We start from the raw sequence: 50,852 nt of genomic DNA, 5'->3' as shown, positions 1-50,852 counted from the left end.
ATTTCTCAAAAATACCCAAAATAATGTGGAGATTCTATATTACTTATTTACATTTTGATAAGTTTATTTTATGCATAATATTTTGAGTAATTAATTGGATATGCTTTCATATTTTTACAATAGTTTTGTATCATTTTGCTCTAATATCCCAAGTAAATGAGCATGAGATGCACTATCCCCAAATTTAGGTAATTTTGGTAATTTACATTTATCTTGGTAAATCCTTATTCAAATTAATCTATGTTTATAGTATGTTCGTTGTGAGTACTTGAACTCCTTCAACAACAAGGATTTGCTTAGAGCAATTAGTGGAGTTTGAAGGTTGATCAAAGAAGGAAAAAGAATCAGAAGGGAAGAAGAAAAAAAAAAGGAAGAATCCCATTTTTGGATGTGTTTTGTCCAGTTTCGATCAAGTCCTTCATCATATGGTCATCCGATGTCCAATCAAGCTGATTTTGGGGGGGAGCTTCAAGACTTATTGATCTTTAAATCCAACGGATGGATTATGCATTTGAGCTATCAAAATCAATGTGATTTGTATACCGCTTAGACAAAACGAATTTCTTAGTTGAGTCAGATTAGAAACTCGGAGTTTGTTTCAAATTGTGTTAGAAATCACTCTATAAAAGGATAGCATAGTCCGGGATTCTTGTTGAAGCAAGTTCAAACCAATATTGTTTGGCTTTTGCCGGTAACAGTGATGCTACTGATTTGGCGATCGTTGGAAATATGCAACAACAAACAATTGAGGTAGTTTATGATGTTAGGAGAGGGAAGTTAGGATTTGGTCCTAAAAACTGTAATTGACCAGTCCTTGTTGTATGAAAGGAGACAAAGAAGAATATGATGAGATCTACCCAGAAGAATAAAGCATAAGCTAGAAGAAATTGTTGTCCTATTTGTAATAAATTTGTTGCAGTTTCCATAAAACCCTATGTAACCCCTTCTATGGTAATTCTTTTTCTTAAATTCTCTGTTATTTTATAGATTGTCATGGCAAATTTCTTTTTTTTTTTTTTTGGGATAATTAATATTGCTCCCTTGCACTATAGCTTAATTACTATCTTACTCCTTATGCTTTTTAAAATTACTAATCCAATCTTAGACCTTGTTTGTAATTATTGATGCCCCATTGCCATTAAGCTCTGTTAGTTAAGTGATGGTGTGACGTCGTTGATTTATTCAAAAACCCCAAAATATTGCTGAGATTATTTACATTTTGATAAGTTTATTTTATGCATAATATTTTGAGTAATTAATTGGATATGTTTTCATATTTTTACAATAGTTTTGTATCATTTTACCCTAGTATTCCATGTAAATGAGCATGAGATGCACTATCCCCAAATTTAGGTAATTATGATAATTTACATTTATCTTGGTAAATCCTTATTCAAATTAATCTATGTTTATAGTATGTTCGTAGTGAGTACTTGAACTCCTTCAACAACAAGGATTTGCTTGGAGCAATTAGTGGAGCTTGAAGGTTGATCAAATAAAGAAAAAAAGAGGGAAAAAAAAAAAAAAAAAGGAAGAATCCCATTTTTGGACGTGTTTTGTCCAGTTTCGATCAAGTCCTTCATCATATGGTCATCTGATGTCCAATCGAGCTGGTTTTGGAGGGGAGCTTCAAGACTTATTGATCTTTAAATCCAACGGTGAGATTGTGCATTTGAGCTCTCAAAATCAATGCGATTTATATACCATCTAGACAAACGAATTTCTTGGTTGAGTCAAATTAGAAACTCGGAGTTTGTTTCAAATTGTGTTAGAAATCATATCCCATGTAATCTAGGAAATCACTGTATAAAATGAGAGCATACTCCAGCAATAGAGAACATTTTTTGGAGCTTTGGAGAAGTGTGGAGGACGAATTTCATAGAAGAAGAGCTGCTGGAGTGCTGCTTTGGGGCAAATTTTGAAGAGTTGTTGCTGGAGTCTCTACTTCTTCTTCCTCTAGAGTGATGTTTCCCTTAACTTCTTCTTCTTGTTTTTGTTCTCTCATGATGATCTAAGCTTTTATTGCTAAGGTTAGATGGATCCTTACATGAAATAATTATTGGTTTTATTCCCTTTTCATATATATAATTCAATTTTCCTTTTTGTTTTCTTCAATTTTGTTCTTAATGTCTGAATGTCTAGCCAAATTCATGAATCTCGTGGTGTTTTTTTTTTTTATCATGTAACAATGAGGAATGCATGCTAGACCGAGGATTGAAGAATGACAAATTACACCTAAAGCGTAAACGGTTAGATGGTTATTCGACTTATCTATGAGTTTCTTGTGTTTAATGCGTTTATTAAATTGATCCTCTAAGCGTAACTGGTAGGGGGGTTTAATATGTTAGAAAACCTCAAGCATAACAGATAATGTATTCTAACTTTGGGAATCTCGTTGAAAAGAGTAGAGATTAAATTGGTTATATGAAAGGGGGAATAGATCAATAATCTATATCATGTTTGGTGAAACTGAAACTCCATTATTTTTCGTTAGTTTATTTGCTTAGTGTTTTCCTTTGTCATTTTGTTAGTATAATCAATAGTTAATTTTCAGTTTATCACTAGATATAAGTGTTTTTGAAGTTGGTACGTAATTTGACTATTTTCAATCATCGTGGGAATGATATCCCTCTTACTCTATATTACTTGGGCGACCCCGTGCACTTGCGAGTACAAACACAACAACTGTTGAATGTAACCTATGTCCACAGAAGAGTCTAAGATAATTTCCACTCTGTTGAATAAGTTATGTACATGCTTTTTATAGAGAGTCAAAGTCCTTGCTTATGAGTCATCTAGGACTCGACCGTTTGTCACTGTATGGAGTCCTTATGTTACAATGGTTGTAGAGTTTGGGTTTACATGAGGATAGGAGTTTGAGATTACATAAAATATCAATCGAGGTATTACAGATGTTGTAATTTGCGCTTTATAGTTGTAATTTGCTTCAAACTCTACTCTAGATTGGTCAGAGTCCTTATGAGTCTTATCCATAGAAACCATCTTGAGTGTAGTAGTAGGAATTTGATTTAGTTTGGGCTTCTAAGAAGCAACCCTAGCAACATAAGCTTGAGAAGAAGTGGCAGTTAGGGTTTTGGGTGGTTCACCAGAAATATCCCTAATACACCCCTAAAACTCAAGGATAGCGAAGTGACCTTGAAGGTGTCCAGTAGTGTGTTGAAATGCTAAGCAGAGGTGTTCAGTGTTGGTCGTTTGTTTCTCTTCTCAATGTCAGACCTCTAAGGTTATTTCTAACTTTGGACCAACATGTTAATATGACTTTTTGGGAAGCATGAACATACTCTTGACTTATTTTACAAGGATGCAAATCAATAGCAAAGTGATGACTTTTACTTGCACATAACCATTGTTACTTTCTTGATTGTTATGAAACTTGCTTTATTTTTATATGTTGTTGTTTTAGGGTTTAGGAATGATGATTATGACTCTAAAATTACAAAATATAAGTGTTTAATGATGCTATAGATATATAGCTCAACATGTGACTTTATGGACTTAGATTGATTTATGAATTGAGAATGTGATTGAACATTTTTGTTATGTGAATGTGAATTGCGATTGTGAATTGGGGGATACCTACTTGGGTGTTTTTGACTTGGGACATCAATGGAGGTGGTATGGGACACAATCCTATGATGCCCCTCGACGCTTTTCACGATTACTGGATGCCATGACTAAGAAGTCTAGTGGAATTTGTTTAGGTACCCTATCATATCACACCCTATCAGTATGGGTATTGATGCCAAGTGACTCATGGTAGCAATGTGGGGTGGTGGGCGCTAAAAATCAGTAGCCAAACTGTGAGAGGACATAAGAGCTTCCCGTCCATTATATGTGGATGACCAATAGGGTTAAGAGAAGGCGTAATCCGAGTTAGTTAGTGCCATAGGATACATTGACTCTAGTAGGGGAGGATATTGAACCAAGAGAGTGAGATGCATGAGAGGAGGTATCTGAACCTAGGTTGATATGACTAAGTAGATGACTTGCATTAGGCTAGGTATAACCCTGACATGCGTCAGGACTCATACCAATGGTGTGGTGAGAGAGTGGTGACCTAAACCCTAGCCATGGTGATAGTCCGAGAGAGATGCCTTGACCTCTTACCCGAGAGATCAAGACCGGTAACCAACCCGTGAGAAATCAAAGTGACAAGACCTACCTAGAGGAGGCTAGTGTTCTATCTTAATGCGTGTCTACCTTATTAATTAGTTGATGGTGTGACGTCGTTGATTTATTCAAAAATCCCAAAATAATGTTGAGATTTCTATATTACTTATTTACATTTGATGTTAAGTTACATTAATACCCTTATTAATTAGGGAAAATATTTACCCCAACCCTGAAGTGCTAAATTGTCTTCTTCTGCTCTATCAAAATAAATAAAAAATTTTAAAAATTATTTCTTCTCTAACCCCGCCCAAAGAATTCATGCTCTTCCTCTCAACAACCTTGAACCCAACTCCTTCCTCACCTAGATGAAACCAAAACCAAGATTCAAAATAAAAGGTAATTTAAAAAAAAAAAATTGTAAAAGATCAAAGTTTTGATTAAAAACTTGCAATAGATGATACCGATGAAGTCTCAACAACAACAACAACAACAATAAGCCTTTTCCCAACTAAATGGGTCCTCTTTCTTGCCCCCAACGGTCGTTCAGCCTGCGATCAGGCCTGCTTCTTCCTTTCTCCCTTCTCCTGGTTTCTTGGTCTCCCCTGCTCTTCTGTTCCTTCTTGGTTTATCCTTCTCCGCGGCTTTTGTCTCCTTCGTGGCTCCCCCCCTTTCTCTGCTTTCCTTTGCCTCCCCCCTCTTTGTCTTTCTTTCTTTCCTCCTGTTTTCCCTCTCCTCTTCTCCTCTTTCGCTCCGTTTTCTTTTTCTTCTTCCCCCCTCCCGTCTCTGCTGTCCCTCCTTTTTTCCTTGCTTTTGGTCCCGTCCTCCCCTCCTCTCCCTTCTCCCCCTTTTTTTCTTTGGCCTCTCTTCTTCCCTCTTTTCTTTGTTGCCTGGTCCTCTCCTCGTCTCTTTTCGTCGTTCCCCTTCTCTCTCCCGTCTGCTTTCCTGTTTCTCTTGTCTCTGTTTGCCTTTTGTTCCGCTCTCTCCTTTCTTTTGGTTTTCCCCCTTGGGTCTCATCTCCCTTCATCCCCTCCCGCCTCTCTTGATGTCTTTGGTTAATTCATCCATTACCGTGCTGTTGGGCTTGTTGACCCTTGTGTGCCCCTGTTTCGGTTCTTCTTTGTCCCCCCCTTCTCACTGTCCCGCCATCTCTTCCTTCTTTCTCTTTTCTTGCCCTTCTTTTCTCTGTCTTGCCTTCGCTCTGGGACTCTTCTGCTTTTCTGTCTTCCTTGGGTCTTTCCTCTTCTCTTCCTTTCCTGTCTCCTTTGTTGCCTCCGTTGTAGTCTTCCCGGCTCCCTTGGTTCTCCGTCTTGTTGTGTCTCCCGGTTTCTTTTCTCTCCCTTTTCTCGTTGGCTCATCTTTTGCCTCTTGTTTTCCTTTGTATCTCCTTTATTTTGTTTGGCCCCCTTCTCCTCCTCTCCGGCTTTTCCGTGCTCTTCTTTTCCTTAGTCCCCTAGTCCATGGGTTCCTGCTCTTCCATACTTCTTGGGATTTCATCGACCTTGTGTCTTGCCGGTTTCATCCTCCTTGCTTCTTTTCTTGGCTCGTTCTCGTTGTTCGGCACCGGTGCCTTGGTGGTGTTCGTCCCCTGTGCTTGGTGCTCTTTGTCTAGGTGGTTTCCCATCTTTTCTTTTCCTCCTCCCTTCTTTACCATCTCCTTTTTTCTCTCTGGTCAGATCTCTACTCTTCTTATCCCTCATCTTAGCTATCTTATTGTTTTCCCCTTCCTTTGTGCCCCTTTTGTTCTCTTCTCTTCCTTTCCTTGCTTTTCCCGCTTTTCTAGCTTCATTTCTATCTAACCTATACCTTTGAGTCCTCAACATCCTTGTTCTTTGCCTGTCTTCTAGCTTTTTATTCCTAATGGCGCTTGACCTCACTATCCCACCCCCGTCTCTCTATAGTGGATCTTTCCTTTTGATTCACCTAGAACATCTTTAGCCACTTTCTTAATACACATAGCCATCTCATTCCACATTGCATTGGTATCCCCTTTATCCCATTTTCCTTGTTTGACTACTTCATTAACGAAGGTTTAGGTACTCTCCTTTCAAATTCCACCATCTTATTCGGGTAGTTTACCTTGGACCTTTTATTGTTCTTGGGCTGCACTATCCAGCCACGTCTATGTTGTGCGCTTAAGCTTTCCCCGGTATCACCTTGCATCCTTGCACAACAATCTATCGTCCTTCTAGTTGAGTCTTTTGGCTTCTATGCTGTCCACTTTTGAGTAATTAAATGCTCATCTCTCTTTTGGTAGTATTTATAATAGTGATCGCGTAGCAATCCTTGAAATCCCTCGTCATTCCTTTCTCCAACCTACCTCCATGCACTCTCATATCCTCTTTGTCTTTTCCAATATGTCCATTTATCACCTCCTATGTTCTTTTCTCCTTGCGTTCCTTGCGTATCCACCCATTTTTCCCAAATTCTAGCTTTAGACTTTCATCTAGTCCTACTTGGGTGCATATGCCAAATTATTTTCGACTCTTTCTCTATTACGCTTGATGCATTCCTATCCCCCTCTTTTAACATCCACCCTCTTTTTTCTTTATCCACTATTATACCCACTCCTTTTTTTTGTTTTCTCCCGTTCCGTTTGTCATCCAACTCTTTGGCTTTTTCCCCTCCATCTGTCTCTTGATGCGCTCTTATCCTTCTTCTCCTCATACATCTATCTTCTGCTCTTACCGTTAGAGATCCTATGTTCCAGTGCCAATCTATCCTCGCTTTGCTTTGGACTGCTTCTTCCCGCCTCGTCCCGGCGCGGGCCCTTGCCTCTTATCCCGCTCCGGGCGCCGTGCGCGTGTCCGCCCTGCTCCCTTGCCCCTTATCCTCCCGGCCTGTGTGCGCGTCCTTCTTTGTCGGGCGCCTGCTGCTTTTATCATTGGTCGTCCTGGGTTTGGCTTTTTTTTTTTTGGGGGGGGGCGGCCGTCTTTCGTTGTTGCTTCTTATATGCTTGTACACAATATTCACCAACCATTCTTTTGTTTCCTTGTATAACTTTTAGGTAATCTTTCTGAGATTGAACAAATCTCAAGCTACTTGTATATGTACATTTTGCAATTTAATGAAAACCTCATGGATATCTACTCTAAGAAGTCTCAGATATATTTAATATGGTACCAGCCTAACCTCCTTCCTGCTGCTACTGGACCTCATGATTTCTAGCGGTTATTCTCTTCCTTGGTCCTTTTCTCATATTCAACATGGAATGTGGGCTTTACTACCTAGCTGGTTGCATATGCTGACTTTCATTATAGAGGCTGTTCAGATGATAGAACAGAGTGACTCCAACAAACTTGATTTCTGCCACTGGACGCTGGAAATGGATGGTTAGTCTCTTGGCATTAGTCTGATTAGGTTAGGCGATTGCAACCAAGACAGAGTGTGTTTGGATGGTGATTGATGCTAGGGAGGGTGCCAATAGACTGTAATGTGCAGCGATGTGATTTCGCACTTGCTTCAAAATGTGTTACATGCAATTAGGCAGAGAAAAGCCTAGTCCACTTGTTTGTGCACTATTAGTTTGTTGGTCGTGTGGTCGTTTTGAAGTTAGGTGGGCTTCCAAAATGACCTTGGCTGAGGTTTGGGATTGGTGGAGTAGTAAGGGCCGGCTCACTGCCCTTGTGGATGTGTGATTAAAGGGCTTCGTGCTGATTCCTTATTTGTCTTGCCTAGAATGCAATAGAAGAAGGTTTGAGAATAAGGTGTGTGGGGGTGGAGTGGATTTTGTGTGTAGTTCTAACTGAGCTGCATGAGGAGACTTACTCAATGGAAGGGTCATTGAGTAGGACTGATCTTATGATGGATGGTGCAACGTGCAAACATCAAGGTCAAGCACAAGGTCAGCAGCGACCCCAGAGAGGTGATTTGACAGAGGCTTATGCCCAGCTGGGTTAAATTAAATATGGATGGTTCAGCTCCTTGGCTCCCCAGTTAGAGAAGGTGCAAGTGGTGTGATTAGATAGTCAAGTGCCAGGGTTCTCCCTTCTTTCCGCCGGTGTTTTTGGGGGTGAAGACAAGTATAGAAGCAGAGTTTTTTGGTCGCATGAAAGGCTTTAATTTGTTGCTGCTCGTACCTTGGAGAGTAAACTATGGATTAAGATGTACTCTATGGTGGTGGTGACGGCCATGAAATCCTCTTGCTTTCTTTAGTATGCTTGCAGTAGTGGTACAGGTTGAAGAGCAATATGGATAGTCAAGAATGAAAGATCTTGTACTGTTTCTGTGAAGCGAATCCAACTGCAAACTTTCTTGCGAAATCTGCAGCAAGGGATCAGACTTCTACCCTTTTAGGCAAGTGGCCTGAACATATCCAAAATGAGTTGCAGTGGGATATATTACAGCTCCATAGGTTCAGATTTTAGTGCTTCCTTCTTGATCTTTGAAGGATGTATTTTCTTTGCTTTATTTTTTATAAAAGAACCTATGAACAGGGGCGGAGCCAGGATTGAATATTGCGGGGCCGAATATACTTGGGCCAATGCGGGACCCACCGTGGGTCCCGTCTCATAAAATTATATTATATTTTGACATTTGGGGCCTACGTTAAAAATTTAGGTAAATTAAGCTGAAATTCTAAGCGAGATTTGAATTTCCATTAATAGGAATGAAATTTTAGAAAAAAATTGAAGGATTAAAAAAAAAATCAATGATTATGATTAGATATGATAAAATCTATGGCTGAATTCTAACAAGATCCAAATTGCTATTAGTAGAACCAAATTTTAGGAGAAAGAAAGAACAACTAAATTAAAAAAAAAATTATACTTTATTAAATGAATATTGGAAAAATCATGGTGAATGTGAGAGAGAGAGAGGGAGGAATAATTTGAGAAAGAGAGAGAATACTGATAATTGTGGAGAAGATTTCGAAAAATTCCAATGTCTGCTAACTACTCCAACATTTTGTGAGACGTGTGAGAAAAGAAAGAGAGAAGAAATAGAAAGAAAATAGGAGATTTATTAAAGAATAAATAGGAATGAAAATATGAGAGAAAACGTAGGGAGAAATTCATGAATTGTGAGTTAGTTTTTAATTAGAATTTAACCATTTATTCCTTAAAACTAGGGGTTTAATGATAACCATTTGATTATGATTAAGAATGACATTTGTACCTATCATCTATATCTTAGATTTTTTTTTTAAAATTTTTGGAGGGGGCCAAATATTGGTATTTCACACGGAAAGAGAGAAAAATTAAGAAAATATGTGGGTATTTTTAAATTTTCAAAAATCCGGGGGGGCCATGGCCCCCTCCGGTCCCTACGTGGCTCCGCCACTGCCTGTGAGGATGGGTGTAATTGGGACAACCATTGTTGCAAGTTTGAATGTTTTTTGGTTCCTATGAGTGTGTACTTTCTTTCATAAAGTTAATCTAATCCTTTAAGAGAACATTTAGAGGATTTATCAATAACAAGCCACGAGAGAGAGTGCCCTTTAGGTGTCGTAGAATTCTTTTCACTACAGACCAGTGATCAAGAGTTGGACTCTGTGTAAACTGACATACTTGTTTTACAACAAACTGTATATCAATTATTGTTAGGTAGCATATTGGAGAGCCCCCACAAATGCACAATACTTCTGTACAAGGTAGGATCAGCCATGAGCTCCCCCGAGAATTTTCTCATGTGTGTAGATGTGAGAGTGGGCTGGTAACAAACCTGCAATCACTCATATTTTCCTAGTGAAGAAGATTCGTAATGTACTTTTGTTAAGAAAGATGGAGAGCATTAGAAAATGGAGAAATAGACAACAACAACAACAACAACAACAATAAGCCTTGTCCCAACTAAATGGGGTCCGCTAAAAAATGGAGAAACAGACATTCCAAGAAAATAATGTTAGGAACCAAAGTGTTTCACAACAAATACAGAGGCAATCATAGTCAGAAAACTAAGTAGCAAGTCAATGCTTCCAGTAAAATGATGTCATCCACATAGGTGAAGAAATACATTGTACTTGAATCCCCATGATAGATAAAAAGTGAAGTGAAGTCTTAGAACAAATAAATCCGTACTTCAACAAAAATGAACTTAGTCTATCAAACCATGCTCTTAGTATCTATTGGAGTCCATATAAAGATCTATGAAGGCGACACACATAGTCAGATGATGAGAGTCAACAAACCCTGGAGGTTGTTTCTTGTAAATAGTTTCATTCAGAAATCCATGCAGAAAAGCATTGTGAATATCCAATGGATAAATAGACCAAGAGCAAGAGACAACAAGAGATAGAACCATCCTAATAGTAGTAGGTTTTACAACAGGACTAAAGGTCTCATTCTAGTCCAGAGCTTCTCGTTTATTGAACCCCTTGGTTACCAACCTTGTTTTGTATCTTTCAATTGAACCATAAGCCTTCCTCTTGATTTGAAAGACCAACTTACAACCAATAATGTTAGTCCCAGTAGGAGGAGGAACAAGGAACCAAATGCAATTCTTTAAGAGGGCATGGAATAAGGGTGCAAGTTTGGACCTGGCAGCCCTGACGTGCCTTGAGCCCAAATAGGGCTTGGGCTCAAGATTTATTCCTAGAGGGGTGGTGAAGACCAAAATTATCCAAATGGACCTAATAAAATTCCCAAATGCTACTGTTGACATCTTAGCATTAGGGGCCTTTAGGCTTAAATTATCCAAGGTGTGGGAGGGCTCCCCCACACCCACCCCTTTTGTAAACCCTAATGTTCTAAACGCGAGGGTATTTTCCCTATCTCTTTTTTATTAATAAAATTCATCTCTTAAAATAAAATAAAATAAAACCAAAAAAAAAAAACAAACAAAGCCTTAATATTGCCATGTTTGAAAGGGCTAAACTTAATTAATAATTTTGCCCAAGAAGGGAGGGGAGTGTGTGAAAAACCTATAGTTATTGTCCCCTTGATGTATTTCTCTTTGCTCAAATTTAGGGATGTTAACGATGCGGTTTAGGGCGGTTTTGGGCTAGGCTTAACAATTTTGGGCTCAAAAACACTCAACTCAAATACGGCCCTTTAGCAAAATAACAGTTTCGGGCCGGTTTCAGTTTGGTGCGGTTTGGGTTTGGGCTAACTAACGATTTGGGCTAATGGTCTATACTTGGGTTGAAAAAGAACAAAAAGAAATAGTCGAGCATCTTGCAACAAGACCCAAAATTCTATGGGAAAAATTGTTATTGATCAATTTCAATTAAAAAATGAAAAGTCATTCCACATTGTAGAAACCCCACCCACCTTCTAGAAATCAAGAACTCAAATAGTAAGTAGTAACATAGAAACTGCAGTTCATTCCTCAAGCTCCACTGAATAGTCTTGAAACAAATCTTCAAATCAAAAACCTTTTTAAATTCCAACTTGTGCTATGATTGATTATCTTGAAATTGGGTTATTGTTTTGTGAGAATGTTGATTTTTTTTTTCTTTTATGAAATCCGTCTCTGTTTTGGGTTGGTATTTTGTTGATATGCAAAAGAAACACCTCTGAGTTGAATAAATATTTACTTAATTTAAACAAACTTGGTACATTCAATTGGACATTCATACTTAGTCCTTCTAATTGTCCCTTATAAGTAGTGGAATGACTATTTGATCTTTGAATTCATGCTCAACTTTCCTGATAGTCTATACCAACTACTTAGTGATAATATAATGATTCAAACAATATTTAACATAAAACTATTGAACGGGTTATAACGGGTTGTGGTTTGGGTTCAGGTTGGTGCGGGCTCTACCACCTTCAGCCCACTAAGGTTTGGTTCGAGCCAATTCGGGCTATAACTAGCCGATGCGATTCAGTTTAAACGGTTTGAGCTGCAAATTGACACCCCTACTCTAAATACATAATGAATATATGAAATTAATATTACTATTCTTAGAACCTATTTCATAACCCACCAAAAAATAGGTTCTAGCATTTCTTATTTCAAGAAGCAAAAAAATTGATTGAAAACCATTTTGTTTTGCATGATTTTTATAACATAATTAAAATTTATAAAAAATTTTGCTTTGAGAAACACTTTCCATGCAACGACTATTTGTAGTTGCATCTATTTCTCGAAGCAAAACTAGTTGTGGGTTGGGTTTAAGTGAGATAGCTCTAAAAGGGTAATTATAGAATTTGACACTCTAAACATAACAATGGCAAAATTCATAAATTTTATTACAACTTTTAAATTTTCTACTTCTAAAAGCAAGTTTATCAAATAGCAAAAAAATGTGTTTTTGTTTCAAGAAACACCATAATTATTTCTTGTGTTTTTCAAAGCAAAAACAATTTGTGAGTTATCAAACAAGTCCTTAGTTTTCCATATCTTTTGCTTATTTGATTTTGAAAAACTAGTTTAAAATGTTTTAATTGTTATAAATAATATTGATTGTGGATATCCATCACCCCTTAATAGATAATACTTCTAATTGAAGATCTCAACCACCTCAGCATACAATCTTGGTGATTCACATTTCCATCTTAATTGAAGATTACAGTGATCTCAACACACAATGTTGGCAGTCAATATTTCCATTCTATGCACCTTCTATCTTGGGTTGCAATCTATCTTTTCATATCAATAATATTTTATTGTGTATAAGAATCATATATTGTATTTCTTTGTAGACTCTGATATTTCCATATCAGAGCAGAGATGTTCCTTCTACTATAAATATGTAATGCACTCAACTGAATGAACTAGTTTTGATTAAACTCATCTTGTCTTTCTTCTTTGTATTCTATATTTTCTCTTTATTTTATAACATTAATCTAGCTTTTTTTGTTATAGGTCACCAATATGAGAGTTAACTATGATTCAAGCTTGAGAACGAGTCAATATAAATTTATCATAAATCACAAATATAAAAAATTAAAATCACTTTGAATTGTTAACATGTATAGAGCTTGTCTACTTGTGAACATTTTGTGCTCGTCTTGCTACCATGTGTTATAGTTGTATCATCTTTAACAAATACACTAACCTAAGTAAAGCTTGACAACCAAAATTTTGTGATTACTAATCATTCAACACTTGACAGTTGGATTTCTCATGGATTGAAAATTTAATGTTGTTTAATTCTTTGTTTCTTTTGATGATTGATGATGGAAACCAAGATATTTCACCAATTCTAATTTTGTCTTTTAAGAGAAAATATCATAAGAAACATCAATAGTCACTATTATAATAAAATATATTTCTTTTCTTGTGACATCTGTCCAAAGACTAATGTGTAAAGTAAATACTTTTATATTAAAAATAAAAAGTAAAAAAATATATTTTTGGGCTAATAATTATTTTTAGAGCAAATTATACTGACATCTCAAAATAGAGGTCTTAACACCACATTTAATGTTTAAAAAACATAAAGATCTCAAAATTAGATTTTCATTAGATATATTTGTTAAATTTATCATTGAAAACAGTTAAATTACTGTTTGTATTTTTTAAAAAACAAATTGCACTGGCACCCTAAAGTGGAGGCCTTAAAGCACTGATAGTCACTTTTAGTTTTAAAAAGCACAGAGACCTCAAAATTAAGTTTTTATTAGATATATTTGTCTAATAAAAATTCAATTTTGAAGTCTTGTGCTTTTTAAAAATAAAGTTGAGTGTCGGTGCTTTAACGCTTTATTTTTAGATGCCATTACAATTTGATCTTATTTTTATGAATTGATTATTTTATTTTTTTGGGGTTGAATTAAGATTTGTTTCCCGAATTTTCATTAATAACCATTAACCAGACACTGTTTTATTTTCCTACTTGTGCCCATCTCTTACCAATCAAACATAGCCTAGCCTCCCAGGGGAGAGGAGGAGATCACCCACCCGAAGAGAGAAGCAGTTCCAGTCAAAACGGGGAAGCATTTTCTATTAAGAGTGGGTGGATGGCGGGGAAGGGATAGAAGAGGACTGACTAGTCGGTGCCTCGGTGGAGTGTATTGTGAAGTGGGGGAAGTGTGAGATGTGATTGAGAGTTCTGTTTTTTTCCTGCTTTTTATTTTTACCTCTTCTCTTTTTTCTCTCATCTAAAATGTTGGCTTCTTTCTTTCTCTTTCTCTGCCTCTCCTTCGTTTTATGTCTCTTATAGAGATGGGTTTCGAGGAATCTTTCGCTGGGATGTGATCTCAACGTTGAAATTGAAGGGCGATTTTCCTTGAGTCCATAGTCCCAATCTAGAGAATTTTCTTTGGAGGTAACTATCTACTGATATATCTTTTGTTGATGTTTTTGTTGGATTAGAGATCTATTCACCCTTTGAGTTTCTTTTTGGTCAATGTTAGTTTCATTTCATCTCTGGGTTTGGTTGGTTGGTTATCGTTTTGGGTTGAATTTTGTGACAAAATGATAGCTTTTTGTTTATTTTGGCTTCGTTTCTACTTGAAGTTGATGTTCTTTGGTCTTTGGTTTTTGGTTTTTGGTTTTGGGGGATTGAATTTCTTTGGGGTTGGAATTCACTATAATTTCTATCTGGTTCTTTTAGTTGGTATCACGTAGATATGTATTAATTTGGGTTTTGAATTTTGTAGGTTTCAGCTATGGAGGAGACTGAAAAGACTGAGAGTCATCTGACGTCGGTTGCTGCTTTTGTGGAAGGGGGAATTCAGGAAGCCTGTGACGATGCTTGCAGCATCTGCCTCGAAGCCTTCTGTGACAGTGATCCTTCGACGGTATTACCTGTTTAATTGATCATTGATTTTTTTTTTCTTTTTCCCCCAAGTTATACGCACTTCCCTTTCTACTTCCGTGTCTGTTAGTTAAAATTTAGTATTTTCTTTACGAGGTCTGTGTGTAGTTAATTGTCCTTCTTAGAGACAAACTTCTTGCTGTGCAGTTAACTACTTGCAAGCACGAGTTTCATCTTCAGTGCATTCTTGAATGGTACAATCCCTTTATTTAATTTTTTATCTTATTTATGCTTTCACGCAGGAGGCTTTGTGTTGTTCGGTGTTATGTTTCTGTCACTTTGCGATTGCATTTGGGCAGTGGATCAGTTGAATGCGGTTTTGAATATGAATTATAATCAATAACTTGTTTTTCATATCTAATTCCTATTGAATCGTACATCGTGTTAAGATGCAAGATTTTTTTCTGTTTTGAGTCTAATATAGGTTGTACTCAACTTTTTCAAACGTAGGTTTTTGTATTTGACTTCCCTTTAATACTTGGCTGTACCAAAAGATTGAGGATCGATTGTTTGATAGAAACTGAAACAAGTTTATTAAATGCTTCTGCCAAGAGCTGTGGTTTGCAGACCTTGTTCTCCTCTGGTCTCTCTTTCTCATGTCCTTTTTCATCAAGCACTATCACCTTTTTTTCCTCCTTTATTTTTGTTACTCTTTACTGATTTACTCTGTTCTGGGCGTATATGCAAGCCAGTCAGTTTGATAGAACTCAGTTGTGAGGCATCTATTGTTCTGAGAGTTCGGTTCATGGATATACTCACCTGGATGATGACAGACCTTTTGGTTTTAGTTGCTGAAATGAATCCTACTGAAAAGAGAAGCTTTAATGTCTAGCTGGACCTTGGACTACCCCATTTTCAACTGTCAGAATTCTGCAGTTCAATTGACACTTGATTTCAACAACCTTCGTTGTTTGGGTTGTACCAGCAGGCCCTTACAACAAAAACATGGATTTTAAAGCTACTGAAGACAAGTTCCAAAGGTACAGCTTGAGTTCTTCTCTTGTATGCTGCGTGACTCGTCGGTTCCAAAGGTTGAAGAAGATCTTTAATTGTGACTTGTGTGGTAATCTTTCTCCATTTGTTTTTTCCCTCAGACATTCCAGATTTGTCCCTCTACCATTCCAGTCTGTCCCTGTATCAAAATATTAACACCTTTGTGTCTTGGCCCTCAACAACCTTGAGCATGGATCAAGATTTTGATCTGAAGGCCCATCTCCCAACTCAAGAAATCATGTTGGCTCAAGATTTCAGGTAGATTTAGCTGAGTTGGTGGAATTTCTCCTTCAACTTAAGGCTTCAACTCAACGGTTATTTGGATTTTGGAGTCATTGGGGGCTGCAACTTGCAGCACAGCCTATTTCGGCCTTTTGAACACACTGATGACCTCCAATTATGATAGATATGGCATAAAAATGCAAGTTTCTTTGAGAACCCAAGTTGGAAAGTGCTATGTTGAAGTGAAACCTTAAAATGGTCTATTGTAGACATTGCATGCTCATGCATTACTACTCAATTCAAAACTCAAACAAGTCTAATACATCACACATGCTTATAGTTCAAATTTCGAAGTTCAAACGATAATCCAATCATCAAAGTTACAACGTGAGAGTCAAGACTCGAGATAATATGTGCCAAGCACATCGTCTCATGTTGGTAAATGGAAGAAGCAAGATATCTCGTGAGACGTTCCTAAGCCACCCTTGAATTCTGGTTTACTGTCATGTATCCTAGATTTGAGTTATCTATTATAGGTGGACCACAAGCAATCAAGACTTCAGTTGCAAACATTAGAGCCACATCATTATTGTTTATTTTTGCTTGATCCCCATGTGTAATATCTTTTATCAGAAGTAATGGAAAGAGGGGGGGGGGGGGGAGATCTGTTGCTGTTTAGTTATGTTTCAGCCAAATCATTTGCTTCCAAATGCAATGTATTCTGGTATTTAAGCATTGCTTTCCCCATCAACCTGCCTTCAACCAGTGAGCCTATTAGGCTATTGAACTTGTGGCTTCTTTGTAATGTTTCCCCATTAGCATTTATTTGAGTAAACTGTAAGGGCCTTGGGAACATGTCATATGGAGGAGAGAGAGGGTGGTTATTGTTGGTTAGGGGGGAAGGTGCGAGGAAAGGGTATGGGATGTTTTATGTGAGGTTTGGGCAGCCTTTGGCTAGGGGCATCGTGTGGTGTAGGGGGGTGATTGGCACCATCAAAACCAGCTTATCTTGTTAATTTCTTTGTTTTGATATTAATTTTTGTATTTGATTTGTGGGTTCTTAGCAACGAGTATCAGAGCAGTCATGATCCTAGGGAGGTGATATGTCATTGTCGCTATTTTCCAGCGAAGAGAGACCGTAGAAATGGTTGACAGAAGTCGTCTTTACTGTTGGGAACACCATATTGAGCACGAACATCAGCTGGGAGTAGCTCTCCCATACTTGGAAGTAGATGCATTAGATTGGGTTTTTATTGGAGAAGTTGGCTGGAATTCATCTAGTTTAGCTTTGAGGATGCCCTGGAAAGTGAGTTCAGCGGTGGGGAGAGACACGAAATCAAGCTTGGGTTTGGATCTCTCCTGTACTAAAGAGGAAACAAAGTGGTAATGATGGTGAGGGGAATGGCCACGATGAGGAGAGCGCGGGTGAACTTAGAGTCCGGGCAGAACTACATACCGGAAGACGGCAAGGAATAGAGGGAGGAGGCAAGCAGCAGGCTGCTAGGGTTGTTGGTCTTTGTTGAGCTTGGAGAAGAAACAATAGAGGAGGCTCTTTTGTTTGAACCAACCCTCAGCCGGTTCATCGCTTTGGCTCAAGGCGTAAAGGCCAAAGTCCATACTATCTCAGCCCAAATGAAGCCCCCTTCTACCCAAAGCCCAAGAACAGTTATTTACTAAAGAACCACCACGGGTGGGTTGACCTTAAGAAACATCTGGTCAGGATAATGGAGCAAATGCTGCTGCCTCACCAACAAATATAAATTCATTTGGAGTTGTTCTTGCTGGGAATATGGCAGCATCAAAGTTGATTTGTGGTCCTGGACCTGGTGTAGCACACATGGTAATCCTGAAGATGTTGAAACACACCACAGTTCCTTTGGAAAGGACCTGCAAGAAGACCTGGCTTATGCATGAAAACTTCAAAGGGGGACCCCAACCCTCCAAAACACATGGACTCATGAGCATGGCTAGAGGTTTTGACCTGTTGAAGTGGCCATTAGTCTACCGGTTTATGCTTACTCAAAGATGTAAAGGGAGGGGATAATTTTGGATAATCTGTTCTTGAGGACACCAAATCAACATGGCTGTGCAGCAAACATGTGAAGACCAAGCTTCTATTCCTCTTTCACCTTGAGGACAAGGTGAATTTCGAGGGGCCGGTAGTGTTAGTGCCCTAGGAATACAGCATGTGGAGGAGTGGGAGAGAGTGTTATTGTTGTTTGGGGGTTATAAATAGGGGGAAGGCGTGAGAAGAGGGTATGGGATGTTTCATATGAGGTTTGGGCAGCCTTTGGCTGAGGACACACGGTATGGTGTAGGGGTGATTGGCACCATCAAAACCAGCTTATCTTGTTAATTCTTTGTTTTTATATTAATTTTTGTATTTGATTCACGGGTTTTTACCAAAGTCATTTGTGTATCCTTGATATGCATGTCTTGTTTAATCTCCTATTTATGGTTCAGGCAACTAAATGCCATCCTCCAAACATTTTCACAGAAGTAGTTTCATGTGGTCGCTTTTTCTTATTTGCTTATTTTGGATGATCTTGTTATCACTTCCATTTAATTAATACTAGGGCAAGACCAATAAACAAAATCATAAAGTTAATACTCTAATAATAGAATGGTGTCACTGTATGAAATTCTACATCTTATAAACCACTGAAAAATGTTTATTTTCTATTGTCACTACCCAGTACCAACTGTGGTACAATTTGCCTCAAAATAGAAGGATGATCCACTATGAAATTCCATATCATTCATAAATTACTAAAAGATGATTTTTCCCCAATCTCACTGCCAGATGTGGTATAGTATATGCCCCAACAGGAAGGGTGGATGGTTTGAAGAAGATGTACAATAGAAGCTATTCACCTAATTAGGAGACTTATGGAAAGGTTTAGAGATTATAAGAAGGATCTTCTTGTAGTCTTTACTGACCTAGGGAAAACCTACAACAAAATTCTTATAGAGTTAATCTGGCAAGTACTAGAAAAAAGAAATGTTTCAAGTAGATATGTGAATATAGTTAATATATGTATTTTGGTGCATTGACAAGTGTAAGAATGGTGAGAGGCCAGTGAATACCATATTACAAGCCCTTATTTGTTTGAACTTATCATGGATGATTTAGCCAAAGACATTCAAGATGAAATTACTTCGTATATGTTTTGTTGATGATATTGTTTTTATAAATGAATCACAAACAGGGGTTAATGCCATATCAGAGTTATGGAGTTCAATTTTGGAACCAAAAAGTTTTAAACTAAGTAGAAGTTCGATTGAATAGTTGGTAGGTAACTTTGGTTATATTAACATTGATAATGATGTGGTGAAACTTGATGAGAGGAAGATTTCGCAAAGCGCTTTTTTTTGTATCTTGGTTCAATCTTGCATAAAGAAGGTGGTATAGAGGATGATGTTTTGCAAATATCTATAGTAGGATGGATGAAGTGGAGAGGCACTTTGGGAGTTTATGTGATCTACATTGTCTTTTAGAACTTGAAAAGATAATTCTATAAGACTATCATATGACTGGCTCTGATTACGGTTCAAAATGTTGGGGAGTGGAGAATTTTCATCTGAAATAACTAATGTGGCAAAAGTGAGGATGTCTGGACAGATGAGTGGCAAAATTAGGATGGTAAGGAATGATCTTTATTAGAGCTAGCTGGAAGTAGCTCCATTACATGATAATAAGCTATGAGAAAGTCGTTTGAGGTGGCATGGCCAATATCTATGGAGGACTTTGAATGCTTTACTGCGGAGGATTGATTCAATCCAATTTGAAGGAACTACAAAAGTTAGTGCAGAATTAAACTAATCTTAGAAATGGTGAGAAAGGACGTGCATGGCTTATGCCTTGTATTTAGTGTGACCACAAATGAAGCTATTAGAAGGCATGGATCCATGTAGCTGACCCCATTTAGTTGCGATTTAGGCTGAATTGTTATTGTTGTCGTTGTGGTTGTATGGTTCGAAGAAGAGCAAATTATAGCCTTTGTGAAATGTTTTTTTGCCAACTTCACTATCAAATGTCGTACAACATGCCCCAAAATAGGAACAATTGATGGTTTGAATAAGAGCATAGTCCAAATTTGGTCAACACCGAAATTTTGGTTTTTTGCCAAACCAAGACAAAACAGGGGGGCAAAAAAATTTCCAGTTGTGCGGAACCCTGTTTAAAAGTCCCAAATCCCAATTGAGTTCTGCAAATTTCGTAGAACTTGCAACTGCTGCCAGTCATAGTTTAGGTGATTTTCCCCATTTTTTGCCATTTTTGCTTCTTTCAACCTATTTTTCACTAAAAATCATCATTTCTTTATCTTCGTTCAGCTTGCTTGTTGCTTGCTCTATGGTTATAGTTCTTGAGTACATGGTGGATTTGCTGGATATGGGGGCTTATCTGCTGATGCTAGTAGTATGTCTACGTATGGGTTTGAGGATGGATCGGGAGCAAGGGCATCTTTTTTGGACTCCATCTTTGAACATCCATCACACCCAGTTGGGCATATTCGGCCATCATCCTCTTATAGTCCATTTCTTGACGATACATTCCCTAAGTTGGGATATCTTGCTTATGCCGACCCTAACACTTATAGATTCATAGTACCGGATTGCCTGAATAAATATTCCAAGACCATGAGGTCAGAGTCTTGTCCAATATTTAGAGCAATGAATCAGATCTTACCTGTACTATGCATTTCGTGGGATGGATCCATCGAGGAACTCAACTTGGAATTGAGTGAACATGTCAACAAAAGTTTCTTTTCATTTATTTACTTTTGTGGCTATTGTATTTGTATGAAACATTTAAAGTACTAATGTAATTTGATCTAGTTTACAAGTCTTTTGTATTTGTCGAAACCTCTGAAGTATACTAGCACTTGAATGATAACTCTTCATTGGTTCTTTTTAAAAGCCAGTACAAGTATTAGTAGCATAGCAAAAATGCACTCCTTGTCATTAATATGTTTGCTTGCAGTAATTGTGGCCTCTCGGGAGAATCGATGATTGCTTCTTTGATGCACTGCTAGTACTAGTACATCGGAGAATTCTAAATTGGCTAGTTGTAAATAGCCCCAGGGCTATGGAACAAAGGATTATCCCTAAAAAAATTAGCAATTGCAAGAGAGCTCATTGTGTGACCTGTCACCGCCCAACATCAGTCACTTTATAGGGATAAAAAGCATAAAACCGCAAGACTGATGTAACTCCTTAGGGATAGCATATTACTCCTACCCCCATCAAGTTAAGTCTATAATATTGGTGTACCCGCAATATAGAGAGTTTGATCATGTCGTCCAACAAAAGAATCGAATTTTCCTTGAGCGCCAACCATTTCTAACTGACGCATTGAGGCAAAGACATTGACTTTCTAGCTAGCCTGGTTGAGCTGGAATCATTCTTTATTGCAAAGGTTGTGAGCCACTTATTGAGAGGTTTGGTAATTTATACTCGATGGCGGATAGAAAGATCTTCGCTTTATTTGGGCAGTGAGCTGTGTGGGATAGATATGCAAGGCCTATTATTCTAGCAGTACAAGTCCCTTTTAAAGGAATGAAGAAAGTATACGAGAGCTAATTTGTGTGCCCTGCTTTCGCTATCGGTAATTAGGTGAAAGCATCTCTCAAATCCTTCTTTTCGGATTGTGTTCTTTATGCTTTAAATAGGCTGTATGCAAAATCCAGATTAAAAAACTATGAAAAGAGGGCTGATTCCGTTCATCAAGTTTTCAAGTACTCTCCCTTTCTCCGAGGTTGTGTTCTTTGCCAACTTCAGTTGCCAGATGTGGTACAACATGCCCCAAAATAGGAACACTTGATGGTTTGAATAAGAGCAAACCAGGACCTCTCAGTAAATTGGGATCTCTGTTATCGTGATGATTGCTATATATTTGTTCAGCCTGACAACTCAAAATTGTCTAACTTGGATTAACTAGCTTTGGAAAATAATATCTTTTGAAAATTTGCGGTCCACATAATGGGTCAGCCAGAACAAAACAAGGTGCCCCTGGTTTGACATTTCAAATTACACTAACTTGAGCTGATTTATCGGAATGGGAGTTATTGAGATGGACTCCATTTTGTGTAGTTTGCAAGTCAAATGTTTAGCTAAGTTTCAAATTTTGATTTGTTGGTGAGTGGGATTAAAATTAAAATTATCACTAGAATACATAGTTACATCTTGTAAAACTTCTAGAATTATTTCTCCCATTTGAGAGCAAATTGGGTTCGACAAAGTCATCCTGAATGAAAGCTGCTAGGTAGTATCGCTTTTCTGAATTTGGATTTGTCTAGGACAGAGAGATGGTCATTTTGTGACCAGGATTTTGCCAGATCTCTCTCTCTCTCTCTCTTCTCGATACATTCGCCAGACGCACACAAAACCATTAATTGAACTATGATCCTTGAACAGTAAAATAAATAAAAAGTGATGGAGAAGAGATTTCTCAATGGCAGAAATTGTATCTAAACTATTTTTGTCCTGAAATGCCTCTATAGGACTCTTATCATTTATAATTGCAGTGCATGAGAATGTCTCCACTCAAGGGACATAAGGCACCTAACCTGATCTGGGATGAATTCTGAAATGAATTCAAATTCTGAAATGCTGGGATAAATTCTGAAATGAATTCTAAGCAGTAATACTGAGAAAAAGAAGGGCCTTTTCCCATATTTGCTCTCTATCTGACCTTAGTCCTGCCTAAGTAGACCCCCTTACACTAGATATAAAGGCGTTTTGAGTAATTTATAATCTTCCCTTTTCTCCCATTCACGAATCTGAATAATATGACTCCATATGGCAATTGTGATGTATTTATGTGTTATGCATTTACGTAGCATGTACATGAAGTTGCACTTGTTTGCCCTTTTGGTGTTTGAGTTATCTTGCATTTTTTAAATCTTTTTGGGTTTTCTTTTTCCTTTTTTTTTTTTTTGGGGGGGGGGGGGGTGATTCTATGGCTTAGCCGATGAATTGATGCTCTCTTTGGGAAATTTAGTGATGCAGCCTTAATAGAATTGAGGGTCAAGGCTCCAGGGCCTGTCAAAGAACCAACTAAATTTGAGGGAAATAGGTTAAGGTTTGAAAGTGAATCTCAGTGATGTGACCCCAAAAATTGAGGGCCAGTCTTCAGGATCTCGATTAAGTGAGCCAGTAGTAAAAGTAGGGTTTTGGTATCCTACAGTTGTAGGTTTAGGGTTGAATAGGGTGGTTTTAGGGTTGGGAATAAGATCTATAGGGTTTGGGTAGGGCTGAGGGTCTAGGGTTTGATGATTTCCAGATCTGAACCTTACTGTAAATTGAAATTCAGATCGGATTCTCAGATTTTTGAGCTTAGAAATTAAGGGTTTATTAGGAATTAGGGTTTCCAGTGTTCTAGGGCTTTGGGGGGGGGGGGGGGAGGGAGATAGGGTTCAACCAAGCTGGATTGGGGTGGGAATTTGAGGAAAAATAATTCTGTCTTAACAAATTTACAATTTTCTAAATTATTTCTTAAGCTTGAGTTTTAAGATTTTATATTTCTAGGGTAGGGTTAGGCTTAGGCTTAGGGTTTACGTTGAGTGTAAATGAGGGTGTTGGGGTGCAGAATCCAAATGGGATCTGGATTCGGGTGAGTGATAGGGATCGAAGGGGGGTGGGGAGGGTGTTGCAGCCCAAAGGGGAAGGGAATTAGGTAGGGTTTTGGGGAAATTCTAGTGTGTCACAGGGAGAGAGAGGAAGGTAAAGGAATTCTAGGGTTGTGCAAGAGGGGGAAGAAGAAGAGGTTTAGGGTTGCGTGAATGTGCACTTACTTGGTGATTGAAGTGGCTGGTTGTGAAAAGCTGCAGAATTCCTTGAAGACTCCAAGCTGTCGCAATTAGAGAGAGGGAGATACTTGACAAATTGCAGAAAACTAGAAAACACTTCAGCCACGGGCTTCCTTCTTGGAACCCATAACTCCACTCAGTTTTCTCAATCTCAGTTTTTATTTAATAATCATAATGCGTCTTGTTACAACTGATTTGGCTTTATTTATAGCCTTACATGAGGGTGTCCTACTAGGACTCAACAAGGAAAATTTCCGTCTCACACTAAGAATCAACTCACTCACACTAGTGGTCAACTCATAAAATAACTAAAAAAGGAATTTTCTTTTTGTAGGGAGGATTCTATTTAAGAACTTCTAAACAAATCATAGATGTAAAATTAAAACTTCCTACCTTAAGAAGAATCCAACTTGAAAAATAGGATTCCAATTGAGACTCCTACTATGATAGGAACTTTGTCATATCTTGACAACCAAGGATTCCTGAAATACAGGATTTTACTGGTCCTTTTGGGACTCCAAAAGGTCTGGTAAAATGACATTTTTGCCCCTCGCTGGCTTTGGCCACCCTATAGGGCTGCAGGAAGGAAGCCAATTATTGGGCCTTCTTTTGGCCTTCCTCTTTTTTTTTTTTTTTTTTTTTTCGAGGGGGGGGGGCGCTCCTAGCTACATCACTTAGGAGTCAAGGGTTTGCTCTGCAACCTCACTTTAAGGGCTTTGGGATGAATGATCTACACAAGATTGGTAGGATGTGTAAAGAATGAGGTATGACAAGGTTGTTGCAAGTTTGGAACAAATCAAATAGATAGAAATAGGTTTCTTGAAATAAATAGCATTCTTGGAACTACTTCAAGTTTTTGGGGAGTTTGCAAGCACGATCATGAATCAAACTTCCTGTGATCAGATTGCTATGCAACTTGGATTGAGTCTATATAAGGGTGAACAGAGGTTGTACTCAAAACATGATGGAAATCTGATGGTTAGATGCTTGTAGATCTAGGTTTCAAGTTGGTTTAGATTGGATTGAAATAAAAGGACAAATTTTTTGGGTTTATTCTATTTGGAAGGGGCTACCAAGGGTATTCAAGTGCATCAAGATCTCGTGATATCTCGAGACGAGATCTAAGGCAAGTCTCACAAAATGTAATATCTCAACCGAGATCTCATTCGAGTCAAGATCACTACCTTAGATCTAGGTTTGATTCGGGATCCTAATCCACTCATTGTTTTAGATCCCTTTTTTCAAGCAAGACAGGTCAAGTTCTCGACCTATCTCGCCTTCTCTCACTTCCTCTGCTTGTCAACTCACTAAGACCATAGAAACCTCAATTTTCACCTAATTGACACCGGATCTTGACTTGCAGCAAGGTTTAAAAGACCCCCATGTGCATCAGGGGGAAGTTCGTCGGTAATAGAATGTGAAATATGAACCATATCCAACACTTCTATTATGTACTTATGATTATATTGAACTTATGATGGTTGTATTATTGTATTCTCGAGAGGCGAGAATGTGATGTTATATTGTACTCATATGGATAGAATCTATTGGTATTTAAGTTATTTGATGTATCTTATCACTTGCCTTTCATTTTTTTTGTCCTAGCGCTTTCATATTTCATATTTCATATTTTATAACCTTGCATCTTCACTCCTGCAGTATTCCAGTTTCAAACTTAGGGTCACGTTAGACCTCATACTTAAGGTTGTCTTCTCACAAATCTAAGGTCACCAATGTATTTAGAAGGCGTAAAATAGGCTAATACCAGTTTTGAGCCCAACTGGACCCTTAAGACCCCCAGAGATGGGCCCTCAAGTTCACTCGAGTTGGCTTGGGAAAAATACCCGATCCCGAATGAGATCTCGCTTTTTTCTCAAGGGCGAGATTGCCCTCTTAGAGTGAGATCTTGAACCTTGATCAAGTGTACACCTTGATGAGGGTACCTGTGAATGAAATCTGGACAGAATTTGGTGCCTGAGTTGATGAGTCTATGAAGTTTCAGGATTAGAGTTAGTGGCTGCTTGTTAGGGGTTCTTGGGAGTGAAGAAAAATCAAGAAAGGGGGAAAGAGGGGAATGAGGGTGATCGATCTCTATCTCTGTATTTTTTTTTTCTTTTTTTTCTAGTCCTTACTGGCAGCAGCCTTCAGAAACAGACTGATGCCATAATTAAAAAGACAAGCTTGGACTTGAAACACCATACACCTACTGCTTTCTTGGATTTTAAACACCAAGCAACCAGCAGCAACTTTGACTTGAAACCCCATGGAGCTGATACTTGAACTCTAAACCCCGAGTACACAGTCTAGACTTGAAACACTAGACAGGTCTATCACAGAGGAGGAAGGCAGCAACAAATCTTGCAATCAGTGTTGTGCTTTAAGTTAGGGTATTTAAGTAATTGCATGACAGATAATTGGCTCATGCTAGCTGCGTTGGTCAAGACTTGAAAGACTAGACAGCTTTAATTGGTCTTAATTACAAAGTCCTATCAATATTAGGAGCTGGCCATTGTAACTTAAAATATTAAATTAATCAACTTAATAACTAAAATACCCTAACTTAAATTGACCTAATTTATTCATCAAGTCATGTGACTTCTAAGTGGTCACATGACCTCTAAAACAAAAATAAACTAGTTAGTAAGCTGTCTTCATTGTTAGCCTAGTTAACCAATTAGGCCCATAGGGTAAATCCATTACCAAATAAACCACAGGAACAAAATCTATCAATGCTAGGTTGATTTCCAAATCAGAATAGGCTAACTAGGTGCTAGATGTGTATCCCTGGATATATTTTAAAAGGATTGGAATAATGGAGTATTGTTGCCATGGCCAATGCCAAGATGTATGGCTGGGACTGAGTTGAGACAGACTAATTCAAAACTGAAGTATCCTATACTTTGCTCACTTTCTTCTCCCTAAATCCATCCTATACTTAATGGTGCTGGTGTGTTGAGGGATCCTACACTTGAAGCTGGTTTTTAGACAGCTGAATTGCATAACTGGGTCTTGTTTGGATTGTACTGTATGCGGTTTTCTGCATCCTGGCTGTTCATGTGTTATCATGATTGTGTTGGAAGTGCCCGTGATTGTTGGATTGGGTATTTCTTAATCGTTGTTCAATAAATAAATAAAATTCATAAAGAGAATGAATATGTCACACGTGTATTCTTAGCTTGCACCTTAAGATTTTACCCCAAAAAAGTGTTAAATTTCCACACCAAAACCTATGAATGGCCAGACTGGCATTATCTAATGGGGTCAGTCTCTTAGAATGTCTCTGCAACTTAACAAATATTGAAATGGAAGATGAACAAAAGAATTGACTTTGAACTTTTCACCATGTAGGTGCCAGAGAAGCTCTCAGTGTCCAATGTGTTGGCAGTCCATTAGCTTGAAGGATCCAACTAGGTCAGTTTTGCTTGCTCTTGTCTCTTTGTTTTCATATTTTGGTACTTCTTTTCTTTTAATCATCTTTTTGTTATTGTGTATGTTGTGGCAGTCAAGAACTGCTTGAAGCAGTGGAGCAGGAGAGGAGCTTAAGGTTTAATCCATCACGAAATGCTACCATATTTCATCATCCTGCCCTGGGAGATTTTGAGTTGCAGCATGTCTGTACTCCTGTACAAGGGGAACTGTTTGTTTCTTCTCATTTTGGTTGATAAATGATATATTAAGGAGTTTTCACATTTATGTGATTCATGTTACTTTTCTTCTTAATGCAGTTACCTGTTGGGGCAAGTGATGCTGACCTTGAGGAACGTATAATCCAGCATTTGGCTGCTGCTGCTGCAATGGGTAGAGCACACCACATTGCTCGAAGGGAAGGACATCGAAGTAGAGCCTCGACTCAGGGTCTCCCACAGTTCTTGGTGTTCTCCACTCATCCTAATGGACCTCCTGATGGTCCTGTTTCTGCCTCTCCATCTGAGAGAGAAGCAGAAAATGATCAGGCTCCTGCAATCGTTGCTGCTAGTCCATCTGCACCTCTTGCAGCTGTTGGAGAAGAGCCATCGGAGCAGACCCCACAACCATCTTATGGCCAAACTGAACAAAATCCTTCCCCAGCATCATCTGGATCTAGTGGCACCATAGCCTATAGACATGGAGTGCCCTTCAATAACCGGTGCTTATCATTCAGACTTTGGTTATTATGTTGGCTGGTCCATCTGTTGTTTGTCTATTCCTATATAAACTGGTCTATAAACATCATTTTATTGATAATTTCTTGTAGGAGTTGCGGAAGTCAGTCGTCTCCTGTAAATGATGATAAAGCTGGGCCTTCAGATTTCCAATCTTTCTCAGAATCTGTGAAATCTCGTTTTAATGCAGTTTCAATGAGGTATTATCCTTCATGAGAAAAAAGGGGTAGAAAAAATAACCATTTTCCATTAACCTGCTTAATTTATTAGTGATCTGATCATTTTTGTTGGTATCTGGTTGGTTCTGGATATTTATTTGGTGTCATTGATGTATATAAGATACAAGGAGTCATTCTCAAAGAGCACAAGATTTTGGAAGGAGAGGCTGTTCTCTCGGAGCAACTCCAATGCAGATCTTGGTTCTGAAGATAGAAGAGAGGTAAATCCAGGAATTGCTGGTGTATCCCGCATGATGGAGAACCTTGAGACATCAGAGGATATTAATGCTCATTCTTCTGTATCGAATAACTCAGAAGGTGCAGTGGCAGAGTCTGATAACCAGAATATTGCAGAGTCTCATGGTAATAATCCTTCAAGTGACAGCAGTTCACCTGCTTCTGCTGCTGCAGGTTCTAATTAGGTTCTCCTATGTCATTGAACGATGCATCCATTCTCTGCATTCCATCAGTGAAGGTGAGTCCCAGTGATGTTGCTTGAAATAGTGATATTTTATTCCAAAGATAAGTACAAAATTGTCAGTATAGTTAGCACAGACAATATTATAAGTTCCTATTTTTTAGTGATATGACTACAGATGTGAAGTTGAATACAAAAATTTCTATCAAGTTATTTCTGTTTGATGCATTTCCTTTGTTCTATTACTAGTCCCATGTACATAACAAAGAAGCATTTCTTCGGGTTGGAGTTGGGGAAGTGTTCTGTGTAACTGGAAAGAGGAAGTAAAAAATTGGACTCTGGCTTCCCACCTCCCCACTTCCCCTTCTTGTGTGTGTGTGTGTCAAGATATCATATGGCCAAAGGCAGTCTCTATCATTAAGAATATGATACTCTGCATGATGATAATATTGAAGATATTTGTGATGTTAATGTCAGTGAAGCAAATTCTGATGGCTAAAAGCGAAGGGTAAAAATGTGTCATCCTTGCATGATGACAAGTGGACGAATGGTTTCTCGGATTATAGTGGGTGGTGGAAGTGGTTGAGACTTTGTTGCAAGCTTTTATCATGGAGGGAAATTGAAAACAGAGATGCATCCAAACTTTACAATTTCACTTCTCAACAACAAATTGAAGTCAATCAACCTGGTTTTGGTTATGGGTATGATGTATGGTTTGATATCATACCCACAGTGTTGACAGATGTTTTGCTTTGGCAATAATGAACATGAGAACAATGTGGTGTTAAGAGGCACCAAAAATCAGCATACATTTTAAGGGTGAACCCTAAGTGCTTAATCCACCTAATGTACTAGTGATGAAGATAAAGTTTAGAGCTGCCCAAGCCTGGTGCCAACTGATTTTACAATTTGTAGCTAAGAAACAGCTAGCAAAAGAATGTCCTGCCAAAAAGGTTTATGTCAAAGAGATGGGAGTATGTACCACAAGTCTTTGAGCAAGTTCCCCAAAGTCAAATACTCAAGGATATTGATTCAAATGTTGAGCACATTCATCATGCCTCCTAAGTTCTTTGAAGAGAAAGTTCCCTCCATCAAATTACCCCCCCCCCCCCCCCTTTTTCGGGGGGGGGGGGGGGTTGGCCCCCCCCCAGAAAGGGGAAAAAGCCCCCCCCCCCCCCCCCCCCCCTTTTTCCATAAAAACCCCCCCCCGGGCCCCCCCAACACCAAACAAAAGGCCCCCCCAAAAAAACAAAGGATTTTTTCCCCCCCCCCACCCCAACAAAAACCCCCCAAAAACAAGGGGTTCCCCCCCCCCCCCCTTCCCTCCCTTGAATTTTGGGGTTTTTTCTCCCCCCCGAGTGTAGACTCATGATACTAGGAACCTATCACATTCAAACATCATAGTGCTGTCAAAATTCTACTATGAGCTTAAACTAGTCATCCATCACACAGATCTTGTGCCATAACTCAGTAAAAATCTAGATCAGGTTTCTTTGTAAATGGAGGAGAGTCAGTGGATTGGAATGAATAGGAGGACGAAAAAGAGTTCAGGAAAATACTGTTCACTTGACAATGTTCGCAGAACACTGAAATGAACAATGGTCTGTTACTATGATTAGTACGAACACAGGTTTCCTTGTTTGGCAATGATTCTTAGAAGATATTTGTGTCTCATAGTCAGATTGGTTGAAGGGGAAGAGAAGCTGCTGTTGAGATTCTTTGCTTTTTGACCTTTTATTTTAGCATAGATCTAGTTGCTTTTGGTAGTTCTTTGTTTTGAATTTGATATAGGCAATTACTAGTTTGGTGGGGTTTTGTTTCCAACTTTGTCCTTTATTGTTCAAAATTCCTTAGCTCATTTAAGGAATTCTTTCCTTTTCAACTTTCTGTTTTTGTTATTTTTAGCACGTATTTTTAATTATAGTAGCCTCAAAGCACTCCCCACAAATTAATGAATGAAAAGAATTTTGCTTTGTGCAAGAGATACTGTGAGATGCAGTAAGGTGAGAGGCCTTGGTGAGATTGCCCTAGTATGAGAGAGACTGTCTGTCTGCTTCCAGCCAAGCGCTGTTTCTGTCTTAATTTCCTGTCATCGATCTTCATTTAAAATTGAACCAAGACCTTGTGGCAGCTACAGTTTCCATAGATTTCCACTGAAGATTTCGAACTTTATGGTGATCTTGCTGTTTCCTCAGGAGAATGAACATTCTTCACCTGTGGTTCTGTTTTCTTGGATAAGATCTGAAAATTTCTTCTATTTTGGGCAGGAGTTCTTGTCGGATTTATGTTTGAGTCATAGAAGGTCTGCAGTTCTCCCTATCTAGACATAAGTTGCTTGCCATATTTGGAGTTACCAATCAGCACCTCATATGTACAGTAGGAATCTGGGCTTCACCCAACCCTTTGTGAAGGCTGTTCTGAATGTTGTTTGTTTTCAGGTTTTTTGGGGCCCGGTTAATACCCCCCCCCCTCCTCTGCAATGTGCCTCTTTTAGATGCTCTGATTGACCCTTATTTTATTTATTCTAAACCTTTATTAGAGAATCTCAGAGTTCTTAAGGGTTGGGTACCGTAGTAGTCATCCACTGAATGGATGTTATGCGTAGTGTTGCTGAGTTGATACTTGATATCAGTATACTATATGGTTGTAATTAAGATCATGTCCTGGAGTTGAATCAGTTGTAGGTTGTGACTTGGCTCTACTTTACAAATTATTTTTTTAAAACCAGGACTAGGTTATAACTATGGTGTTTCTTCACTAGCTCTCAGTTCCATTCATCGTCACTAGTTGCATAACTTTAAAATGGTTTACATAGTGATAAGTCCCTGCTAGTGCGGAGTCTGCAGAGGGTGACAATGTATAGAACCTTTCCCCCTCTTCGTGGAGGCCCTGTTACTCAACTTAAATCCAAGACCTTTGTGTTGCAATTGAGCAACGCTGCTGGTTGTGTAACTGTCCCAAAAAGTTCTCCTTGAGTACTATTGCTGGTCTTTCACATTAATCATCTTATGCCCATTCAGATTCTACCATATTTCTCCTGTTTCTCCTGTATCATAGAAACATTACTGTTGCTGCTTAGCAGGTGCCTATTTGTGTTTGCAATGGTTGCACACATTTATGTTGGTAACATTGATTATTTCCATTCTGAAGTGCCCTTTTAGCACAGATTACTGGATTTGTACAGGGGTCAGTATCAAATTTTCTGAAAGCTGGTTTTGTTTTATGGTGATCGTTTGTTGGTGTGGGATTGATATGCAATCAAGCACAATTAAATGTTTTATCATGTTGATTGATGAAAATTAAGATTCCAGATTTGTAATAGTGAAATGATGATGACTTTTCTTTCAGGTAGTTGCATCAGAATTCAGGGTATTGGATGCTGAGATAAGATAACAATGTGAATCTCCCAGTATAGTGAGCGATCTGTATGTATAGAAGTAGTATTTTTGTTTTCTGATTCTAACATTGCCATTTAATTCAGAATAATGGAACAATGATGCTCCCCTTTTGACAGAGTTCTAATGCGTTTTTTTTGTAAATTTGTTTATATCCTGAATTTATTTTAGTGACTTATCAAATTTTATGATTACCGACCAAATATATCAAATCTTAATCTCGAAAACTAGAAAAACAAAACTGCCTATGGGTTTGGTATATACTTCCAATTTGATGACTGTATTCTTGTTAGAGCAGCTTGAAGCTTAACCACATATAATTGGAAAATTGGCTTGTTTTTTTAAAGAACTTTCTCCTTTTTTTTTTTGGTTTGCCAACCCCGGTTTTATAAACCCCGTTCCCCCCCCCCCCCCCCCCCTGCCGTGGTGGGTGAGTCTCCCAACGGGGATTTTTTGCATCCACAAGGATTCGATACCAGAACCTTGCTTAAGCAAATCAAGCTACTTACCACTTGGACCAACCCCCGTTGGTCGAATTTTCTCCTTTTAATGGTACAATAACCTTTTCACATTGACCATGAAGATATAAATAAATTAAGGGAAAAAAAAAAGAAATGTACCCATTTGGTTTGGTTTGGTTTTTTTTTATTAAGTGTGATGCAACCAAAAGAGAGAAGTAAATTATAGTTTTGACTGGTTTTCGCTTTTCTCTCAAAAGGAAATCAATTTAACACATGTTTCAAACTTTAGGAATATCTTACCTTTATCTTTTTCAATACTTCTATAGTGGAATGATGCATACACAATAAGTAATGGTTTCAACAATAATCTCTTGTTTAATATGAGAAAGGAAAAAGGGATAACTATTAATTTCTTTTGTATTATAATTAAATTACTAATTGAATCTTATTCTTTATGAAATTATTATTGTCTCCTAACTTTTAACTGTGTTAAAGACTGTCAAGGTTGGATGTGTAATATTTATTTTATCCTTTGTTAGAGTTAAGAAGTCTAAAGATGACATTATCCTCATTTAGAAAAATCCATACGCAACACCGACTCTAGCGTTATGTTCTTGTCATTTTAGAATTCAGAGATTAGCGTTATGTTCTTGTCATTTTAGAATTCAGAGATTCAAATCTTGAGGAGAAAAATAAATCATACCAAAATTTTAAGGCAAAATATACTATTGAATTAAAAATTTACAAAAATATAAAGAACGAATCAATAATTAAGTTATAATGTAGGGTACATCAATAATCATCGGTATAAAAGACTATTTGAGTATATGGATTTTGCATCTAAATGTAGAACTTCTAAGATTTGTTCCATCCCTTTTGAAATCAACCCTCTCAAATGTGTTAATACTCCTTATATAAGTATTTTCATCACCCATTAAGTAGTTTCAGACTACACTACCAACTAGCACTTCTTGCATCAATATAATGAATAATTATATAATATGATATTACATGATGCATTGAATTAAGGTTCAATATCATTTATTTTTCTCCGTACTTTACATTTATTTTCTTTTCTTTCTGATGGAGGATTTCTCTTGCATGCTATCTATAATTGAAGTTAAAGGTTTCTTCTTCTTTCTTTTTTTCCCCCATTCTCCATAAAGCTATTATAGCTGAAATCATCCCTGGATTTTCTCATTTATTTTTCGCATGACTTTTTCTCAATGCCCTTTGAAAGAAAGAAGAAAGAAAAAAGAAAAAAGAAAAAAAAAAAACTCTATTTTCAAATGTATCCTTTATTTGAGAATATTTTAAGTTTTGCACATAAGATAAGATAAAAGGATGCTTTAGGGGTAGCAAATCATTATTTCAAAAAACTCTACTTACTTGTAAGTAGGGGTGCAAGTTTGGCCCTAGCGGCCCTGACCCCGCCCTAAGCCCGCCCTAAACCCAAATAGGGTATGGCTAAAGATTTTGGCCCAAAGGGTGGGTTAAGGCTAAAATATTCTAGCCCTGAATTAGGGCCAAGGGCGAGCCTGGGATTACTCTCTGGCTCGCCCAGCCCATCTCGGCCTGGCCCTGATCTTGGCCTTGATTCTGACCCTGATTTTGACCCTGATTCTAGTATTGATTTTGACCCTGATTTCGACCTTGATCTTGGCCCTGATCTTGGTCTTGATTCTGACCCTAATCTTGGCCCTAATATTGTCCATAATCTTGGCCTTGATCTAGGCCCATGATTTTGGTCTGATTCTAACATGATTTGATAATGGACCCTCCACCCATATGTAGAAGAATTAATTTTAATCCACATGGGTGAATACTTGACACGTGTCAAATTTTAAAACATAATAATGTTTTGTAAAAAATTAATAAAAATAAATTATATCTTTATTAACAATGTAGTAAGCATATCTGATTTGGCTCGATCCTGACCCTAATTTTGGCTCTAGTCTTAATGTTTAATTTGACCCTGATCATGTACTAGATTTTTACCCTAATCTTCATATTAATATTGATATAACTCTGAGTCTCGACTTTGACCTTCAGTCATTTGATCATAGTCTACTATGAGTTTATTTTTTATATTATTTTTATTTTTAAAAATTAAGTAATTTTTAGTTCTAAAATAAGACTGGATAATATATTATAAATAATAAAAGCTAGTATATAGAGAATTAATATCTAACAAATCTACGTCCCAACTTCTCATCATGAATATTGACATTTTTCTTTTGCCTCCAATGTAATATTTCAGGGAAAAAAAACTTATTAAGCACAGATAGCTATGTTTGTAACTAAAATATCATTTTCTTTAACTACGAAAAAAAATATCAATGCTAAATTATTTTGATTTACTTGTTAACAAAATTTTGAATATGGATTTTTATTTTATTTTATTTATGAATAAGGATATCAACGGGAGAGATTTTCAATTTTCATCACTAAAGCAATGGGGGACTTTTAGAGCTCAATATAGAATTATGGAGTATGAATTTATTTATGTTTAAGGCAACATTATCAACTTATTGACTATTTTATCATTTTGTACGAGCTTGAATCATTTTATATTTTTATGAATTTTATTTTTAGTTTACTTTGTGATATTTATTTTGAATTTACATTTGATATTTTAGGTCCAAGGATAGGACCAATTAAAGCTAAGGCCAAGATAGGGTCAATCAGGGCCAAGGACAAGGCTAATCAGGGTCAAGACCAGGGCCAATTAGGGTCAAGGACAAGGCCAATCAGGGTCAGGGCTAAGGCCAATCAGGGCCAACCCATCCTCACCCGACCCAATTAGGGCAAATTAGGACGAGAATGGGTTTGGCTGGGCCCTGTAGGGCTTAGGGGCTAAAGACAATAATTCTTAGCCCTAAACTAGGGTCAGGGCGGGAATGGACTCAAATTAGAACATATAGGGTTGGGCTTGGGATTGCAAAAGTCCGGACCAACCTGGCCCAGTTGCTGCCCTACTTCCAGACATACCGGCATAGGGATTTTTTTTGTTGCTCCCAAGAACTTACAAGCATAAGAGAACAAAAAAATATCATCTAATTTTTTCTGAAGTTAAAAAAAAATCCCAGTTACTTTGATATGACTTTCCACATATTTAATTGTGCTGGTGTAGGCCCTGTATGGAGGACTATGGTTTATTGAGGTTAATCTTGTGCAAAAACAGAAGCATAAAAAACGCATAAGTTTCGAAGTTATTGAATGGAATTCGACAAACTTGTCATGCACAAAGCTGACAAGGTCTTTCAGGCAAGATGTCTACAAGAGTATCGTGCCTCCTAAGGATATTCGTTAGATCAATGTTATTGAGAGAGTTTTCACTGCATTGTCCCCTATGATCCCTAATAATGACGCTCATCCCTCCTTTGTCTTTGTGACGATCTAAGGCCGTATTGCAATTTACCTTAATAGTACATGCAACAGCAAGTCATATTACTTGTTCAATTCCAAATTTTTAAATGAATTTTTTTTTAAGGGTAATTTTCATTTGGACCCCTGAGGTTTGGTCTATGTCATTTTTAGTCCAAAAAAATCGAGACTTGCATCTACCTCCCCTGTATTATAGAAAAAATCATTATAAGGACAAATTATTAATTTTATGACTAATTTGCCATTTTTATTTTTTACTTAAGTAGAATTTAGCCGGATTGATGAAGAGATTCCCCCTTCACCCATCTTATTCATTGATTGAATTGAACAAACGGCACAAAAATGGTTTGACAAATAACGTCTCGGAAAACATACACCCATCGAGAGTGCTTGGCGAGGTGGGTATGATTTTGGAGAAGAGATTGACATTGTGTTGTAGCAGGTTGAGTTTGGATTGTCCAACGATCTGACGAGCACCAGCGGTGACTATACAGAGATCAGACCCAACAGTGGAGTAATTAAGGGATCAAAGGATTATCCCAATAGCGATGTGAGAGGATTGAAAGAAGCCCAGTCACCCACTGCTATGGTTCTCTCGTAGATTATCCCAGTAGCACCAGGACGACATCAATTAGAATCTTGGGCCCAAAGCTAGCTGCATCTCCATCAACAATGCCGCCTTGCTTAACCTTTTTTAATTTCCAAGAAGAGATATATCCAAGGTTTAAAGTATCTCACGATACCATACGATACTAGCCGATACGTATCCATATTTGACCCAACCGATACGATACATATCGATACGTCCCTCCATTAAATTACACTAAAATACATTAGTCAAAACGATACAATACTCGATGCAGGACGATACATCTCTTAAAATCACCTTACCGATACGCTACACGATACCGATACTTTAAACCTTGGATATATCTTCACCTTGAAAGAAAGAATTCTATATATGTAATTAATTTCTCCCTTCCTCTCTTTTCCCTCTTTCTAGCATTTACGGTTTCATTTGCTGCTGTTTGACGGGTTCGCCAAGAATACCACTCGCCACAGTTATTTCAATGCCTTGCCGGCCACCTATAAACCTAGAGACCTCTACACAAAGGTGGTCGAAAAATTCTTGGTACAGAGATCAGATCGTAGCTTCCTTTGATTATTCCGTCACCGCCGGGTCTGATCTCTATATAGTTACCGTTGGTGCTCGTCAGATTGTCGGAGAATCCAGACTCAACCTACTACAACGCAATGTCAATCTCTTCTCCAAAATCATACCCCACCTCACCTCGGTGTATGTTTTCCAACATGTTATTTGTCAAACCATTTTTGTCTACAATCAATGAAGAAGATGGGTGAAGAGGAATCTCAGGGGGTCCAAATGAAAATTACCCTTTTTTTAAATTACCATTTTTAAGGGTGGAAAAATGCAATTTGATTGATGTTAAAATCATGGGTTTCCCCAAAAATTAAATGCCAATACAAAACAGAAGATAAGCATATGCTAGCAGTCTGTTGTAAAATAGGATCTCTGCATACAAATGCATTGCAGATCCAGTTGTTGTGGGATCAATCAGAGTTCTCATCAAACAAACAACCAACAAGTAAAACTTTAATACATTCTGACAATTTCATCTCATCTCATCAGAGATACAATTTCACTGTTGCTTCTATTTTAATTTTTCTTGATTGGCCTGTTAACAAAGTCAAAATCAAATTAAACACAATTAAGCATGTGGATCTTAGATTTGAATGATATTCTAAACTATCTCACAGTTATTCATTAATTACACACGATCCATTAATTATTGCTTTGATCAGTAAATTAGAAGAGTTTAATTCTTGGGTCCACCTCCACAAAGACTTTCAATATACAAAATTAGATTATTTTATGGTTTCTAGCATTTATTTTCTCTGAGTGATAAAGCTTTCCTTGAAAATATTTAATAAAAAATAAAATTGACTTTTCTTTTTATATGGGTAAACTCAATAAACGTATATATCTTCACCTAGAACGTCAAGCACTAAAATCTTTGATTTTGAAAAGTAAATCCAATATATCTTTTCTTTAAAAAAATATATTGAGAAACTTTCCAACGTACAAATTTATATTTATAAAGCAAAATTTTATCATATAATATTTTCAAATAAAATTTTATGTAAAAACAATGACTCATTTGTTAAAATATATATAATTTGGTCATACATAATTGTTACACTTTTGAGAACAAATAGTAAGTAATCATGAATTAGAAACAAAATATAAACAAATACTAAGTAATCATGAATTAGAAACAAAATATAAACAAATATTAAGTAATCATGAATTAGAAACAAAATATAAATCAACAGAAACATAGAAATTTAATGTGGTGTGCTGCATGACAACGTCACGCATGAAAAAGAAAATTTTGCACTATGTAGCAAGAAGACTTTAATATAGATCTCTCAACCAAATGCTAAAACGGGATTCCAAAACTTTCATCAAAAACCCTAAATCAAAAATCCTAATCTTCACATTGACCTAATAACAGAACATAAGATATATGTTTGTAAATTTTAATAGCCTAAACGGGTTGTTGACCCATCTGATCAAATTGAACCCCCACCCCACTCTCAACAAAATAACCAAAACAGGTGTCGGGCTCCTTCGCTTCCATTAAAATCTCGTAAATAGAGTTATTTGGGTATCCATCTGATACGGAGAAATTATGATCAAACCGGGTTCATACCTGGTTCGACCCTCGACCCCTGTCGAGGCAGAGGAACCGACTCGCTCCCGAGCGAACCGGATCCAGAAGATGGCTTGCTGAGGAAGAAAACTTATTCAGCTACAAGCACGCCCTAATCCTACTTATGGATTAGGGTAATTACCCTAATGATGGCAGACTCGAATTGACGGCTGCGGCTAATCATTATCGAAGGGATAATCATCACATAACCTACAAGGTTATCTCAGGAGTCCTCTACTAGTCCAAACTAGTAGAAGTCTATTGCTCAACGGATCTAACTGTTAAGATCCAACGACTACCCGAAGAAGGCTCAAGTGCATCCAACAAAGAAGATTCGAAGGTACACTCTATATAAACCTCACTACCATACGAGGTGAGGGGATCGAAAACACACAATCTGAGACTCAGGTTCAAATACATACTGATAGACTTAAACTATCAGCGGCTTACGATCTAGATCACCTTTCCCAGTTCTTTATTCCTTAGCTCTGTGCTTCTAGCAGAGCCATTTGTGACTAAGTTCATCAACTGACTCAGCCTTCGGAGGTGGACTCCCGACCCCCGCGGTTGGGCCACATTTGACGCTTTCGTTTTGCAGGTCATCACGAGGAGATCTAAGGGCTGAGCAGATTTTGGACGCATCATTTGGCGCCGTCTGTGGGAAACGACTTGAAAAGCCATGGTGACTAGATCAGCAGCCGCAGCAGCTGCCCCAAACGCAGCAATTCCGGTGTTCAGATCCCTGGAGCGAATAATCCAGATATTCCCCAGGGAAGTCAAAATCCTATCGAGGTAGATGGTGGTCAGAGAGGACGTGATCCTCCTGATACATTCCAAGATCAATTGGATCAGGTAAAGATTCAACTTTTGGAGGTGAGCCAAGCACTCCGCCTGCTCACCAGACAAGTGGTTTTACCACAAGAACCTGATCAACGCGATTCAGGGAGACGTGCGTTACCACGTGATCAAAGATTGGCTGAAGACCGGAATATCGGTCAGAATTTTCGTGAAGGAGACCGAGGACCTAGGAGGATTGACGATCAACCTAGGCGAGACGATCGGTTCGACAGACCGCAAGAGAGTACAACTGATTCAAATACAAGGTTGGATACAGAGGTAAGAACTCACTCACCAACTGTCAGAAGAACCGTTTGTGATGATCGAGTTGTTCGCGACGAGCGGAATGTTCGGGAAGGACGGGCTGTTCGTGATGATCGGATAGCACGGGATGATCGTGTTAATCGAGGTCGTGATCATATTGCTGAAGATCACCCGACCCAGATTGGTCAGGAATTGGCCAACATCAATGAGAAATTAGGGCAGTTGGCTAAGGGCAGGATAACTGAGGATATTTACTTAGTCATTCGGAAGACCCCTTTTGCCGAGCCAATTGCGGGATATCAGTTTCCCCATAACTTCCGTTTGCCTACCTTTTGTACATTCGATGGCTCCGGAGATCCAACAGCTCACATTGGCTATTACCAACAGACCATGGCAGTTTCAGGTAATTCTGATGAAATTTTATGCAAGGTTTTTGGTTCATCTCTAACTGGAGCAGCACAAAAGTGGTTTTCAAACCTCCCCTCTGGAAGGATCGTAAACTTTGATGAATTGGCGCGCAAATTCATAGGGCGATTCCAGAGTGGAATACAGGTCAAGAAAACGGAAGAAACCTTGTTTACTGTCAGACAAGGAAAGAACGAATCAATCAGAGAGTTTCTGAAAAGATTCAACAAAGTAACGATGGAGATAGAAAATTTGGATGAGCAAGTAGCCAAAACTGCTCTATTCACGGGACTCACTAATCGAAAACTCCTGGAGTTATTACTACAGGATATGCCTGCGACTTATGCTGAGTTGGTACAGAGATGCCAGAAGCAGGCTGAAGTCATGGAGATTCTAGACGCGCGCCAAGGAGATAATAAAGTCTCCAATAAGGAACAAAAGGCTCCAGAGCAGAAGCAGAAGCCAAAGAAAAATGTCCGTGATCGGGTTGGAAAATCTCAGGCTTGGCGCTAAAGGTCTCCCGGTAAAAGTGAGTATACTCCATTGAATGTTCCTCGGGCTGATATTTTAAATATCATCAAAAGAAAAAATATTTTGAAGTGGCCGCCTAAAATTCTTTTGAAACCCGGAGAACAGCAGGATCGAGAAAAGTATTGCTGATTCCACAAGAACTATGGTCATTATACAAATGACTGTCGTCATCTGAAAGCAGATATTGAGAGATTAATATCTCAGGGACATTTGTCCGGTTTTGTTAGCAGAATGAGGGAGGAGGCACATGAGCCACGCGCGGCTGCTCCTAAAAGGGATCGTTCGGTTAGTTTAGAACGATCAAGGGAGGCCCCGAAGTCTAAGAAGGGCAAGGAGGTGATTGAAGCTACTCGGTCACCGATCCTTACCATCTTCGGGGGACCAGAGCCCGAATCACTCCGGAGTTTGAAAACAAAATCCAAATTTGTTGGAACCGGAGAGACGCAGAAGCGAAAAAAGCTGAATGGTGAAGATTCTATCACCTTTAGCAAGGAGGACGAAAGAGACGTTTGTTTACCCCATAATGATGCCATAGTCATCAAGGTAGAGATTGCACGTCGGGAAGTGCATAGAATTTTGGTTGATACAGGGTCTGCAGCTGACCTAATTTCTTACAAAGTGTATCAAAAATTGAAGGTGGATCAAGACTTGATGAAACCTTCATCCACACATCTATATGGTTTTGCAGGGTCATCTGCGGTGGCGGAAGGATCGGTCCAGTTGGACTTATCTATTGGAAGTTTTCCTAAGGAAACAACCGTCCGAATCAATTTTTTGGTGGTTCGGGAATTGCCAGCTTACAATATTATCCTCGGGCGACCATCTTTATCCAAGATAGGTGCTATTGTTTCGACAAAACACCTGAAGATAAAATTCCCGACTGATATGGGAATTGGTCAAGTCTCCTCTGACCAGAGGATCTCTCGGCAATGTTACGTTGCCTATTTAAAAGACAAGGAGGGCCCGAGGAAGGTAACTGCCCTACCTATAGAAGTTCGAGACGATCGGGAAGAAGTAGAGATGCAAAGACCCGAACCAGTGGAGAAGCTGGAACAAATCCAGCTGTGTACCGAGGATGAGAAAAAGATTACTTATATCGGGTCTGAACAGCTGGAGGAATTTAAAGATAAGTTGAAGTTATTTCTTCAACAGAATAAAGACGTGTTTGCATGGTCTGCTGAAGACATGCCAGGAATCGATCGGGCTGTCGCAGAGCATAAACTCTGGATAGATCCTAAGGTGAAACCAGGGATACAGAAAAGGAGAATTTCTCCATTGAAAAGTATGAAGTCGTTTGTAGCGAAGTTGAAAAACTCAAGAATTCTGGTTTCATAGAACCAATTGAATGCCCAACTTGGTTGGCCAACGTGGTAATGGTAAAAAAGGCGAATGGGAAGTGGAGGATGTGTACAGACTACATAGATCTTAACAAGGCTTGCCCTAAAGATTGTTATCCGTTGCCTCGGATTGACCTCTTGATAGATGCGACTGCAGGATATGAAACTTTAAGTTTCATGGATGCCTACTCAGGGTATAATCAGATCCTTATGAATAAGGAGGATGAGAAGTTTACAGCCTTCATGACTGATCGTGAAAGCTATTATTATAAGGTCATGCCTTTTGGCCTGAAGAACGCAGGAGCAACATATCAGAGAGCCGTCAACAAGATTTTCAAAGAGCTGATAGGAAAGAATGTTGAAGCTTATGTTGACGACATGCTAGTGAAAAGCTTTACAAAAGCAAATCATATTGCAGATTTGATCGAGGTATTCTCGATCGCTGAAAGTATCAAATGAAGCTGAACCCGAAAAGTGCGTCTTTGGAGTCTCCTCGGGCAAATTTTTGGGCTTCATGGTATCACGAGAGGAATTGAGGCTAATCCCGCCAAAATACAAGCTCGGGTTGATATGGAGGCTCCCAAAACTGTTCGTGACGTGCAGTGTTTAACAGGGAGAGTTGCTGCTTTGAATTGATTCATCTCCAAGTCTGGAGAAAAATGTTTGCCTTTCTTCAAGGCACTCAAAGACTTGAAGGGCAGCAAGGAAGCAAAATGGACCGAAGAGTGCCAGAAAGCTTTCGAGGAGTTAAAAGAAGCACTTGGACAACCACCGATCTTGTCCAGACCAAAGAAGGGGGAAATATTACAGCTATATCTAGCGACATCCCTTTCAGCGGTCAGTGTAGTACTTGTTCGTGAAAAAGATAAAAAACAGTGGCCGATTTACTATGTAAGCCACGTGTTGCTAGATGCGGAGACAGGATATTCGCAAATTGAGAAGCAGGCTCTGGCTCTCATGATGGCCGCCAGGAAGCTAAGGCCATATTTTCAGGCTCATCCAATTGAGGTATTTACAACTTTCCCTCTTAGTAAAGTTCTTAATAAACCTGATTTGTCTAGAAGGATGGTGTCCTGGTCAGTTGAACTCAGCGAGTTCCAAGTGAGCTTTAAGCCCAGAATTGCAATCAAGGCTCAGGCATTAGCCGATTTTGTAGTAGAAACTCTTTGCACCGGTGGAATCCACCATCGAGGATCCCATTATACCAACCACTTGGGAGGTATATGTGGATGGTTCGAGTAATAAAGATGGAGCAGGAGCTGGAATTTTATTAAAAAGTCCAGCAGGATTTATTATTCGATATGCTTTGAGATTTGCATTTGAAGCAAGTTATAACGAAGCAGAATATGAAGCTCTGATAGTTGGACTTCGGTTGTCAAAAGCATTGTCTATTGCAGATGTTACTATTTATAGTGACTCTCAACTTATAGTCAACCAAGTCCAGGGGGAGTATGATATTAAAGAACCACGCTTGCAGAAATATCGAGAGATAGTGCATGCATTTCAAAACCAATTTCGGAATTTGAAGATATCTCAGATCTCGAGGAATGAAAATTCAGTGGCAGATGAGCTATCCCGACTAGCCAATGCCAAAGAAAAGAATCTAGACCCTTCGTTCTATATTGAAGAGATAACTTTCCCAAGTTATCATGAGAAAGAAATTTCTTATATTGAAGCAGAGCGTTGCTGGATGGATCCGATAATCGAGTATCTGAGAGATGACAAATTACCTGAGGATCCGAAAGAGGCAAAGTTGATCAAGATACGATCAGCTAGATTTGTCATTCAGAATGGGAGACTATACAAAAGATCTTATTCTGGACCCCTTATGAGATGTATAGGCCCCGAAGGAGCAAAATCAGCTTTGGCTGAGGTTCATGAAGGAATTTGTGGAGCTCACATGGGTGGACGAGCCCTGGCTCACAAAATTCTAAGACTTGGGTTATATTGGCCTGAGGTCCAAAAGGCTGCTATGGAATATGTTCTTCGGTGTGGTAACTGTCAAATTCATGCTACAGTATCAAAGCGCCCGGCGGAAACCATGACTTCAATTCTAGATCCCATTCCCTTTGCGATGTGGGGAATTGATATCATGGGCAAATTCACCAAGGCGTCAGGCGGACGGGAATATCTGATAGTAGCAATTGATTACTTCACGAAATGGGTTGAAGCCAGTGCACTGGCAGCAATTACTGAGAAAAAAGTGGAGAAATTCGTGCTTGAGTCAATCATATATCGCTTTGGGATTCCAAAGATTATCGTCACTGACCATGGTACTCAATTCGACTGTCCGCAATTTGAGCAATTTTGCGGAACATATATGATCGAGCATCGTATGTCCTCAGTGGCATACCCCCAGAGCAATGGACAGGTAGAGGTTACTAACCGAACGCTACTGGAAGGAATAAAGAGAAGACTCGAAGCTGACAAAGCTTCTTGGGTCGAAGAACTTCATAATGTACTGTGGGCCTATAGAACTACGGTTTGAACACCCACAGGAGAAACTCCATTTAGGTTGGCATATGGATCCGAAGCATTGGCACCAGTGGAGATAATGGCAGGGACATTACGGGATCGTGAGTTCGAGGAAAAAGCAAATGAACAAGGACTGCTTGATAGTCTTGATCTGTTGGACGAAGTTCGGGCAAAGGCAATAGCACGAACTCAATATTATCAAAGAAGGATAGCGTCTCATTATAATACTCGAGTGAAGAATCGTCGGTACTTAGCCGGAGATTTGGTGTTGAGAAACACCTTAGCTTCCGACCCGCGTCACCAAAGAAAATTGGACCCTTCCTGGGAAGGACCTTATATGGTTATAAAACCAGTTGGTTCAGGAGCTTACAGGCTGAAGAACATCAACACCCAGAAAGAGTTGGATCGGTCGTGGAATGCCAGGCATCTCAAAAAGTTTTATCCTTGATGATGATTTCAATTTTGTTCGCGATGTAAACATTTTCGACTCAATCAATGCAATTTTTGGCTTTCAACAAGTTATCTTTTGATTGGGGGGCATCACACACCACATTCAAGAACAAGATCCAACTATAAGGCATCGGATGAAAATCCGTGTGGGTCCTTCAACACTTATGGAATTTTTTCGGATCTTCTTAAGTCGAGGCATCGGATGAAAATCCGAGTGAGTTCCTTTTGCAAGGCGTCAGTTTGAAACCCGAGTAAGTTCCTTCAAGACTTATTGAATTTTCGAATAACCCTTAAGTAAAGGCATCGGTTTAAAACCCGAGTGAGTTCCTTCTCAGACTTATTGTATTTCTCCAGAAATCTTTAAGTAAAGGCATCGGGTTTAAAACCCGAGTGAGTTCCTTCTCAGACTTATTGTATTTCTCCGAAAATCTTTAAGTAAAGGCATTGTTTCAAACAACTAAGACCTAATTCAACAGCGATTCAAGTGGCTAGCAAAGTTCAAGATGAAGTTAATTTCTTATTTCTTCAAAAGATCGAAAGAGGCCAGTATCAAAACAATTATAAGAGCTGGATACAATCTTCGGTCAAAAAAGAAAGTCATCATCGGTGACTGTTAAGAAGTTATACAAGATCGACACAACTTTGCTAGAACAAACATATGAGTCAACCATTGGTGTGGATTCAAGGAAAAGAAGAGGAGAAATGAGGATTACAAAAAATATCTCGGTATGCATAAGATCCTCCGCAATTTCATACTCTTTGTCCAGCTTGTCCAGGAGAAGTATGGTCCTCGACCAAACTTGCATTCAAGATGAGCTTGTCATAATTGACTCCTTCCAGGGGAGAATAAACAGGAGAATCTTCCAGATAATGCAGAATATCTGGATCGGAAGGTGGAGGATCAATCTTATCTTTGGTCCAGTCGGGAGGAGGAATACCCAGGTCGGTAAATAATTCAGGATGGCAAACAGCACTGTAGGGAGTCATATCAAAATGAGGATCCTTCCTTAATATTGATTCGCATACTTCGTTCTCACCATCCCGGTACGCCTGCAAGTTATAAGCATTCAGCATATCAACAAAGGGCTTACTATGTAAATACTTGAAGACGCAGGCTCTGCGAACATCAGTTGGAAGGGATTCGGGCAAAGGAACGACAGCTTGCCTTTGGGGTAACGTTTCAGATCCTTTGGCTCCTGACTTTCCAACTGCTCGTTCCAGTTGCCGGATCTTCTCCCTGGCATCATCCAAGTCCGACTGAAGACGACCGATCATCGAATTCTTTTCTCCTACAACCTCCCAAGCTAGTTTTCGAAGGCGAGCAATCTCAGCATCTTTAGCTTCAGAGATTTCCCGAAGCCTAGAAACTTCATTGCTCAACCTATTGAGCCTAGAGGTTGCTTCCACTTGGTGGTGGAAGTTACCAGTAAGACTCCTGCAAATAACTTCCGAGTTAAAAAGGAGCAGAAGAGTAATTTTTCAGAATCAAAAGATAATGAAGAAAGACTTACATCACCAGTGACTTCATAAAGACTTCATTAGAGAGTTTGGAAAGCATTGCGCTCTCAGAAGTCATTCGAGCAGCAGTGCACCATTCCAACACTCTGTCAAACTCGTTTGACACTAATTCGGGCGAAGGATGAGAAGGATGAGCTACATCAAGAGAAGGATGAGCTGCATCATCTGTCACCCGACGGCGCTTCCTAGTGGCAAAATCCTCCAACTCCAAAGGAGAGGAGGAGGATGCCAAACAAGCACTGGAATTGGAAATAAGAGTAGCGCCTGCTGGGACCACACCTTCATCAGACGCCAACATAGTTGCCTCAAATGCCCGAAGAGTCTCCTTCGGGGGTGCACCAACGGTCTCTGCAGCAGGGGCGTCAGCAGCGCCATCAACAACGGAGTGATCATAATCTTCCTGAGAAAGACGAGCGATCACTTCGGGCAAAAGAGGCGTATGGGCGGCATCAATAGAAACTGTGGGAATCTGACTTGAAGATTCACCAATAGCAAGCGCCTTACGCTTGGAGGATTCACTAGCTGAAACCACCTCACTGGCCCCAACCACCGCCGACGGAACGATTTTCTTGTTAGACTTCGCTCTGATAAAGTTCAGGTTGATCTTGGGAGCCACTATGCAAACAGAAAGGCCGTATCAGTACAAATATCCAACGACAAAAAAAAAAAAAAAAAGAGGGGAAAACCCTAGTTCTCTACCACTTCTGAAAAACCCGATTAACTAAACCCCAAGTACTACTACTGTGCAGTTTACTCAGGGGGGAAGTGGGGAAAGAGATGAGTAATAAAAAACAACTCACTTGTTCAGAAGTTGATAGAGCTATTGTTGGAGTACGAGGAATACGGGAGCAGGTAGAAGGACAGAATGTCGCTTTAGCACTTTAGCAAATCTAACTTGCAGATAGCAGGATAGATGGAGAGTACCCACGAAGGCTTTAAATAGCCTCAGGTATTAAGACGACGATTGAAAGCTAAGGACAACCAATGGCCCAGATCGAAATGACGCTTCAAAATCCGCAGAAAGCAAGATCAATGGCCGGAGGGATGCCACATGGAAACATGTGGAGGCGAGCACCCGATGCAGAGATACCTCCAATCGTCGCACCGCCATTATAATAATGGGTGTATTTCCAATTCATTGAAAACAGTGAATGGTATACCAAAGCAAGAAAACGTTTGGACTTCGCAGAAGGGAAACGTGTGGACTTCGCAGAAGGGAAACGTGTGGACTTTGCAATAAATAAAGTAGTGGGGAAGATTAATGCATCTTTCCAAAACGCATCTTCGCAACATTTCTACAAGATTATTATTCGTCGAGGAATGTAAAGTTAAGTGATAAGTTTTATCATTTATACTTCGATATTCAAGACAGGAGTTCAGCAGGAGACAGGGAAATGGAAGGGCCAAACATGAAAAAGAAATGTCTATTCATTAACAAGGAGGTCAATCTTTACAAAAAAAAAAAAAGATAACTCCCTAAGCCTCTTCTTCATCGTTGCCCGAGGGACCCTGGTCGGGAGGACTTTTCTCAGAAGAGCCTTCCTCAAGAATGACATTGACTGAGTCCTCTATAGCAGCAGCTTGAGACTCGGCTTGTGATTTCTCCTCTGGAAGCGCCGGCTCGTCAGCCAGGTATGCCTCATATTGAGGGTCAGCTGGAAAAGGATCATTTTCTTCCCGAGCCCAGTCTGGGAGATCCATGCCAACTTTCTCGAAGACCTCTTTATGGCACACCTCACTGAAGGGAGCAGTATCGAAGTTATGGATTGATGCGAGAATTCGCTCCCAAACGTCGTTCTGCCCCAAGTGATAAGCTTGAATGTTGTTGGCACCTAGCAGCTGGGAGAAAGGTACGCTGTTCAGGTATTTCCGAACACACTCCTTCCGAAGCTCTGGCTTGATATGCTCGGGCTTGCTAGGGACCGCCCACTTCAGATATTCTTCGTTCTTCCTACATTGAAATTCAAGCCTGTCACCGAACAACGTGGCAGCTTCCTTTTGCTTCCTGGCCTTGCGCTCGACAGCAGCAACCCGAGCCTTCGAAGCATCAAGGGCCTCCTTGAGGGAGATCACTTCTTCCTCATGTTTTCTCTGCAGCTCCTCAGTAGCTGCAGTCAGCCGATCTATCTCAGAATTGGCCTTGGCCAAATTCTCTTCACAGGTTTGCAGCAAAGAGCTGTTGTGGCCAACCCGGCTCAATGCTTCCATGTGTTGATAGAAGCTCAACGCGGCATTCCTGGGAAGGCGGAAATATCAGAAGAAGTCATAAGAAATTATGAAAAAATAAGTAAGCAAGAAGACCGGTACCTTGTGGATTGACTAACAAGGGCAACGTCATCCAGGTTTTCAAATTCCTGGCGATCAGAAGGAATAAGACTGAGGGAGCTTCACTCAGCAGCTTTCTCAGGGTCCCGAGTCACCCTGTCGGTCAACTTCAGGGTCCACTGGGGGGTGAAGACATCCTCACAATCCGTTGAAGCTTTGGATTTTTTATGGGAGGAAGCATCAATTGTATCATGCCTCCTTTTGGTTCGGGCGGAGGAGGAAACATTGGACCTCTCCACCATTGGCTTTTTCCCTTTACCCGAAGCATCAGCCACGGGCCTGATATTCCTGATACCCCTATAAGAGGGGTCGGGAGAGGGAACAGAAGCCTCTTGATCTACGGTCAAGGCTCTAGGTGATCGTTGCTCGGCTGTCGCAATGGCCCTAGCGGCCTTCACTCGCAGGTTCTCGGGGTTCATTCTTGGAGGCACTGCAAAGAAGAACAAGGGTCGAATTAAAGACATATCACTTGAAGAAAATTAAAGGATAATGGTTAGAAGCTCACAATGAGCCAAGCCCCAAGATCTTGAAGAATGGAGTTATACTCCACCTCAAGTCCATGTATCTCTTGATACCATGGAATGGATTTTATCTTCCTGACGGCCGCCTCGTCTTCTTTGGATAAGGGGAGGCCTCGGTTATTCTCGGAAGAAGAAGTACACCGCCTCCAGGCGGTTGGGAAGTTAAGATCCGATGGAGGCGCTCGACAGAAAAAGTATCGTTCGCGCCATCTTTTGTGGTTAGAAGGGCAAGTTCCTTTGGCAAGGATGCTGCCCCTCCAATCAAGTTCAGCCTTGTTACGTTTGGACAGAAAAACCCATCCGGGAGGATGGGAGATAGAAAGAACATGAAAATGTACAAAGAGAGAAAGAGATGGCGTAATGCCAAGTTCAAAACACAAATCCAAGAAGCCGACGATGAGACGCCAGCTATTGGGAAGGAGCATTCCGGGACAAATGTCCCAATGATTCAGAACTGTGGAGAACAAAGGATTAAAACAGAGAAAATTCACTCGAAAGGGTTGAATCAACCCTCTCATCAGAAAGGGGAGCCCTAACCTGATAAGAGGAAGGAAAATCAAAATCTTGGATGGCTGAAAGAAGGGTTTCCTCATTATAAATGGAGGGAACAGAGCCAGGTCCACCATCGGACCTAGAAGTTTGAGGCTGCCTAGAAGACTCGACAATCTTGGAAGATCCAGACTCGAGGAAGGCAGGAGGAGTTTCGGTTTTTCTCTCTAAACCTTTTTGAGAAACTTCAGCAAACTCGCGCTAGAGGACAGTTAGGGTTTTGTTATCACTATTCGACTGTTCGGAAGGAGGAGAAGCAAAAGCTTCACTACTATTACCAACACTGGGTACCAGAGAAGCCCTATTATCCGCCATTACTTGTTTCAGTAAACTACAAAAAGAAAAAGACCAGTAAACTTACTGATTCAGTGAGGCAAAAGCTTGAGAGCAAGAAGGCGCGAAGCAGAAAACAAAGGTTCAAATTCCAGACAGGAAGAATGAAACCTACGAAGACAATGAACCGCTTTTAAAACACCCGCACGAGTGTTCGGGAATCTGAACGATCGAGATTGATTCAAAATCGACGATCGAGATTGAAAGACGTTTTGAAAGTTTGAACTCACGAATCCGAAACAGGCGTTCGGAAACCGTCGCTTGGATTACGTGAGCCACGACAGATCGACTGCAAGGAGACACGTGGCCTTACCCTCACAACGCTCGAGGAAAAGTGACCACCGCATTAAATGTGATATGACATTTAATGGAGCACGCAGAGTCTATCGCCTGACGAAGAACCCAGTTAAAAACCAAGCCCTCGGGATCGACCGAACGCTTGGTCTGGGGGGCTCGTGATACGGAGAAATTATGATCAAACCGGGTTCATACCTGGTTCGACCCTCGACCCCTGTCGAGGCAAAGGGAACCGACTCGCTCCCGAGCGAACCGGATCCAGAAGATGGCTTTCTGAGGAAGAAAACTTATTCAGCTACAAGCACGCCCTAATCCTACTTATGGATTAGGGTAATTACCCTAATGATGGCAGACTCGAATTGACGGCTGCGGCTAATCATTATCGAAGGGATAATCATCACATAACCTACAAGGTTATCTCAGGAGTCCTCTACTAGTCCAAACTAGTA

General features: G+C 39.4%; 1 protein-coding gene across 2 annotated transcripts; it reads left to right on the top strand.

The window, feature by feature from the left end:
* Positions 1–13,882: 13,882 nt before the first annotated feature.
* Positions 13,883–32,314, top strand: LOC149024513 (E3 ubiquitin-protein ligase RHF2A-like). Of its 2 annotated transcripts, XM_089144751.1 has the most exons (10): positions 13,883–14,287; positions 14,622–14,762; positions 14,927–14,973; positions 27,154–27,216; positions 27,308–27,416; positions 27,531–27,931; positions 28,040–28,147; positions 28,287–28,483; positions 28,577–28,640; positions 31,932–32,314. In XM_089144751.1, exons 2-9 carry the CDS (start codon positions 14,631–14,633, stop codon positions 28,585–28,587), a joined length of 1,068 nt encoding a protein of 355 aa, XP_089000877.1. In that variant the 5' UTR covers positions 13,883–14,287; positions 14,622–14,630; the 3' UTR covers positions 28,588–28,640; positions 31,932–32,314. The 2 variants fall into 2 exon arrangements, with proteins under 2 accessions (XP_089000877.1, XP_089000876.1); XM_089144750.1 differs by having other exon boundaries at positions 13,885–14,287; positions 28,287–28,640; positions 31,932–32,309.
* Positions 32,315–50,852: the final 18,538 nt, after the last annotated feature.

Source organism: Hakea prostrata, chromosome 2, assembly GCF_041222555.1.
Source record: "Hakea prostrata isolate BN-2017 chromosome 2, UWA_Hpros_2, whole genome shotgun sequence".
Classification (NCBI taxonomy): Eukaryota; Viridiplantae; Streptophyta; class Magnoliopsida; order Proteales; family Proteaceae; genus Hakea; species Hakea prostrata.
The sequence above is the reverse complement of the archived record's forward strand: the minus strand, read 5'-3'. Positions and strand labels throughout refer to the sequence as shown.

Coding starts and splice junctions, on each gene's coding strand:
- LOC149024513 (XM_089144750.1), top strand. CDS start 14,631: ATGGAGGAGACTGAAAAGACTGAGAGTCATCTGACGTCGGTTGCTGCT. Junction 27,417..27,530: donor GAGATTTTGAGTTGCAGCAT/GTCTGTACTCCT, acceptor TTCTTAATGCAG/TTACCTGTTGGGGCAAGTGA. Junction 27,932..28,039: donor GGAGTGCCCTTCAATAACCG/GTGCTTATCATT, acceptor AATTTCTTGTAG/GAGTTGCGGAAGTCAGTCGT.